This window comes from Sminthopsis crassicaudata, chromosome 1 (assembly GCF_048593235.1).
Source record: "Sminthopsis crassicaudata isolate SCR6 chromosome 1, ASM4859323v1, whole genome shotgun sequence".
Taxonomy (NCBI): Eukaryota; Metazoa; Chordata; class Mammalia; order Dasyuromorphia; family Dasyuridae; genus Sminthopsis; species Sminthopsis crassicaudata.
In genome coordinates, this window is record NC_133617.1 from 491,912,852 (window position 1) to 491,984,940 (window position 72,089).

At 34.6% G+C, this 72,089-nt stretch overlaps 1 protein-coding gene across 2 annotated transcripts; it reads left to right on the plus strand.

Annotated features, from left to right (window-relative positions):
- The first annotated feature begins 16,845 nt into the window (after positions 1-16,845).
- On the plus strand, positions 16,846-52,912 carry CARNMT1 (carnosine N-methyltransferase 1). Of its 2 annotated transcripts, none has more exons than XM_074281414.1 (8): positions 16,846-17,377; positions 24,317-24,512; positions 25,388-25,551; positions 36,532-36,672; positions 38,373-38,551; positions 47,000-47,113; positions 49,442-49,545; positions 50,299-52,912. In XM_074281414.1, the coding sequence occupies exons 1-8, from the start codon at positions 17,055-17,057 to the stop codon at positions 50,398-50,400; spliced, it is 1,323 nt and encodes a 440-aa protein (XP_074137515.1). In that variant the 5' UTR covers positions 16,846-17,054; the 3' UTR covers positions 50,401-52,912. The 2 variants fall into 2 exon arrangements, with proteins under 2 accessions (XP_074137515.1, XP_074137516.1); XM_074281415.1 differs by lacking the exon at positions 16,846-17,377 and adding an exon at positions 17,545-17,642.
- Positions 52,913-72,089: the final 19,177 nt, after the last annotated feature.

Genomic DNA, 72,089 nt, shown 5'->3' on the forward strand with positions numbered 1-72,089 from the left:
ATAAGTGTACCTGATCTAAAGCTATATTATATAGCAGCAGTCACCAAAACCATTTGGTATTGGCTAAGAAATAGACCAGTTGATTAGTGGAACAGATTAGGTACAAAGGACAAAAAAGGGTACATCTATAGGAATCTAGTGTTTGGCAAACCCAAAGATACCAACATTTGGGATAAAAATTCATTACTTGAAAAAAACTGTTGGGAAAACTGGAAATTAGTATGCAGAAACTAGGCATGGATCCACACTTAACACCATATACCAAGATAAGATCAAAATGGGTCCATGATTTAGGCATAAAGAATGAGATCATAAATAGATTAGAGGAACAGAGAATAGTCTACCTTTCAGACCTGTGGAGGAGGAAAGAATTTATGACCAGAGGAGAACTAGAGATCATTATTGATCACAAAATAGAAGATTTTGATTACATCAAACTAAAAAGTTTTTGTACAAACAATACTAATGCAAACAAGATTAGAAGGGAAGTAACAAATTGGGAAAATATTATTACAGTTAAAGGTTCTGATAAAGGTCTCATTTCCAAAATATATAGAGAACTGACCCTAATTTATAAGAAATCAAACCATTCTCCAATTGATAAATGGTCAAAGGATATGAACAGACAATTCTCAGATGATGAAATTGAAATTATATCCACTCATATGAAAGAGAGTTCCAAATCACTAATCAGAGAAATGCAAATTAAGACAACTCTGAATTACCACTACACACCTGTCAGATTGGCTAAGATGACAGGAACAAATAATGATGAATGTTGGAGGGGATGTGGGAAAACTGGGACACGAATACATTGTTGGTGGAGTTGCAAAAGAATCCAGCCATTCTGGAGAGCAATTTGGAACTATGCCCAAAAAGTTATCAAACTGTGCATACCCTTTGATCCAGCAGTGCTGCTATTGGGCTTATATCCCAAAGAAATACTAAAGAGGGAAAAAGGACCTGTATGTGACAAAATGTTTGTGACAGCCCTTTTCGTAGTGGCTACAAACTGGAAGATGAATGGATGTCCATCAATTGGAAAATGGTTGGGTAAATTATGGTATATGAAGGTTATGGAATATTATTGCTCTGTAAGAAATGACCAGCAGGAGGAATACAGAGAGGTTTGGAGAGACTTATATCAACTGATGCTGAGTGAAGTGAACAGAAGCAGAAGATCACTGTACACTTCAACAACAATGCTGTATGAAGATGTATTCTGATGGAAGTGGATATCTTCAACATAAAGAAGATCCAACTCACTTCCAGTTGATCAATGATGGACAGAAACAACTACACCCAGAGAAGGAACACTGGGAAGTGAATGTAAATTGTTAGCACTACTGTCTATCTACCCAGGTTACTTATACTTTCGGAATCTAATACTTAACGTGCAACAAGAAAATTGGATTTACACACATATATTGTATCTAGGTTATACTGTAACACATGTAAAATGTATGGGATTGCCTGTCATCTAGGGGAGGGAATAGAGGGAGGGGAAAATTTGGAAAAATGAATACAAGGGATAATGTTATAAAAAAAATTACTCATGCATATATACTGTCAAAAAAATTTATAATTATAAAATTTAAAAAATAAAAAATAAATAAAAAATAAACCTACTGAAGAATTCAGAAAAAAAAAAATCCAACCATACATAGCTATCTTGGGAATAGAGGAGATCTAAATTTGAATTCAGAGGAAGGTAGTAAAGATATGAAAGCCATTTCTTTTTTAGTGAGAAATGTCAAATTGTTACAAACCTCAAAAGAGATTTAGGAAGAACTTTAAAAATCAAATAAGAGGGTCCCACATGTGCAAAAATGTTTGTGGAAGCCCTTTTTGTAATGGCAAGAAACTGGAAATTGAATGGATGCCCATCAGTTGAAGAATGACTGAATAAATTGTGATATATGAATATTACAGAATATTATTGTTCTGTAAGAAATGACCAGCAGCATGAATACAGAGAGGCCTGGAGAGACTTACATGAATTGATGCTAAGTGAAATGAGCAGAATCTGGAGATCATTATATACGGCAACAAAAAGATTATACAATGATCAACTCTGATGGATGTGGCTCTTTTCAACAGAGGTGAGTCAAATCAATTCCAATTGTTCAGTAAAGAAGAGAATCAACTGTAGCAAGAGAGAAAGAACTATGGGAAATGAGTGTGGACCACAACAGAGCATTTCCACTCTTTCTGTTGTTTGCTTGCATTTTTGTTTTCCTTCTCAGGTTTTTTTTTTCTTTCTAGATCTGATTTTCCTTATGCTGCAAGATAACTATCAATATGTATACATATATTGTATTTAGCATATACTTTAACATATTTAACATGTTTTGGACTACCTGCCATCTAGGGAAGGGGTGGGAGGAAGAAAGGGAAAAGTTGGAGCAGAAGGTTTTATAAGCATCAGTGTTGAAAAATTACCCATGCATATGTTTTGTAAATAAAAAGCTATAATAATACAAAAAATAAAATAAAAGAGATCAAGGGAAAATTGATGGGGAGGAGAATAAGAGCATTCCAAAATAATCAAGAAAATTATAAAAATAAAGGAAACCAATTGGAAATAGATAATCAAAAACTTAAAGAAGAAAATAATTACTTTTTCTTCTTTTTTTAAATAATAGCCTTTTATTTTCAAAACATATACAAAAATAGTTTTCAACATTCATACTTGTAAAACCTTGCATTCCAAATTTTTCTCCCTCCATTCCCCCATCCCCTCCCCTAGAGAGGAAGTAATCCAATATATGTTAAATTCAATTTAAGAAATTGAATTTGTTAATTCAAGAATATTGTTACTTGAAAACTAGAATTGGGCAAGGAAAAGATAATAACTTTCTATGACACTAAGAAATAACAAGAATGATATTAATAAGAATATAGAAGAGAATGTGAAACATCTCATCAGAAAAACAACTCTCCTAAAGAACAGATGAAGGAGAAACAATAAAAGAATTGTAGGACTATCTGAAAGGTATGATTAAAAAAAAAAGAATTTTGCTACAATATTACAAGAAATTATTGAGAAAAATGGCTCTGAAGTTGTTGAACAAGATAAAGTAGAAATAGAAAAAGTAAACTGATAACCACCTGAAAGAGATCCCAAGAGGAAAATTCATAGGAATATCATAGTCAAGTTTCAAAGCTCCCAAGTTAAATTACACAGAAAATATTGCAAGTTACAAGAAAAAAATTTAATATCTCAAAGACACAATCAGGTTTACACAAAACCTAACAGTTTCTACATGGAAGAACTACAAGTCTTGAAATACTATACTTCATGGAACAAAAGAGCTAGGGTCATGACCAAGCTAGGATTATAAGCAAAGTTAAGTATAACCTCAAAATGGGGGGGAGGGAAGGATATTTAAAAAATGGAAAGACTTTTGGAAATTTGCGACAAAAAGAACAGAACTAAATGAAAAAATTGACATATAAGATCCAAAAGAAATACAGGGTAAAGATCAAAGATCAATTATAGGGGACTCAATAAAGTCAAACTGTTTACTTCTCATCTATAAACATGTTATCACTATTCTCATGACTGTGATCGTTGTTCAAATGGTTTGAAAGAAAAACTTGGGTTGAGCTGTGTATGATTCCAGGAAAATAAAAATGTGGAAAAGAAGATTTTTAAAAAGGAGTAATTATCTTATACAAATGAGACATAAAAGAAGAATTGATACAAAAGGAGGAAGGGGAAGGGTTGTTAGTGCTGGAACCTTACTCTTATCAGAAATGGGTTAGAGGGAATAGCATATACATATAAAAGGGTATAGAAGTCTTCTAAATTTAGAAAGAAGAGGTATAAGAGATTGGACAAGGGAGGGATTTTTAGAAAGGAATATAGATTACGAATTTGAAGTAGAATAAGGAAGAAACTCTTAGAAATTTAGCTAGATAAAAGTAGAGACTGAGGGGAAGAGGATAAGGGAGGGATCCTTAAAGGATTAGGTAGATTGAGGAAGAGTAGGACAAGATAATGAGTAAAAATAAATTAGAAGAGTGAAGAAGTGTATTATTTAACAATTTGCCTATTTAACAATAGGGCAAGAAAGGATATTGAGAGAAAATAGAAGAGGAAAAATATACAACAAGTAATTATAGCTTAGAATGTGAATTAAGATGAATTGACCCATAAAATGGACACAGATAGCAGAATGGATTAAAAACATAAATTCAACAATATGTCGCTTTCAGGAAACACAATAAAAATAAGAGATACACACAGAGATAAAATAAAGGACTAGAGTAGAATATCTTATCTTAAAAAAGCAGAAATATCATGATCTCAAACAAAATTAAAGCTAAAGCAGATTTATTTAAGGAGAAAATAATAAAATTATACTATGTGTCACCAATATTATTCAATATTCTTTAAAACCATTTAAAATAGCCAGACAGTATAATCTGAGAATATACCTGCCAAAACAGACACAGAAACTACTTGAGCACAATTATAAAACACTTTTTTTATATAAATAAAGTCAGATTTAAGTAACTGGAATACTATTTATTTCTCATGGATAGATAAATGTCAATAGAATAAAATATATATATATATATATATATATATATATATATATATATATATATATATATATATTTTACTAATCTATTAATTCAATGCCATCCCAATGAAATTACTTTTTAAAACATTTTACTGAGTTAGAAAAAAAATAATAACAAAATTCATTTGGAAGCACAAGAGGTCAAGAATTTCAAAGAAACTAAGTGCGAAAAAGTGTAAAGGAAGGAGATTCAGCAATATCAGACCTTAAACTTTATTATAAGGCAAAAACACTGATAAAGTGAAAATAGATAATTTCAATTATTTCAAATTTAAAATTTCTTGTACAAACAAAAGCAATGTAGTCAAGAATAGAAGGAAAGCAGAAAAGTAGGGAAAGACTTTCACAGACAATCTCTGAGATAGGATTTGATTGTGCTGTGATATAAGAAATGATGAGTTGGTTAATTTGGAAAAACGTGGAAAGACTTGGATCTATGAAGGAAGATACTGTCTACCTCCAGAGAAATGTATATACATATATACATAGTACAGTGTTACATGTATGTGTGTTTATAAATATGTGTGCATGTGTGTGTATGTCTTAATTTATTTGAAACTTTATTATGTATTATGTGGGGTTTTATTATTATATCTTTTTATTTACAAGGTGTATATATAGATAATTTTCCACCATTGACAATTGCAAAATCTTTTCTTCCAACTTTTCCCCTCCTTCCCTCCACCCCTTCCCCAGATGGCAGGCTGACCAATACATGTTAAATATGTTAAGTATGAGTTAAATACAATATATGTATGCATGTCCAGACAGTTATTTTGCTGTACAAAAAGAACTGACTTTGAAATAGTGTACAATTATCCTGTGAAGGAAATCAAAAATGTAGGCAGACAAAAATAGAGGGATTGGGAATTCTATGTAGTGATTCATAGTCATCTCCCAGAATTCTTTTGCTGGGTGTAGCTGGTTCAATTCATCACTGCTCTATCGGAGCTGATTGTGGAAGAGGGCCACAACCATCAGAATTGATCATCATATAGTATTGTTGTGTATAGTATTGAAGTGTACAATGATCTCCTGGTCTTGCTCATTTCACTCAGCATTAGTTCATGTAAGTCTCTCCAGGCCTTTCTGAAATCATCTTGTTGGTTATTTCTTACAGAACAATAATATTCCATAATATTCATATATCACAATTCATTCAGCCATTCTCCAATTGATGAGCATCCACTCAGTTTCCAGTTTCTGGCCATTACAAAGAGGGCCTCCACAAACATTCTTGCACATACAGGTCCCTTTCCCTTCTTTAAAATTTCTTTGGATCAAGCCAATCTCCAATTAATAAATGGTCAAAGGATATGAACAGACAATTCTCAGATGAAGAAATTGAAACTATTACTAGTCATATGAAAAAATGCTCCAAGTCATTATTAATCAGAGAAATGCAAATTAAGACAACTCTGAGATACCACTACACACCTGTCAGATTGGCTAGAATGACAGGGAAAGATAATGCAGAATGTTGGAGGGGATGTGGGAAAACACTGGTACGTCGTTGGTGGAATTGTGAATACATCCAGCTATTCTGGAGAGCAATTTAAAACTATGCTCAAAAAATTATCAAACTGTGCATACCCTTTGACCCAGCAGTGTTACTATTGGGCTTATATCCCAAAGAGATTTTTAAAGAAGGGAAAGGGACCTGTATGTGCAAGAATGTTTGTGATAGCCCTCTTTGTGATGGCCAGAAACTGGAAACTATGTGGATGTCCATCAAGGAGATTAGCTGAATAAATCGTGGTATATGAATATTATGGAATATTATTGTTCTGTAAGAAATGACCAACAGGATGATTTCAGAAAGGCCTGGAGAGACTTACTTACATGAACTGATACTGAGTGAAATGAGTAGGACCAGGAGATCATTGTATATTTCAACAACAATACTATATGATGATCAATTCTGATGGATGTGGCCATTTTCAACAATGAGATGAACCAAATCAGTTCCAATGGAGCAGTAATGTACTGAACCAGCTATACCCAGCAAAAGAACTCTGGGAGATGACTATGAACCACAACATAGAATTCCCAATCCCTCTAATTTTGTCCGTCTGCATTTTGGATTTCCTTCACAGGCAAATTGTACACTATGTTAAAGTCCGATTCTTTTTGTACAGCAAAACAACTGTTGGGACATATATATATAAATATATATATATATATTTTTAAATTTAATTTATACTTTAACATATTTAACATTTATTGGTCAACCTGCCATCTGGGGGGGGAGGAGGGGAAAAATTAGAACAAAAGGTTTGCCAATTGTCAATGTTGTAAAATTACCCATGCATATATCTGGTAAATAAAAAATATTAAAATTAAAATATATTTTTAAAAATAAAGTAAAATCTCTTTGGCATATAAGCCCAGTAGTAACACCGCTGGATCAAAGGGTATGCACAGTTTGATAACTTTTTGAGCATAATTCCAAATCATTCTCCAGAATGGCTGGATGTATTCACAATTCCACCAACAATGTATCAGTGTCCCTGTTTTCCCACAATCCCTCCAACATTCTGCATTATCTTTCCCTGTCATTCTAGCCAATCTGATAGGTGTGTAGTAGTATCTCAGAGTTGTCTTAATTTGCATTTCTCTGATTAATAATGCCTTGAAGCATCTTTTCATATGGCTAGAAAAAGTTTCAATTTCTTCATCTGAGAATTGTCTGTTCATATCCTTTGACCATTTATCAATTGGAGAATGGCTTAATTTCTTATAAATTAGAGTTAATTCTCTATGTATTTTGGAAATGAGGACTTTATCAGAACCTTTGACTGTAGAAATGTTTTCCCAGTTTATTGCTTCCCTTCTAATCTTGTCTGCATTAGTTTTGTTTTTACAAAAACTTTTCAATTTGATATAATCATAATTTTCCATTTTGTGATCAATAATGATCTCTAGTTTCTCTTTGGTCATAAATTCCTTCCTTTTCCACAGGTCTGAGCAGTAAACTATCCTATGTTCTTCTAATTTATTTATAATCTCGTTCTTTATGCCTAAAATGAACCTATTTTGATTTTTTCTTGGTGTATGGTGTTAAGTGTGGATCCATGCCTAGTTTCTGCCATACTAATTTTCAGTTTTCCCAGCAGTTTTTGTGAAATAGCAAATTCTTATCCCAAAAGTTGGGATCTTTGGGTTTGTCAAACACTAGATTGCTATAGTTATTGACTATTTTGTCCTGTGAACCTAACCTATTGCACTGATCAACTAATCTATTTCTTAGCCAATACCAAATGGTTTTGGTGACCACTGCTTTGTAATATAGTTTTAGATCAGATACAGCTAGGCTGCCTTCATTTGTTTTTGTTTTTGTTTTTTTTTTTCATTAATTCTCTTGAAATTCTTGACCTTTTGTTCTTCCATATGAATTTTGTTGAAATTTTTCTAGGCCATTAAAATAGTTTTTTGGCAATCTGATTGGTATAGCACTAAATAAATAGATTAGTTTAGATAGTATTGTCAGCTTTATTATATTCACTCAACCTATCCAAGAGCTCTTGATATTTTTCCAATTATTTAGATCTGACTCTGTGTAGAAAGTGTTTTGTAGTTTTGCTCATATAGTTCCTGACTTTCCTTTGGCAGGTAGATTCCCAAGTATTTTATAATATTGACAGTCATTTTAAATGCAATTTCTCTTTGTATCTCTTGCTCTTGGATTTTGATGATGATGTATAAAAATGCTGAGAATTTATGTGGATTTATTTTGTATCCTGCAATTTTGCTAAAGTTGTGGATTATTTCTAACAACTTTTTAGTAGAATCTCTGGGGTTCTCTAAGAATACCATCATATCATCTGCAAAGAGTGATAATTTGGTTTCCTCATTACCTACTCTAATTCCTTTAATCTCTTTCTCAACTCTTACTGCTGAAGTCAGAATTTCTAATATAATATTGAATAGTAATGGTGAGAGTGGGCAACCTTGTTTCACTCCTGATCTTATTGGGAATGGTTCCAGTTTATCCCCATTACATATGATGCTTACTAATGGTTTTAAATTGATGCTTCTGACTATTTTAAGGAAAAGTCTATTTATTCTTATACTCTCAAGTGTTTTTACTAGGAATGGATGTTGGATTTTATCAAATGCTTTTTCTGCATCTATTGAGATGATCATATGGTTTTTGTTAATTTGGTTATTGATATAGTCAATTATGCTAATAGTTTTCCTAATATTGAACCAGCCCTGCATTCCTGGTATAAAGCCTACTTGGTCATGGTGTATTATCCTGCAGATGGTTTTCTGAAGTCTTTTTGCTAATATTTTATTTAAGATTTTTGCATTAGTATTTATTAGGGAGATTGGTCTATAGTTTTCTTTCTCTGTTTTCAACCTACTTGGTTTAGGTATCAGTAGCATGTCTGTGTCATAAAAGGAATTTGGTAGGACTCTTTCAATCCCTATTTTTTCCAATAGTTTATATAACATTGGAGTTAATTGTTCTTTAAATGTTTAGTAGAATTCACATGTAAATCCATCTGGTCCTGGGGTTTTTTCTTAGGGAGTTGATTAATAGCTTGTTCTATTTTTTCTAAAGTGGGACTGTTCAAAGGTTCTGATAAAGGCCTCATTTCCAAAATATATAGAGAATCGACTCTAATTTGTAAGAAATTAAGCCATTCTCCAATTGATAAATGGTCAAAGGATATGAACAGACAATTCTCAGATGAAGAAATTGAAACTACTGAATATTATGGAATATTATTGTTCGGTAAGAAATGACCAACAGGATGATTTCAGAAAGGCCTGGAGAAACTTTGATGCCAAGTGAAATGAGCAGAACTAGGAGATCATTGTACACCTCAACAACAATACTATGTGAGGATCAATTCTGATGGAAGTGAATATCTTCAACAATAAGAAGATCCAGTTCAGTTCCAATTAATCAGTGATGAACAGAACCAGCTACATCCAGTGAAAGAGCACTGGGAAATGAGTGTGGACCACAACAAAGCATTTGCATTCTTTCTGTTGTTGTTTGCTTGCATTTTTGTTTTTCTTCCCAGGTTATTTTTATCTTCTTTCTAAATCCATTTTTTTTGTACAACAAGATAACTGTATAAATACATATACATATATTGTATTTAACATATACTTTAACATGTTTAACATGTTTGGGATTGCCTGCCATCTAGGGGAGGGGGTGGAGGGGCAAAGTTGAAACAGAAGTTTTTGCAAGGGTCAATGTTGAAAAAGTACCCATGCATATGTTTTATCAATAAAAAGCTATAATAATAAAAAAAAATCCTTCCTTCTCCACAGATCTGAGAGGTAAACTATCCTATATAATTCTAATTTGCTTATAATATTACTCTTTATGCCTAAACCATGAACCCATTTCAATCTTTTCTTGGTAAGGTCTTAGGTGTAGGTCAATGCCTAGTTTCTGCCATACTAGTTCCCAATTTTCCCAGCAGTTTTTTTTTTCAAATGATATTGGAATTTATCAAGAGATGACATGGTCAGATGTGTGTTAAGAACATCATTTTGATATTTGTATTGAGATGAAGGATTAACTAAAAAGGGAAAACTTGGGTCAAGGGAATCAATTAAGAGCCTATGGCAAAAGTGAAGATAGAAGTCATAACATAGTAATTTTTCTAGGAAAGAGGTGAATAAGGATGGTTGGGATATGAAGGAGAAAAAGAGATGAATGCTAAAGGTAGTGATAAAGGTAGACTCAGCAGAACATGGCAATGGTATGGATATAAGGAATTATCTGAGATAATTCCAACACTGAAAAACTCGATTACTAGAAGAATAGTGGTACCATCAATAGAAATAAGGAAGTTATGAAGAAGGGAGGATTTGGGAGAAAGATAGTGAGTTCTGTTTTAATTATGTCTGGTTAAAGATATGGATGTGATCTCCATTGGTAAATAGCTAATAAAGAGTAATTCAGGATTTTGATCAGCATGTGTTTTGCTAATTTATAACTTTCTTGGTAATTATAACCAATGTTATCTCGTTTTTCCTTTTTTTAAGGAATATTGTGTAGGATGCTGTATTCTCTAAACCTTTCAGGACAGGAGTTATAGAAACTGTATTTCACACTATTGTCAAGCGTCAGTAGTGAGTGGTTAATCTTTTTATTCTTCAAGTGACAGCTGAAAATTCTGCACGTCCTCTCCCCATCAGTGGTTGCACTTAGCTCAGTCCCCATTCTCAAGGTAATGGAACTTTTCCCTTCTATTGGCTCTTGTTCTTCTCTTAAACTTTACCCTTCCTATTTCCCTATTGGATAAGAAAGATTTCTATATCCAAATGAACATAAGCTTATTACTGATGAAACTAAGGTTCAAGTATTGTCCCCAATATTCCCTTTGACTCCATAAGCTCTTTTGAATCCCTTTTATGAAAGAATATTTATTCCCTTCTACCTTTCCCTTCTCTCATTCTCACTTTTTAATTTTATTTTCTTATATATCATCTCATTATAGTCAAATAACACCTACCTGTAGCTTCTATCTATGTATACTTCTTCTAATAACTCTAATAATGATAAAATTTATGGTAACTGCAAATTCTCATTTTCCCGTGTAGGAAGATAAACAATTTGGCCTTATTGAAACCCATATGATTTCTCTTTCCTATTTACTTTTTTATGCTTCTCTTGAGTCTTGTATTTGAAAGTCAGATTTTCTATTTAACTCTGGTCTTTTCATAATCCTTAAAAGTCTGCTATTTAATTTTTCCTCTAGAAGGATTTTACACAGTTTTGCTGGGTAAGTTATTCTTGAGTGTTATTCTAACTTTTTCCCTAATCAATTCTCTTCTGGGCCACCTGTAATCAATCTTCCATTGGTTGCTCATTTAATAGACCTATAAAGGGTCTGAATAGTGGCAAGAAGCATTATTTTTCCAGGGACTTTGTATATATAAAAATGTCTTGAGTGAAAAAGGTCATGAATGGAAAAAGTTTAATAAACCCTGATGAGAGAGTTTAACTGACCCAGCATGACTAGATAAATGTTCACATGATAAATTTAGAACTTTTAGTGGATTACAAGCTCAATATTAAACAACTGTAAAATAGGAACAATAATAACCAAAAAAGGTTATCATTCTATTGAGTTGAATTATGAGATAACATACTTTAAAAATGAAATGTTTATTGTTCAATTTAGCTATACAGTGTCTCAGATCTCCTTATTCCTTACTTGATAATAACAGATATAATTTAAAATGTTTTTAGAAGTCCTCTTTTTGAATACCAATGAATCAACAAGCATTTGTGCCTATTATGTACCAGGTACTGTGCTAACCCTTGTGCATATAAATACAAAGAAATAACACAATTCCAATTCTCAAAGAGTTTACATTGTAATGCGGAAGACAATAAGAATATATTAGGCATGATAGAAAAAATAGGGAGTAAATTCAAGTAAATAGAAAATAGTTAACTATACTGAAATTTGGGAGAGTGGACACTAGGAATTGAAAAGATTAATAAAGTTTTCATCTAGAAGGTCAGGCTTGAGCCAAATCTTAAAGGGAGAGGATTTTATAAAGCAGTGCAAAGATATACTGGAATGGTGTGTAAAGAACACAGAGAGAAGGATGGTTTAGTTGTATGGAAGTGTGCAGAATGATAAGTTGTGGGTAGGTTGTGAAGAGTTTATAAACTAAATAAATATTAAAAATGGACTTAGAGAAGTGATAAGAATCTTCTAGAGTTGATTTTTGAGGGAGAATGACATGTTCAAATCTGTGCTTAAGAAAACATTTTTTGGCAGCAGATTGGAAAGTGGACTGAGGCAGGGTGACCAATTAAAAGACTGTTGCAATCTAGCCAGAAAATGATCAGGGTCTGAACTAAGTAATAGTTGTGTGTTGAGCTCTTTCAGACTTAGGAGCCACATAAGAAAATTAGTTTCATATTATATATTTATCTTCTCTCCCACCTCTTAGCACTACTCAACTTTAGTAATCTTCTTCATTTACTAGACTTAGTTATACACAACTTTTAGATGTTTCCAGAAAATCAAATTATACACTTGAAAATTAAATTTTAGTTTAGTTGTTAAAAATCACTTACTTTCTATTTACAATCTAGGCAGTATATCCTATTCCTGGTAGATAGCTGAAATTGGGAACATTTAAAAGTGTTTTGCATCAAGCAATTAAGAGCTTCTGATGGAACAAAATGTATATTCTGGGAAGTATAGCTATATATTTAAATTTTACATAATTACTAGATACAAAATGAAAAAAAATAAGTTAGTAGATGCCAAGAGTCTATGGGACTGGTTGTTGCTTGGAAGATCCACGGCAAAGGATACCAATGTTAAAATGAAACAATTCTTGCTCTCAAGGAACTTATAATGTAATGGGAAAGACAAATAGTCATGTAAATATATATACAACTATAAAAAGAATAGATCTATGGCAGATGCCCATAACCTTACTATCTCACTCACTCAACCTCTCTACCCTTTTTTAAAAATTTGTAAAAGGGGAATTACCTCATAGAAATGTATGTATAAGTGTGTTATTTTGGTATGTTATTATTTTTGGTTTGCATTAGTTTTAGGCAAAATCCCTAGAAGGGTATTCAGTGCTTAGGAAGGCAAGTAAATAAGGCTTAAGGTAATTAGGGTAAAAAAAAGTAATCAACTAACTTTTTAGATCTAGACTCAAGAAGGGAAAAAAAAGAAAGTTTATAAAAATAATTTATATTTCTATATGGCTTTAAGTTTTTCTCACAGCAGTTCTGAGTAAGATAGTATAAGTACTCACTCATTTAATAGATGACACAAACTCTAAAAGCTAGTTAGGGTGAGAGCTGGCAGGGATTCCTAGAACTCTACTGACATGGATCTTTTCACTATTATTCCACTGTGAGAGGTGAAAATGTCAGGAGTTCCATAGAGATTCAGTAGAATATATAATCTCTTATCCTGTCAATACACAAGCTATAAACTAGAAGGAGCCTTAGAAATCATCCTTTCTTCTTTTACAAATGAGTAAACTGAGGGCAGTGACTTGTCCAAGGCCACATGTCTATTAAAAGATTGATATAAAATGTGAACTAGATCTTCTGCATGTAAATCTAGGGATCTTTTTTTTAAATTTAATTTTTATTTTATTTTATAATTATAACTTTTTTTTTGACAGTACATCTGCATGGGTAATTTTTTACAACATTATCCCTTGCACTTCTATTCAGATTTTTTCCCTTCCTCCCCCAACCCCCTCCCCCAGATGGCAGGCAGTCTTATACATGTTAAATATATTACAGTATATTCTAGATACAATATATGTGTGTAGAACCGAATTTTTTTGTTGCACAGGAAGATTTGGATTCAGAAGGTAAAAATAACAGTTCTATAATAATATAAGTGTTCTGGATGTAGCTGATTCTGTCCATCATTAATCAATTGGAATTGGATTAGCTCTTCTCTATGTTGAAGATATCCACTTCCATCAGCATACATCCTCATACAGTATCATTGTTGAAGTGTATAATGATCTTCTGGTTCTGCTTGTTTCACTTAGCATCAGTTGATGTAAGTCTCTCCAAGCCTCTCTGTATTTCTCCTGTTGGTCATTTCTTATAGAACAATAATATTCCATAACATTCATATACCATAATTTACCCAACCATTCTCCAATTGATGGACATCCATTCATCTTCCAGCTTCTAGCCACTATGAAAAGGGCTGCCACAAACATTTTGGCACATACAGGTCCCTTTCCCTTCTTTAGTATTTCCTTGGGATATAAGCCCAGTAGCAGTATGGCTGGGTCAAAGGGTATGCACATTTTGATAACTTTTTGGGCATAATTCCAGATTACTCTCCAGAATGGTTGGATTCTTTCACAACTCCACCAACAATGCATCAGTGTCCCAGTTTTCCCACAGCCCCTCCAACATTCATCGTTATTTGTTCCTGTCATCTTAGCCAATCTGACAGGTGTGTAGTGGTATCTCAGAGTTGTCTTAATTTGCATTTCTCTGATCAATAGTGATTTGGAACACTCTTTCATATGAGTGGAAATAGTTTTAATTTCATCATCTGAAAATTGTCTGTTCATATCCTTTGATCTAGGGATCTTTCTATGACAGCAAATTATATGCTAGGGTGCTTGGTGATTGTTTCCATGGGAAATAGGCACTGTAAATAATTTGGCCTTGATCAAACAGGAGACAGAAAACCTAGGCCCTAGTTCCTGGGTTGGAAATCTTGGCTAGATAAATGGGCCTTGTGTGGTTTAAATTTTGAGGGTTTTTTTCAATTCCAAGATCCTGTGAAATAAAATTTTAAAATAAGCCCTCCAGTAAATCTTATTGTGGAATGTGAAGTTAATTAAAAAAAAAAAAAAAAACCTGCCAATTTGATTGTTTTAAAATCTTAGTTTAAGCTTTAGGTTTCCTGGGGATCTTTCCATGATAGCACCTTATGTTCCAAAGTGTTTGGTGTTTGTTCCTGAGAGACATATTTACTTTGTCCTCACTGAAGCATCAACTATATCTGAGTTTCTTTTAAGTTATGTGTATGTGTATGTGAAAAAATAAACAAACATATGGTATTTAGGTAGCACTTTGAGGTTTATAAGGTGTTTTACATGCATTATTTCATTTGATGCTCATAAAATCCCTGTGAAATAAGCACTATTATCCCTGTTTTACAGTCGAGGAAACTAAGTCTAAGGCAATTTCTTATGAGCTGTGTGATATAAAGAAAAAAAATTAATTGAAAATTTGCAAAATGTTTTATATGCATTATCTCTTTTGAATCTCATTAGATCCCTGTGAACTATTATCCTTATTTCACAGACAAGGAAACTCAGGGCTACAATGGTGTCAACTGGATCAGCACTGGCCTCTAACCTGTGGGTGGCTGAAGTACAGAGTAGGCTGGAGACAAGAGAGTCTAGACTCAAACAGAAGTTTAATTTTAGAGTAAAGAAAATGACATTTGCAAACCTGAAGCCCCTTCTCCTACGAAGGAAGGTTTAACATGCTGGACCAAAGATTAAGTGTTATAAACCACAAATAATATAATCATTTTTAGGTCTTGTCACTGTTCCCACAAGCCCTGTGAGAACAGTATTGTCGCATTTCTTTGGGGGTCATAGTTAACTATAGTTCTGTGACTGTCAGTGACAAGGAACAGGGATTGTGCATATGTGATGGATTGCTTTGGAAAATAGGAGCTAATCCCTCCTTATACTGGGTGCCAAGTATATCCTAAGCAATAGGCTACCAAGGGATGTGAAATCTTCACATAACTTGTTTGCTAAACTTTGGTTCAGGGAAATTGGGTTTCTCCAGAATATTTTGCTAGTGATTAACTGACTAGTCCAGGGTCACCTAGCCAGTAAGTGCCTGAGGCAAGATTTGAATTTAGATCTTAACTCCAAATCTAGCTCTCCAGGGCGCTCCCTCTTACCTCGAGATCAATTTTTTTTTTTTTTAAGTCCTGTTTACCATTTAAAGCCCTTCACAAGCTGGAGTCCCCTCCTACATTTCCAGTCTTCTTACACTTTATTCCCTCTCCCCTCCTCTTATCCTTGGATCCAAAGGCACTAGTTTCCTAGCTTAGGCTCTGCAATGGCCATGGCCCAAGTCTGGAATTCTCTCCCTCTTTCTCCACCTCCTGGCCTCTCTCAAGTCTTAGTTATAAAGAAGTCTCCATCTTCTCCAGGAAGCCTTTCCCAATTCCCGGCAATCTTCGTGCCTTCCTCTCCAGATCATCTATCATTTATCCCGCATATAACTAGTTGGCAGATAGCTGTATGCACTACGTTCCCTTGGAGCTCCTTGAGAACTATCTTGCCTTCTTTGCTTCTGTCTCTCTCTCATTTCTTTCCTTTGCATCCCCATGTATACAGCAAGTGCTTAATGGACGCTTGAGAACTCGAGGGTTTCCTCTCTGGCAAGCGCCTTCACTGAGTGACCTTGGTAATGTCATCTTTCCTGCGCCCTTCCTCCGGGCCCCCCTCGTATCCTCAGTCAGGAGGGGTTGGGCTAGCTAATGGATCCCAGAAACCTCTGCAGTTTTACCGCCCGCACCCCCCTCTAACACGCAACCAGTAAGGGATACGTACTTTCCCAGGCCCCAAGTCTCCCCCAGGAGTCCGCTACTCATCCCCATCAGGCCCCTCCCACCGCACGATCCTCCCTCCTCCCTCCTGCCTCCGGTCCCTCCCAGCCCGCGTGCAGCTGTCGCCGTGACGTCGGCGCGGCGTTGCGGACGCCGAGTTCCATAGAAGGGGAAGGGGGTGGGGGTGGGGGCGGGGGACGGGCACTGGGGCACTTAAGAAACGGGCCGCTCGCGGGTCGAGCTCGAGCCTGACTGCCGGTCCCACCGTCCCACGCGCGCCTCCGCGACGGCCTGAGGGAATCGCCTCTGGCTGGAGGGCCGGAGCGGGGGAGAGCCAGAGGACGAGGGAGGAGCGAGGGGAGGGGGCGGGAGCAGGGAGGGGATGTCAGCCGCGTGCGCCGTCTCGCAGAAAGCTCGGCAGCCGCCGCCTCCTCCTCAGTCTCCGCGAGAGGAGCGGGCCAGGTCGGCTATGCACCGTCGGCGCCGCCCTCCGCCTCCCGCCACTCAGCCGCCCGAAGGCGGAGGCGACGGCGGCAGCGGCGTAGGAGGAAGAGGGGAGAGTGAGGATGTGGAGGTGCTGTTCTCGGCGGGGCGCCGGGGGCCGGCTGCCGGGGCAGCGGCGGTGGCGCACAGTGCCGAAGAGGAGGAGGAGAGGCTGGAGCGGGAGCACTTCTGGAAGATCATCAACGCCTTCCGCTACTACGGGTAAAGGGCTCGTCCTCCCCACTCCCCCCCACCCACCCTCCTCGGGTCCCCATCGCTCCCTCGGGCCGGAGGGCCTCATCCGGGCACGCAACAATGCCCACCTCTGTGTGCCCTCCCGCAGGTACCCGCTTCATTTGTTCATCCCCTCCGCTCGCAGGCATCTCCCCCTCCCGACCCACGGGGACGGCCCCGCTGAAGTTGTCCTCAAACTTCCCGGGTGCTGTCCCAGCCCTCGTGCAGCTCCGAGCGCGCTGTCCCTTCGCTGGTAGGATGCTTGATTAATGTTTGCTGAATTGCATTGCACTCCCCTCCGACGTAACCTAGCGCTCTAAGAATGGTCTTGTCTAGACCCAAGCTTTTATTCTGAGCCCTGTAATGCCTCTGGAAGTGGGACGGTCGCTGAGGATACCTAGGAAAGCCCACACTCCCCTCTCCCCCCAAACAAAACATTCCCCGCCGGCGGGGAACTCTCCGTCTGTGGGGGAGGACTAATGCAAACAACTTTTTACCACAGATTTGTACTAAGTACTCTGGAAAGGAGTTGTTACCTCCCCCCACCACCCAAAGAAATCCGCCTCCTCAGATTTTCTCTTAATACTTTGAATCGAGCTTTAAAACTGATCTATCATTTGGTCAGTCAGCTGGCATTTATTAAGTCATTATCATGTGCAGGCAATGAGCTACTTTTGATATCTAAAGAATGGCGGTCTTCTCATTCTGCTTTGCATGACAATTATAAGTGTACACACCTAGGGCAAAGACTTTTTAAACTCTATCCCCGGCACCGTATCTTGTCTTTATTAATTCACATTAAATATTTTTAAAAGCTTGATTTAGAGATTTTTTTCAGTTTTCTTATAGGGATAAAGACAACACATCTGATAGGGACTTGCTCTCTTAGCAAAAACATTTGTATGTTTTAAGCTAGGTTGTTCATACACAGTTTTTTGTTTTGTTTTGTTATTGTTTAATATAGAAACAAGTTTTCTTACCTTTGGAATCAAGTTTCAAGTATTATTTTTGTATCTTTTTCAACTTGTGCATAACAACATTAGCCTTTACAAACTGATGCTGATGGAATTTTGAAATTTGCATCCTTTATGAATGCAGACTGGTGAGTCTTGTGAGTGATGCTATCTTTGTTGGGCTGCAGAAGATGGATGGGGGATAATCAGGTCAGTTTTAGGTTTTCATTGTTGGTAGAAATTGACAAAAGCCTAGGCCTTTAAAAATCTGCTACTGTTACTAAGTAGGGAAAACTGAAACCAAATTAAATAAAATGTGATCTTCAATTTTTTGACATCAGTACTTCTATTCTGCCTTCACCACTTGAGATTGATTTATAATGAGTAACAATTTTAAAATGAGCGTCTGCATATTGTTAATATGCCTCTATATGCACAAATGAATGAATTGGATTAGAGTGTAGGAAAAGATTACTTGGATAGAAAAGTAAGTGGCTTCTTCAGCAAAAGAAAGATTCTCTAAATCTCAAACATAGGTTCATAGGAATGTAGATTTAAAACTGGAAGGGAACTAACAACTCCTTTTTAAAATACAGACCTGCTTAGGTTTAAAGGTGTTGAAAGGAATGGAGTTCTGGGATTGCTTGGAGTCAGGAAGATTCACCTTCCTGAGTTCAAATGTGACCTCTGACCCTGGGCAAGCTATTTAACAGTTTGCCTCAGTTTCCCCATCTGTAAAAATGAGCTAAAGAAGGAAATGGCAAACCACTTTAGTGTCTTTGCCAAGAAAATCCCAAATGGGGTCACATAAAAGTTGAATTTAACTGAATGGCCAAAAAAAGACAAATGATATAACAAGTGTTTGAGCTTTCCATGCTACAATGAAATACATTGTTACTACCATAGAGGCATGATTTGATTCGCATTATAAAAAAAGCTCTAGTAGTGTTTTGTTTTGTTTTTCATCTTAAAATGATCTACTTTTTAAACTTGGGATCAACCCCCTTTCAAATTATAAGACTGACATTTACATGACTTTATAAATCTAGATACTACAGATATTATTAGCCTCTCTTTACAAATTAAGGAAAGAAATTTTACAAATTAAAGAAAAATTAAGGAAAAGATTAGATGATTTCTCCTTGAAAAACACCTAATAAGTGTCTGTCAGGATTTTAACCCAAATCTATCACTCTCTACTTATGTGGTGCTGCATCTGAAAATAAAGCATTTCTTTTGCAGAATACCAAGTCAGATACTGTTTTTGGAACTGAAAAATATGTTTAGTTATCATGAATGTCAACAACCAAATGAAGCCTAGATATCAGTAGAATAATGTGTATGACATTATTCAGAAAGAATAAATGCATTGGGGCAATAAATGTGCCTCAGCTTCCCCCCACAGAACAACTCTTGCTTTTTTAAGGGAATTTATTTAACTTACCTTAATCAGAAATGTTAGATGTTATTTAGTGCAGCCTTGCCATTGACTTAATTAGGTAAGTCACCTCTCTTATCCTCCTTTCCATAGATGAGCTGGTGGCGAAAATTGTAGCAGCTTCTTAGAAATGGCTCACATACAGTACCTAGCACATGGTATACACTTACTAAGCATTTAAATTTAAGATTGTTGGGGACACTCTCTTATCTATTTTGCTTTCTTTCTCCTCAGGGCTGAATACATTATAGCCTTTGGAAAATTTTGTTGAATTTTAAATGTTGAGTTTAATACTCATTGGATGAGTTATTGAGTTGATAAAGTAAGTTAGTTTGTTATTATGTTGTGATTTTTAGGGATTTTCTATAAAAAGTCGAAAGTGTTCTGTATTCAAAAAAAATTGGAAACTCCTGTGTTCCTACCACCTGTGCAATGAATGCCTTGGCATGATAGTTATTGATTTAATTAGGAAGCTATTTTGATATTTGCTCCTTTCCTCTGCCAAAACCAAAAAAGAGTTTGTATGGAGCTTCATTTTCTCCAGGTTTTATAACTCGTCATAGATATCCTTCTATGTCTCTTCTGACCTGTTGTGCAAATGAAAATGGCAGAAAATTGAACTAGATGGAAGAATTAAAGTAAAAGTAGCAAATACATGGAAAGGGAATGGGGATTGGAAAGAGGCACCTGGGCATAAAATAGGCAAGAATATTTGCTCCTAGTTTATTTGTAGCAGGGGATGGGGAAGAATGATAGGATCAAGGACAAAAAAGAAAGAAAGAAAACTACCTGATAGATTTTCTTTTAAAAAATGTGGAAAGGATGTTTCAAAATTTCTTAGAAGAGCCATGGACTTGCATTAGTTTAGAATAGATAGTTTATTTCAGTGATTTGAGACATTCTTACAGTCAGTGTTTGTAATGAATTACAGTAAATCTAACAGCTCTGTGACTTGGAGATAAAGTGTTGCTTTTTCCTTCAGTGCAGTCCTCTAACAATTTCTATGCTATATAAATTGCTCTGTGTGCCTATTGAAAACTTTTCTATCCTTCCTCTCTTCTCATCATGGAAGTTCAAGGATAGGAGGGGAGAAATTTCATTTAATTTTTGTTAAGGTTTCATTTGCATTTATTACCATTTTCACACTTAACTAACCTAGAAAAGAAACATCACCCTATTCTTGAAGACAAAGTAGCAAATACATCTCCCTTCCCCAGGTTTCTTTCTTTCTTTGTTTTTTTTCCTCTTCATTCTCTATATGTCTTTACAAGTATAGCACTTTTTCTTGGTTTTCTTACTATGTGTGGTTGTTTTAGATTTTAATTTCCTAAATTAGGAGCAGCTAGGATGATGCAGTAGATAGAGCATTGACCCTGGAGTCAAGGGGACCTGAGTTCAAAGCAGGTACTTAGGCACTTAACACTTACTAGCTGTGGGGTCCCACATTTTCCCTACTTGGAAAAGTAACTTAACCCCATTTGCCTCATAATTTTTTTACCCCTAGGACAAGAAATGTACTTGATTATCTTTTTTCTTTTCCCCAAATACTGAAATTATTATACGTTCTGCAAACAGATCATGCTAAATACATATTTTGTTTATTGAAGTTGAAAAGTTTGAGTATAGCTATAAAGTTGTTTTTAAAATAATATACTAACATTTATTAAATATTGAAAGTGTCACCTTTTTTTAAAAAAGTTTTTTTTCCTGTCAAGCAATATCACATAATCTTAGAGCTGAAAAGGAATCTCAACAGTCAAGTCTAGTCCATATCTGAATAATCATGCTTTCCTCTCCCTAGTAATTTTCCAAGACACTTGGGTAGTAGTAACTGCTTCACCAGGAACCCAACTGGCCCAGTTGGGCAATGGAGCTCCTTCCTTCCTTTTTCCCTTTTTTCTCTCCTTTCTGACTTTTCTTCCTTTCTCCTTCCTTCCTCCTTCCCTCCTCTCCCCTCCTCCTCTCCCTGTGTCCAAATAGTGGGTGCTTTGCCCAAAGGAATATAAATTTTAATTGCTGAAATATTGCAAGATATCTTGGGGGTTTGTGGGCTAAGTTTTCTTTTTTTTTTTTAAGGACCATGCCTTAAACCTAAATCACTCTGGCTCCCATTGATTGGCCAGCAGTAGGCCATCTTCCAAGCCTCACTTGGTCATTGTTTGGGCTCTGCTGGCCCAGAGTGAGTGTAAATAGCAATTCTTTCTGCTTTGACCAGACATTTTGAAGGTATTTTTCCTTTTTCTTTTCTTCTTTTCTTTCCTTTCCTTTCCTTTTTCCTTTCTTTTCTTTTCCTTTCATTTTTTTTGGGGGGGGGGATTAAGTGAGGCTATTCTGTGCCTCATTTCTTATCTAGCCTTAATCACTGAATAGGTATTTTGTTTTTGTTTTTGTTTCCTAGACAAACTGTGACCTGGGGAAGACTTGGGCTTAAAAAGGCCTAGGTCTTCCACTTGTATTAGGGACCCTCTCCAGTCATCTTGATCTGTATATTGCTACTGGACTTAGATGGCTTTGGAGAGAGAATGAGGCTGGTGATTTAGCACAGCCCTCTCACTCAAATCCACTTCTCTTGCAAGTCATTACAGCACCTTCATGGTCCTTTTCAAGTACAAAGGATAGACAACAGTTATTCACATATCATTTATCACACAATCCATTCAATGGATTCTTACATACCTATGGTGACAGGAAAATCACTTTAAATAATATTGTCTAAATAGGCAGAATTCTGTGTCTTAACAGTCCTTAAAGAAAATGGCCTGCAGCTGGTTATCTTGATAGGATTTGAAAACTACATACAGAATTGGAGATTCCCTGGATTGCCATTTTATATATGAGGAAACTCAGGCCCAAAGAAACTGACTTTTCTAAGATCACTGGTAAAAGACCCAGGAATATTGAACCCAAGTGTCCTGGTTCCCAAGTCTCTCTGGCATTCAAAATTTTCTATTCTGTAATTGTAAGCCTGTCAACAGAACCACTAATTATAGGATTCTGTGATTCAGAGCTAGAAGAGACCTCAGAGATCATCTGATTCTAAACCTTACAAATTCCTTACAATAAGGAAATTAATCCTTAAAAAGTTGTAACTTCAAACCAAGTAGAAAGCACAAGTAGTAAGGTGCAGGGTGAGGATTCAAATCCTTATCCTCTGATTTTAAATCATACCACTTCATTGTTAAATAATGGGAAGAAAAGAACTCTCTCAGTCCTTGTTAATAAAGATTGTGCATCATTAACATTTTTCCTTGGTAAATTTTCTAATTGTCTAAAACTCTTAGTTATAGGTTATTAATCATAGAAAAGTACATCCTGGAATCAATATAAATGATTAAAAACATTGCTTCTATATGTAGAAAAGCTTGTTCTTGCTAGAGTAATTGGAGGAGTGGAGGAATTAAAATAAAAGGTTTGACAGAATAGGGAGGGAATTCTTTGTAATTGCCTGAACTCCACATAGTTTTTAACATTCTAAGATTTTGGCAAAAGCTTTAGCTAAAGTTCTTTATAACTGAAGTAGTAAAAAGAGCTCATTTGGAATCAGAAGACCTATGGGTTCCAACTATCACTTATTCAGCTATGTGACCTTAGGTTAATCACGTAGCTTCTGTTAGCCTAATTTGATTCATATATTGAATGACAATTTCTGCCCAACCTTAATTTTTATTTTTTTTTTTTCTGGTTTTATGAGTTGATTATAAAAGTCAGTTATAGGAAATAGATATCAGAAGCTTGTTCAATCAAAGTAACAAAGGCATCTTTCATAAGACTTAAGTTCAATTGCTAGGGCATTTGCAAGGAAGTATTTCATATGAATAAAAATTGTACCTAATACAAAATATCTTGGTATGGTGTAGAAAGACGTTTCGATTTGGGGATCTAGGGGCTTGAGGTACAAATTTATGTGGCCTTGTGGAATTGGACAAGAAAAGTATAATAATTTTCTTATTAACAACATGTGGATTAATAATCCTTGTACTATTTAACTCAAAAACTTTGAGCAAGTGAGGTAATGAATATGACTATTTTGTAAATTATGAACATAAATTATGAAAACACAAATATAAGAGATTATCATTTATGAAAGTTTGGGGAGGGTAGCCTTCTAAATGGTAGAAAGTTTAAAACTTTTAACTTCTTTGGTTAAATATTATAGTAAGAGTCAAATAATTACATATTTCATCTGTAACATTTCAATTCTCCATGGTTTTTGCTTTTGAGTCCTTATTTTTAAAATGGTTAGTTTTCGAAAAGACTCCAAGACTACTTATTGTTTAACTTCTGTGAATCTGTGAACAGAAATATTCAAAATGTTTAATGAACTAAAAGTTACAAATGAAAGTAGTCATCTATAACGTGGTCTTTAAAACATTTAAAAATTGAAATAGCTTCAATTGAAAAGTATTGTGGCATGTCTAATAGTATTTAAGAACACAATTGAACAGCTATATAAAAGAATATGAGATTACCCTTTGGTGTGAATCCTTCTACCACTAACTTTTTTTTTTTTTTTTTTTTTTTTTTTGTACTTTTTAGAACAAGCATGCATGAACGAGTGAATCGAACAGAAAGGCAATTCAGATCACTTCCAGCTAACCAACAGAGCCTGCTTCCTCAATTTCTTCTTCACTTGGACAAGATTCGGAAATGCATTGATCATAATCAAGATATACTACAAACCATTGTGAATGACTGCATACATATGTTTGAAAATAAAGAGTATGGAGAAGATGTATGTAAAATCAGATTATATTATTTTAAATGCAAAGTCCCTTCACTTCTTAAATTCTGAGTATTTGATGACCTATGTATGTTTTCCCCTCTCTCTCTTGGTTTCATACTAATCTTACATCTTACTGTGCTAATTGATAACATAAAGTTACCTTCAGATCATGAAATCAGAGTTAGTAATGCATGTTAATCATTTCCCTGAAAAAGCAACAATATTAACACTAATTGTAATAGAAGGGAAGTAGCTTTAAACTCTGATTTTTATTACTAATTTAATCATTCACATTTTATGTGACCTCTTCACTTGATTGCAGTTACCTTGCCATAATAGTGTTAGTTATTCCCACTTTAGTCAGTATAATTATTTTGTTACTAACACCATAAAACTAATATTTAAAATCTCCATTTGTAATTGTCTATAAAATATCCCTTGACAAACTATCCTTTTAAAAAATAGTTACTCTTATGACAGTGTTGGAAACTGAAGTCCTCATTTGTATTCATCATAGTGGGTACAGGTGGGCCACACTAATGTGAGTTTCTCCATCAAATAACTACTATCACTTGGAACATCTTTCTTCTTGTTAGGTCACTATGGTAGCTCAGGTTTGATCCTCTACTGAGTAAAGATGACTGCAAAATTCTATGGTAATTTTTAAATAAAAGACTTACTCTGATGAAATCTGAATTGAGATACCAAATTCATTTCACTTAGCACCTCAAGCTGCACTTAAAAGTGGTCATAGACATGAGAGGCAAGAGCCTTATCCACTAAAGCACCGGTACTAGCTCTCCCATTTGTTTTTAGCATGTCTGATGAAGCAAGATTGTTTTTCTTAAACTGTGTTTACTCACTGGTGTTTGTATTTTAAACAGGGGACAGGGAAGATTATGCCAGCATCCACATTTGACATGGATAAGTTAAAATCTACATTGAAACAATTTGTAAGAGATTGGAGTGAAACTGGGAAAGCTGAAAGAGATGCCTGCTACCAGCCAATCATTAAAGAAATTGTAAAAAATTTTCCAAAGGAGAGATGGTAAATAATGCTTTTGTTCTCAACCAATTTTGTTGAAATTAATATTTGTCAGTAATACATAAGCAACTAAGAGGCACATTTTGAATACCTTTACCAAAAATTATGCTGCTTTATCTTGAAATGAATTAATTGGACTTACACTGTGAAGGTGATGATTTTTTCAAAACAGTCTGCTCTATTGTAGAAAATTTTAATGAAATTTTTTTTTAATGTTTGAAATAAGCAAGTGAAGAGAAAGGGCGATTTTTTTTTAAACTATATTGCTGTTTGTTTTGAATTTATATTGGAATGATAATTGTTAATATAATATTGACCTAAGATTGCTATTTAGTGAATAGTATTTTGAATGACCTTTCAAGTTGTAGAATTTAATATTTTTAGTTGTGAATTTGCTTTCAGAAATTTGGAATATTTAAATTCAAGATAGAATGGGAGTCTCTCCAAACTTAATGAAAATAAAATTTGTGTTATACACAGTTGGTAGCCATTTCACTGATGGCTTCTATTTCTAAAATGTTTAAGTTGGCTATTTAGGATCCCAAATGCATTTTCTCATTCTAGCAATGTAATAGAAATAGTGTGACCTAGTGGATAATAAGACAGCCTTGAAAGGAGGAGGAATCTCTTCCTTAGACATGAAGTTTCAGAGAGTGCTACAGTGGAGGAAACGCTTTTGCCAGGAGTATACCAATCTTAGGTCTGAATAGAAATTATATGTTATAAGTAAATGATAGATTCTTATATCAGTCAATGGAAGCTTATTTAGGAGTAGAAGGTATTATTATAGGATCCTTTCCAATACATTAATTTCTTGCTACCTACTACTTGTGAACTTCAGCAAATCATTTGTGCTTTGTTTTCCTAATGTCTTAAATGAATGGGTTGGATTATCTGACCTTCAGGTCAGTTAAATCTTATGAGCAAGGAATGGGAATGGTCTCTTTTTGATCTATATCTGGTTCATAAGAAGAATGGGAACATGGTAGATTGAACGGCACAGCTCCCTTTGAGAAACCACAGTTGCATGGGCCATTAGTTTCTATAGATGGCATATTCCTAACAAATTCATCTGAGTAGAATTTAATTTTATAGTTACTTTTATTCTGTGTATTGAAGTATATTTCACTAGATTTTCCAACCAAAGAAATAAGATCTGGAGATGTATAGAGAAGTCCAAGATAAAGAAATTCCCTCTATCAATGATGATTAGCACCTTTTTTTGAAGCACTAAGGGATTAAGTGACTTGTCCAGGAACTAGACTACCCAAATATCTAGAAGGCAGGTCTTAAATACTAATTCTTGGGATGGGGTGGGGGGGTGGAGCCAAGATGGAGGAGAAGATGCACACTTCTTTTTGAGCTCCCCTACTACCCTTAAACTATTTACAAAATTCAGCTTCTGAATTAGTGCTGGACTGTCCAGAACCCATGAATATTGAGAGTACAACATATTACCAAGAGAAGATAATCTCTATGATTTCTAGAAAAGGTCTGTTTTGATCAGGCATGGGTGGAGACCAGGTCAGGCGCAGAAACAGGCAGCCAGATTGGGAGAGCATGGAGGAGGGCACATGCTGAGCAGACCAGGGTTGGGATGTGGTCTCTGCTGAAGGAAAATCTGTGGGGGGACCCTACCACAGTGTTGGCTACTCTGCTCTGGTTACAAGCCAATAGATCAGCAGAGAAATTACAAAACTTCCAACATAAACATAGAGGATAAAGAGTGTACCCCAAAGCACTGGAGACTCATGGAACCTGGCCACACCCACCCAGCATCGGAGTGACTCAGCACCATCCAAGTGCAGCCCCTGATCCCAGCACAGCCTTTGCTGATCCACTGCCTCTTCCTTGCCACTTCCTGTTGCAGAATTTGGAAAGCCCTCAAGGCCCCAAAAGCAGATCCCAACTTTTTTTCCCCCCCTTTTAAAATGAGTAAAAAGGCAAAGCAAGCTCTAATATAGATAGCCTCTATCATGAAAGAGAGCAGATTTCAAACCCTGAGGAGACTAAAAGCAGATTGTCTCCAAATGAAGCCCCAAAGGGGGATATGACCTGGTCCCTACCACACAAGAAGAAATTTTAAAAGATCTTAAAAGAGAACTAGAAGAAAAATGGGGAAAGGAAAGGAAAACCTTGCAAGAGGGTCTGGATAAGGCATATAACTCATTAAAAGATAGAGTGGAAAAAGAAAGCTCCCTGAAAAACAAAATTTGTGACTTGGGAAAGGTAAATAACTCCCAGGAAAACAGAATGTGTGAATTGAAAAAAGAAAATAATTCCTTTAAAAAAATTGATGAAATGGAAAAAAATTCCATAGAACAAAACAACTCATTTAAAAACTCAATTGGACAAATACAAAAAGAAAGAAATACTAATTCTCAGACTTTTGTGACTTTGATGTCCTTCTCTGACTGATTTGGATTAGAATAAAATAATTCTAGCTTGCACTTTTTAAGAGATATCAAGAAAAACCTGGCTTGACAGTAGACATGTTATGCATGTAGGATTTCTTTTGGGAGTGCTTCATTTCCCTGTATTTTTGAGATGTAACTACTGAGCTTCTATCATGTTTGGGCGAGGACCAGTTTTTGGGAACCTACATCTCTGGGTTAAAATGCTCACCACTGGCTTAAAATCAATAACTACTCCTTCCACTTCTACCCCATTTTTAAAGCACACAAGCAAACAAATAAAAATTACTTGATCTTGGTATTCCTGAAGGCTATAGTATTGTATTTTGTTGCTAAAATCCTAGAAAGAGTATGTATTCTTTTTCTCAGTTTCTTGCAGTCTTACTTCTGAACCAACTACTTGAACTATATTGTTCTCTTTAAAGGTTGCCAGCAGGTTCCTAACTGCTTAGTCTTTTAGGCATCACATTCAGTACGTTCAAAGCTGAATTCATTCATTTCTTCCCCAAACCCTCCTCTCTTCCCAACTTCCAAAAAAAATTACTATCAAGGAGGGCATTACCATGCTTCCAGTTACCCAGATTCTCAACCTCATTATTATCCTCTACTACTTTCTCTCATTTACTCCCTATTTCCAATTAGTTGCCCAGATCTTTTCATTTCTGCTTCCACAGCATTTTCCCATAGTCTATCCCTCTTTATTCACACAAGCATCACACTAGTTCAGTGTCTTGGTTCCTCTTACCTAGACTATTACAGTAGCTTCTTCCCTGCCATAAGTATATATGTACACTCCAATCCATCCACAAAACAGCAGCCAGTGATTTTCCTAAAGTACAGATTTGAGCAGCTCATTCATCCTCCCTCCTCAACAAATTCCTGGGACACTTCCTCTTACCTTTAGAATCAAATATAAACTGCTTTGTTTGTTTAAAGCTCTTCTCAACCTGGCCAATTCCTGCCTTTTTAGTCTTCTTAGACATTTCCATACAGGCCTGCTTGCTGTTCTTCACACACAATGCTCAATTTCTTGTTTCTATGCCTTTACACACTTGCCAAAAGCATCATTTTATGCAGAACACACACACACACAGAGCAGATGCTTATGTAGTGGCAATGATACAAAGGTACTCTCAAGGTCTCTCTAAAGAACTTTACAATTGATGGCATGGGAGATCCTGTTAAAGGCCTGTCCAGCATGGCATGTCCTCATCAGAGAAGGTCCTTTGCGCTATCAAGCAAAGCAGAGTTGATATAGCTCAGAAGAAATAAGAGATGCACAAAGTAAGAGAATCTATCCCAAATGTTCATATGGACTAAGTGTGCCCGACTTCTGGAAGAGCATCTGACCTTATATTGATCTGATCAACTAGTTACACACACTGTAATCTAACTGTAATGTAGTGATGTCATTTTAGCTGTCTTTGAGATTGAAGATAAAACCAACCAATCCTGTCTTCATACCTTTACATAGTATTCCATTCCTATAATGTCTCTCCCTTCTCATCTTGATCTCATAGAACTTTTGGCTTACTTTAAGACTTTTCAAATATCATTTAATTCAGGAAATTTTTTCTAGCCTGTGCCTTTTGCTGATGATGTTTTCTTTACCAAGATTATCTTCCATCTACCCTTAATGTATCTTTGATGAATTGATTTCTATACAAACCGTTAACAGTAGAATTGTAAACTTCTTGAGGGCAAGGATTATATTTACTTTTTCTTTATAGCCCTAGTGCTTAGTACAGGCCTGGCACATAGGAACCATTTAAGAAAGTTTGTTGATTGATTTTTGATGATTTGATGAAAGAGAGATTACTGATAACTAGGAAAAAGCCTCTTTATAGGAGATGCTTAAGTTGAAGCCTAAGAGGGAGAGGGAGTGGATTTATGGTAGAGGTACGTTCTATGCAGCTTACACATTTAGAGAATTACCTAGAGCACTCTGGGATTGACAGTGATATCAAACTCTTATAGAAACTGAAACCACTAAGTTCCATATAAGGATCCCTGAAGACTATATGTTAACATTATCTGTGTTCTCTTGCTTTTTTGTTAAATATTTCGCCAAACCAGATTGAATGACTTAGTGCTTAACGACAAAGAGTAGAAGGGAATGTATTCCAGGATGAGAGAAGAGGGGCAGCTAGAAACCACTTTTGTAAAGGCACAAAGTGGAAAGATGGAATGACAAATTCAGGAATTGGAAATCTAGAAACAGTTGAGCTAATGTAACAACATTAGAGCAGTAGTGGCCCTTAGATACTACCTAATCCAATAGTGTCAAACCCAAGTAGAACTGGATTTTAGTGGGTCATACATTGATTTAGAAAACCACAGATTAACATTATGTTCTGTTACATTTTTATATATTTTACTAGATAATTCCCAGTTACACATTATAATCTAGTTCAAGCCATATTAAGTTTAGAAGGTGGTGAATTTGATACCTCTGATCTTCCCCAAACTCTTAATTTTACAGATGAGGAAATTGAAGGTTAGTTTGATGAGTTGCTTCAAGCTATATCACTAATAAGTGGTTGAAGCAGAATTCAAATCAGTTTTCTAAGTCTAAGATTATTCTTTTCACTATGCCTCATTTCCTTGAAAGAAAGTCAACCAACTAAATAGTAGCAACTATTAACCTGACCAACAGCAAGGAAGCCATTTAGAAGGATACAACAAAGATATAAATCCTACCATAAGTAAACAAATTAGATCTATACAAAGTTCATTTATCTGTCGTAAAGTTATCAGATTTAAGTAACATCTATAACTGAATGCTTCCTATTTTTAGTGCTTTGTGATAGGTGCTATGGATTATCTTAAGATTGGCCATAGGCTAATCTTTACTTTCTTGGGCTCATATGCTTAAATTAAGTAAATTGATGGGATTGGATCAGATAAACAACACCTACTTGAAAGAAGTTTACATTTCATGGGGGGAGGGGTGAGATATCAGTTAAATATGTAGGCAAATAAAAAATAATTTGGAAATCACTCAGGCCCTTTCTAGATATTTAATATCGAATATACTAAGAGATATTTTAGAATTATAATAAAATAGGTAGAATATTTTTTGATATGAGAAATGGTGTTGTAGGGGACAGAGAGCAATCTTGGAGTCAGAAAGATTTGGGTTCTAGTCCTACCTGCTAGTTTTCTGACTAGATCCAAGTCACTTATCCTTTATCCTCTAGCCAAGTCTATAATAATAATAATGATTGGGGGCAGCTAGGTGGCGCAGTGGATAGAGGACCAGCTTTGAATTCAGGAGGACCCGAGTTCAAATCTGGTCTCAGACACTTAACACTTCCTAGCTGTGTGACTCTAGGCAAGTCACTTAACCCCAGCCTCAGGAGAAAAAAAAAAAAAAAAAGATAATGAACTATAATAATAATGATGATGATGATGATAGCCAGTATTTAAATACTACTTTGAGGTTTGTAAATTATATACATATATAAGTCAATAGCAAGGGTTCTTACTCTGGGATTCTTCGATCCCCAAAAAGGTTTGTGAATAGATTTCAGGGGCTCCATAAATTTGGTTTTTAAAAATATTTTTATAAGTGTATATGTAATGTGTTTCCTTTGTAAGCCCATATATTTTATATCACACACCTAAAATACTAGTTTGGGTATTTTTAAAGTATGATAAAATTTAGCACAGTGGCAAAATTGCTGTCTTTGTATCCCCTTCTGAGTTTCTTGTTTTCAATTGTATATTATTTTCCTTGCTATTTTCTATTATTTAAGAAATCGAAATAAAAAAAAATTTCTTTTTATTATGAGCACAACTCTGGTCAACAATGTTTCTGTATACAAAAGAGATTTTTAACTTAACTTCTGTTGCACAATTTAGGTTTTATGATTCATTGATGATCTTTTCTTTGTTTTTTTTGTTTGTTCTTTTTTTCAATTCTGTTTTTACTGAGAAAGCTAGATGGCAAAGTAAGTAGAGTGCCAGGCCTGGAGTCAGAAAGACTCATCTTCAGCATCAGACATTTACTAGCTGTGTGATGCTTGGGGCAAGGCACTTAGTCCTGTTTGTTTTGGTTTCCTCATCTATAAAACGAGCTGGAGAAGGAAGTGGCAAACCATTCCAGCGTTAGCCAAGAAAACAACAAGTGAGGTCATGAAGAGTCAGACACAACTAATTGACTAAACAGTAATTCTTATAAGAAGATGATAAGCTTAGCAAGGACTTTGTCAATATAATTGTGTATGTACTCTTATTCAGATAATACTCATTTTGTCTGAAAGGATAGTGATGTTTCTTTCATAATTGGGCCAGTAGAACAGATCATTTTTTTTTTTTTGTAGGATATGTGTATACTCACCATAAGGAAACAAATTTACAACATTCCAAAATAGTACAGTATATTCTGTTATCTCCCTTTTCATCTGAAGACCTTTGGGGTCTACTGCATTAAAGGCAAATGGTTTATTTCAGTTTTGTTTTTTAAAGAAGATCCAAATATAATCTGAGTGTTTCCCCCAAGAGAACCATAGAATTCTTAGAACAGTTGCCCTGTTTCCTTCAAGTTCTGATCTTTTCAGTTTTTAGTTCTGATCTCTTTACTGTCCTTATTTTATAATTGTTTCTCTCCAGATCTGTTCAATGCTACATTATCATTATTAATATAAATGTATTTACCAGTAAGGTTAGGAAATAGAGGAATAATTGCTTGACTTCAGGGTAGAAATAATGGGGCTAAGGAAGTGTACTACTGATAAGTTTGTTAGAAGTATAAATTACAGTATCAGATATATTGCATACAAATCAAAACATTTTTAATTTCGAAGGGCATTCTCTTATTTAAAGTATCCTTGCAAAATTTTTTGTTATATAACTAATCACCTCATTTTAATATCTTGAAAGTCTTTTTTAAAAATCAGACATTTTCAGTTACTTTTTAAAATAGTTGACATTTATTCCATAGTTAGAAACCTGCATTTGAACAAAATTTTTTTCTACAATATCCCCATTAAATGATTATATGGTTCTCTATGTAAAGAACTCTACTAACAGGAAACCCCATAGCATTCTGAAGCAATCCTTATACCTTATATAGAATTAACTAATCACCTATTCTCCTCTACACCCCACCTCTCTCTTCTCATTGCCAAAGCAAGAAGAATGGGATTTTCTTTCTCTTTCTTTCACATTTCCTTATGTCCTTTCAAATTGTCCTTTTCTGACATCTTTTGATTTTTTGGATTACTTGTGGTCACTGTTGATTAAGCCTGTGTGTGTGTGTGCGCGCGCGCGTGCGCATTACCCTAAAAATTAATACCTATGATAAATTTAGGAAATCCAGGTTTAAATGAGTATTGGAAGAAAGATATGGAGTGGTAATTGCATGTTTCATATGACACTAATTCATTTTTTCCCCTTGGTGTCAAAAAACAGTCATACATTTTAAAGTTGATAATTAGCTGAATATTCAGTACATACCAAATTGTAAACACTTTGGAATTTGTAGATTCCAAACATTTTGGAAATACAGGCAAAAAATTTTGCATCCAGAAAGAAAGAACAAGGAAAATTAGGGTATCATGGACTGTTCAAAAGAGAAAAAAAAATTTTTTCAAATAACATTAAATTGTTAAAATAAATTTGACATAAAATGATCTGTACCTCTTCCTCAAACAGGAATTTCTTCCAACTTATATTCCAAAACTGACTTTGACAACTTCCTACTGATTTCATTCTGAAAAAAAGAATCTAGGTAACAAATTATGGCCTTTTCCACTTTTTTTGCTCAGCATTTGGCACAAGGTCAGAGCACATGCTAGGGATTTGATAAATGCCTATTGACTATTTCTATTTAGTGCTTTTCTCTTTTTGTATTGTAGCATTGGCTGAAGAAATTGGAACTATTTAGCTTAAGAAAGAAAAGACTGGGGATGGAAGGCAAGATGTTTATGCTAATTTGTCTTCAAAGTTATCATGTGAAAGAAGGATGAAAGTTTTCAAGGGAAGGTCTTATGAACTGAAATCCACCTTTTTATAACTTAGGCTCATTTGGTCCTCATTCTGACATTTGGATACATTAGTAGAATTTTAGTCCATTTTATGTATGACATATTTGAATATTTGAAGACAGCCATTTTTGTGTCTTCAGACTAATTATTATGCAGTTTGTGGCACAATTTCAAGTCTTAGAAATGTTTTAAGTTAATGCTGGAAAGGATAGGACCTCAGTGTTATTCGTCTAGACCAACCTCCACATTTTATAAATGAAGTATACAGATAAAATAACTTGTCCATGTTTATGCAAAATTAATGGCAGAACTAGAATGAAATCTACATTTCCTTGATTTTTCACAAAGTTCAAAATGTCTAACTTTCTTGACCATAAAATCTGTATTTAGTTTATATAGAATAAAGTCTGGGTCTCTTTTTCACATGAACTGCTATTAAAATAAGTCAGTCTATCCCATTTATAATTTAATGATCAAGAAATTCATTCCCACAGGTGATTTTGAAGTCCTTCTACTTTGGGCTTCCTAACCACACCAGCAGAGCTGGATATCAATAGTCCAGAGTGAGGTGACCTGCTGAGATTAGGGGGGAATTGAAGGAGTCTAACCTTTCCATTTGCTATAACCTATTACCCTAGTTTTAGGAAAAGGGTCCAGTGAAACTAGCAACTGGGCCAGAATGGGAAATTAATGCCTTAGGACTCTTCTGTTAAATGGTAAATAGTAAGTTAGGATGCCTGCTTCTGTATCCCATCCCTTAAAGAAAAAACACCTACCATATAGAATAATGATCCCCTTTCTTCTATTTTGAGATTGTCACATTCCTCTGATTCTCTTATCTTACCATCATATTTTGCTTTGATTTGGGACATAATTCAGTAGCTTCTCTCTGGTTTTATCCATTTAAAAGATTTCTTCTTGAGTCTTCTCCCTCAGCCCTCTATCCCATTTTCTTGTTTGGGGTGGGGGATAGGGAGGGGGGGAAAGTTATGTAGAAGTTCTTTGAAGAGCCTAGAATTCACAATACACAAAAGTAACATTCATTTCATATTTTAGAAGAAATATGGATCCTCCCTATGCAGTGGGAAAAGTGTAGATCAAATCAACGGACTTGGATTTGGGTTTGAATTCTGGGCCTAGTACCTGTATCTTTTGACCCTCAGTTACAAAAAATAGGCTTTTAAGTTTTCTTCCATGTCTGTCTTTCATCTTTATAGTCTCCTGGACATTTCATCTCTGTTAGGAATCTAAAAAGGACAAAGAGATGGGAAGGAGTGGGAAATGTAAGGGAAGGCAAATTAAAGGGTTTTTTTCTTCTCACTTTCTCTTTCTCTCTTTTCTGTGACTGGCCTTCAGTGGGAGAAGTAAGAACAGAGTGCTAAGAGAAGGGAAATTCTATGACTTCTTCAAATGTAATCCTTAACTTGCCTAGCCTGGGGTTTCTAATTTGTAAAATTTGAATGTGTTAAGCTGAATTATTTCTAAGACTTTTTACAGCATCAAGATGCTGTACTATTCATATAGATGGTGGATAAAACCCTATTTTAATATACTTTTAAAAAAAACCTTGTTCAATAATGTGGTATAATTAGGCTTTAACATTAAAAACTTAAAGTAATAATTAAAAATGACAGGTTGGTGAGAAAGTGTGTAAGCTTTGTTCAGATTCATTTGTCTCTTGAAAAAACTGATATTCCCCCCCCTTCAAAAAAAAATTCCTAGGATGGAAGAGAAACCTAAATTTTACTTAACTATTATTTTAGCAAAAATTTATTAAAACTCACAATGTTTGCTAATGATTCTGTTATTTTAAAAATTTTAATTTATAAAACATTAAGGTAGTTTTTATTTTTATGTGTGGTATAAATTTTTACTTGTTATGACTAAAATAAATGATGTTATTTAACTTAAATGATTTATTATATTGACTATTAAACTCTTCTGTCTAGTAAAAGCTTAGAAATTGTAAACCAGTATTCTAATGCCTCTTGAGATATTGGTGGGAATAGGAAGAACTTGAATCATATATGCAATGGCTTGGGGGAACTACTATTGTTTAAACATTTATATCATCTTTGCCATTAGTGCTGTAGTTTATCTGCTGTTTTATAGTAGCAATCTTATTTGTTCCTTTTTCTTTTTTTTAAATGTTGTTTCTTGGAAAAATCTTCCATTAAACCCCAGGTGCAGTTATGGAGATTACCCTGGGTTCTTGAAGTTGATGACAATTAAGTTCTGACAGGTCCCTACCAAAGTAGGAAAAACTTTGAATATATAGCTAATGATGGACTGCATGCCTGATCGAGAGGCTAAGTCAGCTAAGTTTAGAAAAGATTATCACCAGGTTGACCAAATATTAAATTTTTAACCATGTCCACCCTCGAATGTAGATCATCTAGTAATTTATATAGTTCAACTTCTTAAAGCATTTTACAGAAATCACTTTCTTAGGGGAGGACAATTTTAAACAGGTCTTTTCATTTAATTAACAGTTTGTAATGGAAATGTTTTTATTTTTGCCTCTTGTTTTACAACATTAAGGACTTAGACATGATTGCCATATTTTTATTTATTTTCAGGGATCCTTCTAAAGTAAATATTCTGGTACCTGGTGCTGGCCTAGGAAGATTGGCCTGGGAAATAGCTATGCTAGGTTATGCTTGCCAAGGAAATGAATGGAGTTTTTTTATGCTCTTTTCTTCCAATTTTGTACTCAACAGGTATTTACATTTACTTTCTATTTGAGATGTAAAATTCCCAGAGAAAAATTACATTTTGCTTGCTTCTATGAATTTCATATTTTGTATTTTAGGTATTCCTTATATTAAAATCACTTTGCATATAAAAATAACTTTTATCGACACACTTAAGTACTTGAATGTTAGGGTAGGATACATAACTGTAAAGAAATAGTAGGCTCATAGATCAGTGTCTCACATCACTTATTTTGCAATTGAGGAAATCTGAAATTTGGAGACTTTAAATGACTTGCCCATGTTCACATGGTAGTAACTTAGCAGAGTTGGCTCAAACCATAGTCCTCTGACTTCGTCTTATAAGCAGTCTTTATTCAGAGTAATTAAGACTACCTCTTTTTTTGCTTCAGAAATTAGCATGTTCTCATTGCTTCTGTGACATTCCACCGGTCCTTGATTGTTTCTTTGAGCAATGAAAAGCACATGAGAAAAAGTCAAGAACATTAGAGTGATTCTTCAGACAGAATTTCAGATTAAGAAGGTACCTTGGAAACCATCTAGTCCAGGCAATACCTTTACAACATACTTCATCAGTGGTCATCATTTAGCCATTGCAGAAAGACCTTATGTGAGGAAGAATGCAGTCTATCTCCTGTAGGTGACTAGATTCATGTCATCAATATCACTCTTCATTGAGCAAACTTGCCAGCCAAGAGAAGCATTAAAAATGCCACTTTCTCTTCTGGAACACTAATAAGTATTAAACTATTTCCTTCAAGACTTGGTTTAGGAGGATATTAACCAAGAATCTCTAGTTCTAAAGACAGTGGACAGTTTTATCATTTCATCCTAGAAATTTATCTTATTATGGATCATTGCTACCTTTTAAAGGAACAAGCTACGCTACTTCAGTTTAAGGGACAAACTATTAAGGTTGGAAAACAAAAGATATACTATAATCTTGAGATATGTAATTATAGTAATTATATAGATGGACTTGGATTCAGGAAGACCTCAGATATTCGCACTGTGACTATGGACAAGTCACTTAATGTCTTTGGGTCTTAGATCCATATTTTAAAATGAGAAGATTGGGCTTGATGGCCTTTGCACCTTTTAATATATAATCCTATTCTTTCTATTTTCTTGAGTGGTCATATTTCCAAATTTGTATATATATTAGGTAATATAGTTTTCAGTGGATTTTTTTTCTGTTTTATTTTGTATTACATTTTAGAATAAGTAACAGTGTAGTAGACAGAGCACTGGATTTGGAGTCAAATTATTTGAACTTAAATCTTAGTGCTGCTTATTTGCCACCTTCTTCCTTGGGCAATTTAGTTAAGCAACATTTGCTTCATTTATTAAATAAGAGGGTATGAATTAAATGAAAGCCAGTTAGGTGGCCCATAGGTAGAGCCCTGGGGCTAAAGTCAGAAAGACCTGAGTTCAGCTATGTCTTCAAATGTTTACTAGCTTGTGATCTTGGGCAAGTCAAGTGTTTGTTTTAATTCACTAGAAAAGAAATTGGCAAACTTATTGAAGTATCTTTGCTAGGAAAACCCCAACCTGAGATCTAAAGAATCAAACAACTTAAATTCTTAAGTTCTAATTTGTTATAATTAAAATATATCTAATCAAATGCAGTATTTTAGCATTAAAAAAATAATTCCTTGAGTAAAATAATTAGTTAAAACTCAATTTGATTTTTATGTTTTTTGCAGATGCTCTGAAATTAACACACACAAACTTTATCCTTGGATTCATCAGTTTAGCAATAACAGAAGATCGGCTGATCAGATTCGGCCAGTCTATTTTCCTGATGTTGATCCCCACAGTCTTCCTCCTGGTTCTAACTTTTCTATGACAGCAGGAGATTTTCAGGAGATATATTCAGAATGCAGTAAGTTCAAATAAAATAATTATAATAAATTATTTCCCTACTATAAGATGAATCAGTATAAAGTTTAGAGAATTTCATTTGCTGTTTAAAAAGTACTATTTATAAGCAATTTTGCTAGATATTGTTGGATATTAAAAAATAAAATAAAAAACATTCTCTACTTTCTAGGAGGCCTATATCCAAAGTGTGGCGGCAAGAATGAACAAGGCATTTGAGGAATCATAGACCAGATTGTCTAGTGGAATTGTTTTGTAGTACAGGGTTAAATTTGGGGAAAAGGTATTGTTAGTGTCATATTGTGAGGCACCTTAATTTTCCTGCTACAGGAATTTTTTTATACTGTTTATAGTAAGGAAGGATTAATAGTTTTGGGATAGGGATTCAATTTAATTGAAGAAATATTTATGGAAACCATCCATATATTGGCAATGTACTAGACACTGGATAGACCAAGACAAAAATGAACAATTTCTGTCCTCATGAAGCTTACATTCTCCTGAGAGATATACACAGATAAATAATACAAAGTAATTTCTGGAGAGAGGAAGAACTTTAACAACTAGTTTTGGAAAATAGGAATAGCCTTGTATAGAAAGTGGCCAAATGATCTGAGCCTTAAAAGAAACTAGAGATTCCATATTCACATAGGAGAGCATTCTGGGAAAGGAAGCAAAGTTGAAGCAAGAGGGAATATCATGTGAAGGAAAACAACAAATAGGCCAGTTTGCTTAGAATATATAGTGCATCAGGAGAGGAATATGGAATTAGGAGAAAGAAGTACATTTTGCAGGGCTTGAAATGCCATATAAAGGGGTTTATATTATACTTTAGAACAATAGGAAGCCAGCATAACTTTTTAAATAGTCAAGTAGCTTGTTGTTTAATTATGTGAAAAATGGATTGGAGGCAGGAAGACCAGTTAGGAAGATGAAATAGTCCAGACAAAAGGTAATAAGTTCCTGAACTAAGTAGTGGCCTTGCCAATAGTGAAAGGGTAAGAGGAATAGGTGGGAAAGATATTGTGATAGTAGAATCAATAAGACTTGGCTACTGATTAGATACAGAGGGTTAGAGAGAAAAAAATATATATATCTCCCACTTATATACAGAGGGTTTTCCAGTCTCTCTACTTTTTGGTACCTTCTACTGTTGATTATTTTCTGTTTTATCTTGTGTATAGGTTGCTTATACATAGGTCTTTGCTTGTCTCCCCTTTAGATTGTGGACTTTTTGAGAACACAGATTGACACATAGTAGGTTCTTAATATGTTTGTTGACAGACTGACTGATTTGAAATTCACAAACTTTGGAGATTGGAGGTATGGTAGTATCCTCAACAAATATCAGAGTTAGGAAAGAAAATTGGGTTTGAAGTAGAGGTAGAAAGGGATAATTAATTCTGTGGTAGACTTTCTGAGTTTGAGGTACTTGTGGCAAATTCAGGTAGAAAGTCTATCAAATAGTTGGTAACATAGGACAAGTGAGAATTAGGTATGTAGATTTGGGAGTCATCTGCATAAAGATAATGGACTCCATAATAGCTAATGAAATCACCAAAGAAGAATCAAGCTCTGATGTGTATGCATGCCTAGAGAATGGAACATAAATATTGCTGCAAAGCACTTTAAATAAAGGAGTGTCCAGACAAGAAGAGAACCGAAAGAAAGTTATGTCTTGAAGGAAATTATTTCAGTAGTGTGAAAGCACTGGAATGCAGATTTCAAGGAGTTGAGACTTAATTAGAAGCTAAAGTGGGAGCAGTGATTGCAAAGAGCTTTTTCTAGGAGTTTGGCTATAAAAGGTGGGACCATGACAGAGAAAAGAAAAGTCTAGTCAGTAAGCACTTATACTGACTACTGTTTGCCTGGTCTATACTAAGCTCCAGAGATACAAAGGAAAGCAAAAGACAGTACCAGCTCTCCAGGAGCTCATAATGAGGAAGACTAAATGCAAACAATTATACATAACCAAGGTAAATGCAGGATAGAATGGGGATAATCAACAAGGGGAAGAAACTAGCATTAAAGATGATTAGGAAAGACTTCTTGTAGAAAGTGGGATATTAGGTGGAACTTGAAGGAAGGTAGAAGGTAGAAATGAGAAGGGAGAGAGTTCTAGGCAAGGCAAAAAACCCGTGAAAATACTTGGTGATGGAATGCCTTTTGTGAAAAACATCAAAGATGGCAATGTCACTGGATCACAGGAGAGGTGAGTAAAGTATAAGAACACAGGAATAGTAGTAGGGGACTAGCTTATGAAGGGCTTTGACTAACAATTAGGGGGTATTTATATTTGATTTGGGAGATAAGCCATTGGGAAATCAAAGAGTATCATGATCAGCTTTAAGCTTGAACTGGGGAAAGACTTGCGCCCCTGAGATAACTTGTAAGGTACTTTCAGTAGTTGGAAGTGTGGGGTGATGAAGGCCTTTATGATGTAGTGGAAAGGTCAGAAAACAGAATGGGGCATGAAAGGGATGTTACAAAGGTAAAATTAATAGGACTTTACAACAAATTTTATATGAAGGCTGAGAATGAGAAGTCAAGTATGACACCGAGATTGAGTCTCAGTGATTGTTAATACTGTTTTGTGATGCCCTCAACAATAATAAGGAAGCTTGGCAGAGGAGAGATTGGAAGAGTGGAAAGTGATGAGTTCAGTTTTGGATATGGAGCTTAAGGTGCCTATGGGACATGTACTTAGAAATGTGAAACTGAAGCATAAGGATCAGCATGGAGATAATAATTGAATCTATGGAAGCCAGTGAGATCATTAAGGGAAATAGATTTTAAAAGGCCATAGGATAAAAATCCTTTTGAAGGATACTCATGTTAGGCAGATATGATGGGATTAATTGGGATTTGAAAACTCTGTCAGCATTATCTGTGTTCTATTATATTTGTATTTATTTAATTAAATGCTTACTAAATACATTTTAACCTGGGGGGGAGAGGAGAGATTGTTAGCATGTTTCATACCTCTGATATAGGAGATACAACTAAAGCTGTTGCCCACACAGAGTTTGGATAAATTCATAGAAGTAAAGAGTTGGAAAGGATATCAAAGGCCATCTAGTTCAATTTAATGAACACAGATTGATTAAGCACTTATTTATCTGGCAGGCATTGTACTTTACTGGATATTTTAGTTACAAACACAAGGAATAAAACAATCTCTATCATGCTGGAAAGCAACCGCTATAAAGATGTAACCTAGCTATTTCTTCAGGAGGTTCTATTATAGTCATATCTGTTGAAGACCCAGAAAATCATTTTGTCATAACTACAGCCCTTGACACTATATCAGACCTTCAGAATCAGAAATTGTTGTGATTTTATTAGTGAAATGACATTTAAGAAGTATTTCTGTTTTGTTGCTATAATCTAATGAAGATAAGACCTTTCCATCTAATTTGCAACTGAAAGTTTCAATCTATTGCCCCCATTAGAATGTAAATTCCTTAAGAGCCTGGGGACAGTCTTACTTTTTTTTTATTTACATACTTTCATCATAGCACTTAATGCTTCTTTCATTTAGTAATAGGAAATTTACTATTCCTTGAAGTTTATTCTGTTTTTCAAAAGTACCTTTTTTATGCCTCAGTTTCTAATTAACTGAACCACCATCCCATCACTACTATCATTGCACCTGTCCTTGTAAAAATGAAAAATAAAAGAACAATAAGCAAAACCAATTGACAAAACTATTATGTATAAATTTAGTTTCTCCTATCTTTCTACTGATAGAAGGAAAAGGTGTTATGTGAGTTCTTTCTTCTCAGAGACGAGGATTAGACATTGCAATTTCTGAGATCAGCTACTTTAAGCATAGTTTTTGTTTTCAGTATTGTAGTTGTATATATTGCTCTATATACTTCTGCTTTGTTTGATGTTAGTTTATACATGCTTCATTGTATTCCTCATTCATCATTTCTTATGGCAGAATAGTAGTATATTCACATACCTCAATTTATTCAGCCTTTACTCAATTAATGCTTTTCACTTTGTTTCCAATTTTTGTTGTCACTACCACTACAGGTATTTTGGTGGGTATTAGGTCTATACAACTTTGACTTTGGGTTCTGTGCCTTGCAGTTGAATTCCCAGGGTGTGAACAGTTTAGTGACTTCTTGGCTTAATTCTTTTTTGTTTTCCAGATGAGTTATACGGATTCACAGCTCCACCAACAGTAAATTAGTGTGCCAATTTTCTCACAGCCCACTCCTGCATTTAATTCCTGTCTTTTAGTATCTTTTCCAATTTGAATTTTTGCATAATTTACTTATAGTCTGTTTTTACTATGATTTCTAGGGGGGAGAGAGAGAGGAAAGGCAGCAAGCAGAACAACTTTATCCCCCTTCCATGGGATAGCATTTCAGATATTTGAAAAACATCTCTCCTGGATCTCTTTGCTTTCTCTTCTCCCAAGTAAAGCATTCCTAGTTCCTAATTAGTCATCATCAGTATAAGATCTTCCCATCTTCATTATTGCCTAAAATTGCTCCAGCTTGTCTCCCTGTGTCTTCTAAAATGTGATGCCCTAAACTCAACATAATGTAAGGCTTCAAAGGTGGGTAAGGTTGGAGATTGAATTCTTGAAGATGTTACTGTATGTCAGGAAAACTATAAACATAAGTACAAAATAAGGCATAATATAAAAGTATAATAAGAAATGAACTAATTATGCAATGGGAATTCAATAAAGAATAAATTACTTCCAACTAGGAGGAAGAGGAAATGTTTCATAGAAGATGTAACATTTGAACTATACAGTAAAGGCTGGGTAGGAAATTTGGCATGTGTAGAAGCCATTGAAAATTTAACAGATTCAAATTTCTTTTCCTGGTATTCACAGTTTGCATTACCTATCTGTTTTTTTCATTACCTTACTTTTACATTGTTCCCTTTGAAATACTTTGTACATTTAGACTAAACTATGTTCTGTCCCCTAAACATGCCCAGATCTAACCTTTATGCCCACTTTAATACCATCTCTTCTATGAGGCCATCCTTGATTTCTTTGATCAATAAAACTTTTTCCCTGATACTTTCCTATTGCAACTTTTTTTGCATTTATTGTGAATTTTGTATAATATAATTCTGTTTCTTATTTTAGTCTATAAGCTCTGTGTAGGTAGAGACTATGTCTTAATTAAGCTTTGTACTTTACCTGATTCTTCCACATATATGGTATAAACATTTACATGACAAAAAACAATATTACTTTTTGAATTACTCTTTATTTTTCTTTTTAATAGTTTTTATTTTTCAAAATATATGCAAAGATAGTTTTCAGCATTCACATTTGCAAACTTTATATTCCAAAATATTTTCCCCTTCTTCTTCTTTTTTTTTTTTTTTTTTTTTTTTTTTTTGAGGCTGGGGTTAAGTGACTTGCCCAGGGTCACACAGCTAGGAAATGTTAAGTGTCTGAGACCAGATTTGAACTCCAGTCCTCTTGAATTCAAGGCTGGTGCTCCATCCACTGCGCCACCTAGCTGCCCCATGTGCATTTCTTCTAAACATAATTTTGTATTTGTCTTGCTGCCCAAGAAAAATCAAATCAAAAGAGGGGGAAAAAAGCATGAGAAGGGAGAAAAAATAAGCAAACAACAAAAAGGTGAAAATCCTATGCTTTGATCTACAGTCAGATGGGTCTTTCCATTACAAGTCTGTTGAAATTGCCTTTAATCACCTCATTTTTACAAAGAGCCAAGTTCATCACAGTTGATCATCAGCAACACATCTTGTTGCTAAGTACAATTTTCTCTTCGTTTTACTCACTTCACTTAGCATCAGTTCATGTAAGTCTTTCCAGACTTTTTTGAAATCAGCCTGCTCATCATTTCTTATAGAATATTCCATTATATTGATCTACTATGATTTATTCAACCATTTTTCAACTGATGAGTATTCACTCAATTTCCAGTTTCTTGCCACTACAAAAAGGGCTTCTACAAACATTTTTGTACATGTGGGTTCTTTTCCCTTTTTTTTATGATCTCCTTGGGATACAAACTTAGTTGAGACACCGCTGGGCAAAGAGTATTTGTGCTTTGTTTTTCAAAGCAGTTTTCATATTTATTAGTTGATTTTTATAACAGTCCTACAAAGTAGATAGAACAGGGTAGAACCTTATCACTTTTATAAATCAGTAAATTGAGACTCAATTTAAACAAAGTGTTTAAAATGATATGTGAGCCCAGCATCACATAACTAGTAAGGGATATAGCCAGGGCTAGAATCTAGGCTTTCTGATTCCTACTTCAATGTTAATTAGATTATACCCAGTACTTGAATTAACATTTAAGACAATCCAAATAAAAATATAGCATGCTATTAGTTGTGGGATTTTTCAGGAAGAAACATTTTTCATCCAACTAGCCCTACCTAAAGTGGTAGTTTTTGCACACTTTCACTCCTAATTATCAGAAGCAAAGGTGCATAAGGATATTTTAAAATTTATTTCTGTTAACATGTAATAACTGCATTATCACTTTGCATTCTCTCTGAAATCTTCTCTGAATTATTAATCTTAGTATGAATCAAAATTTTTAATGTAAAATGTTACTTTTTCATCTTAATTGATTTTAAATAAGAGGGGAAAATGAATGGATATAATGTCTTTCACATATGTCCCCTTCTTTCCTGTCAAAATGCCACCATTGGGTTAGACCTTCATCACTTCATGCATGCATGGACATTGCCATAGCCTTCTGATTGGTCTCCCTGACTCAACTCTTCCTACTCCAGTACATTTTTTATTTTTCTGTCAAACTGATATTCCTAAAATTCTGGTGTGACCATCCCACTCACATGCCCGCCGCCCCCTATCCCCATTCAGTAAATTTCTATGACTCCTATTATCTCCAAAATCAAATATAAAATCCTTCAACTTTAAAAGCCCTTTTTATAACTTGGCCCCTCTCTTCCCAGTCTTACACTTTCTTATCTGTATACGCTGTTCCAGTAGCACTGGCTTCTTTGCTGTTCTTCAGACAAGACTCTCTTATCTCCTTACTCCAATGTTAATGCTGGCTGTTCTTGCTGGAATTCTCTCCCTCTTGAGCTCTGCCTTCTGACTTCTCAGGTTTCTTTCAGGTTTCAGCTAAAGTTTCACTTTCCACAAGTATCCTTTTTTGATTCCCCTTAATGCTAGTTCCTACCACCTTTTGATTATCTCCAATTTGTCTTTTTTTGTACATAGTTCTTCACTATAGTTGTCTTCCCTCTAAGACTTTGAGCTTCTTAAGAATAGGGATGTTCTGGTTTATTTTTCTTTGTATTTTGCCTTCTTAGCACAATGCTTTGTCTGTAGAAAATATATTGATTTTTTAAAATCTTGAATTTCATAGAAATGAGGCGAATCCTGTAACTCAGTGTAGTCAGTATAGATTTTGAAAATACAAATTCAGACTGCCTTCTTTCAAAAGAGGAAATACTTAGGTTTTTGTATACTACAGGGTCAGACCTTTTGGTAAATCATACCCTTAATGGTTCTTTTTTTTTTCTTCTCCTTCCAATGGAAGGAAATTCCCATTGGGACCCCATGTTGACTGTGTGTTCTCAAAAGTTACTATCAATGTTGGTAAACTGTGGTCTGGGTGTTAATGATTTTGACCTTCTCTAAATGAATTTAAAAATTGAGGAACACAGAGGGCATGCCAAATGCTTTGGTACATACTTATAGACCTGCCTCCAGTTGTTATTCTTATTCTTCTGTGGCTAATTAAAACGTTGCTTCCTTGCTAGAGTAACTTAATACTGCTAGAGCAGAAAGATTTCTGTAGTACACAGTATGCAGATAAGATAACTTTATAGTGCTGTCCCTTATATAGCCTTTCACAGAGCAAGAATGAGTCTCAGATATAATTGATAATCCCTTCTTAAATCCCAAAAACCATAATGTTAGCATGTGTATGTGTGTGTATGAGAGAGAAATGACTTGTAATTAATAAAATAAATGGCAGTTGTATTAATCTGATTAGATAAAGCTTACAAATAATTTGATAAAGGGGCAGCTAGGTAGCGCAGTGGATAGAGCACCAGCCCTGAATTCAAGAGGACCCAAGTTCAAATCTAGTCTCAGACACTTAACACTTCCTAGCTGTGTGACCCTGGGCAAGTCACTTAACCCCAGCCTCAGAAAAAGAAGGAAAAAAATAATAATAATTGATAAGGATAGATTCTTATCCTTGGATATCAGTATCAGTAGGTCATTTCACTGTTTTTTGTGGATATTATATTTGTCTGGCGTTTATCCCCAGTTACCTATTCTTTCACTTCCAAGCTCATCAATTTGTGAAACTTTCCATTTTCATATAATAATGTACTTCAAGCTGATTATATTGCCTCTTATTGATAGATTTTTAGGCATGACCCTTTTTTCTCTTGCCAGACCACAGCATACCTCAAGAGTCTTGATTTTTCTTTTTTTGTTTTGAAATAGATACCTGGGATTGTATTGCTACTTGTTTCTTCATAGACACAGCCCATAATGTCATTGATTACATTGATACAATATGGAAAATACTGAAACCAGGAGGAATTTGGATAAACCTAGGTAAGTTATAACAATATCCATAGCCATAGCCTTTTATGAATTGTTGCAAATCATGTTATTTTGGATAAAATGGTATTTTTGTGTTAGGTTTGAGTTCTTTCTGCTACTTAACTAGTTGTACAATTGGAACAAATGTTATTTAAATCCTCTAAGTTTTTTTCATCTTTAATATGAGAATAATAATCCTTATATAGTACTACCTACCTTATGGAGTTGTTTTAGGGGAACACCTTGTAAGCCATAAAGTAATGTATTTGAGCTGCTGTGAATCTCCTCTTAAACTTTTTTCCTAATTTTTAAAATGAAATTTAATATTTAAACTTTGTGTCTTATTTTATTAGTATATTTTTCCTCCCTTTTAGATGGTCAGCATCTTGAGGACAGAAACTATCTTTTTGTTTTTCTTTGTACCCTCAGCACAGTGTCTGGCTCATGTTATAAACTTAATGGAGAACCATCTCCAGTCTTCTTAATCTATATCTTGCCATTGGACCCAGATGACTCTGGAGGGGAAAATGAAGCAGATGACCTAACACAGTCCTCTCTTCCTTAAATCCACTTCAGTTGCATGTCATGACATCACCTCACTGATGTCATGGTCCTCTTCAGGAACAAAAGACAAACAAGATTGTAATAATTTTGCTTATCCAAAAAACTTCCAGTTTTTGCTAGACTTCTCTAAGAACATATCTACAAAACTGTTTTAAAAAACATTAGTATCCTGAAAATGGTCTAGTAATACTAATTCATACCCAAGATACTCACTTACTAAGCTGTCTTTTTGCATGATTTGAAATCATCTTAACTTTTTAAAATTATATGTGCCTTCTCTTTTTTTCCATGACTAGTCAGGCATCTTAAAAAAACAAATGAAAAAGAATGATTGGGAATGAAGGTGTGAGGGTCTATATTACAATTTCTACTTTTTAAGAAAAGTAGAATAATAAGTTATCAACTGTTTCCTGGTCTGTGGGAAGGGATTTTCTGGACCTCTAATATTCTTGATTTAGTTAAGTAGTATTATGATAACTATTGGAATTAATACTGCAGCCACTTTCCTATTTTTGTGCCTTCCCTCAATTTTTTTCTCTTTGCCTGAAATCCTCTTTTTCATCTGTTGAATTCTTACCCATCCCTTAAGGACCAGTTCTTGGACATATTTTCTCTTTTCCCAAGCATTCCCTCATCTTCTCTCCTCACATTTTTAGCACTTTGCTTTGTAAATTGCATATTCATTTAATAATGTGCATTATAGTTAGCCATATTGGTATCTTATCCCTCTGCTGAACTATAAATTTTTGGAAATTTGGGACCAAATACTATCCAAACTTTGTGTTTCCTCTAAAACCTAGTGTTATGCTCTGTTTGAAGCAGATGATTTGTATTATATACTTAATAATTGCTTGTTGAATGAATGAATACTGCATATTACTGAATCTAAGGGTAAAAGTTCTGTGCTAATCATGTAATTAGTATTTCACATATATTTGTCTCTAATTTTTTAAAGAATCCACCAAAAGGCCCATTTGGTTTGATAAAAAAACTAGAAAGTTCCCAACAGTTAGAACTGACTCAAGTAATCATTATCCTGGTTAGGACTGAGAGATCCTATCTTCCTCTAGAAGTATCCATGAAAGTAAGAGTGTAGAAATCATAATGAAAGTTTGAGAAATGACACTAAGAAGGTGAAGGGCCTTCAAATATTCTGGTAATATTGATGAGAACAACCTTGAAGGTAGTCAGTTGTTAAATCTATTGTAGTCAGAGAGGAAAAATGGGTGAGATGATGCAAAATCAAGTAAGATCACATTTTGTTTAAAGTAGTTTATTAAGTTTAACTAGGAAAATAACTAAACTACATGCATAATGACTTTCAGTAGAATAAAAAACCTCCAAAATTTTTAGTACAGCAGGAAGGAGAGAATGAGAGGGATAGTTTGAGAACATGGTTTACAGAATTAGAGATATTTTACAATTATGTAGACCTAATATTCAAAACAGTGTACTTTAAAGTTTTTATGAATCAACTAAATACTTAATGCTATTTTTTCCAGTTCTTTTTGTTTTCAACTAATTTCACTTCTATGTCCAAAAAAGTAGAAAGTACATTCTATTCTTAGTGTGCCTTACCATGAAGCTATTTATTTTTTTTAGTCTTTATTCATCTTCAGATTTTTAATCTAATAAAACATTTAACTTGTTCTCATTAGCTAAATTATTATAAACCTATATGAGGTGCTGTTTCCATTTCTACTTTTATGTGCTGGTATTGTGCAATATTTTTACTAATTAGCTAGCTAACTGATTCATTTTATTTTAAAAACATAGGTCCTTTACTATATCACTTTGAAAATTTGGCAAATGAACTTTCCATTGAATTGAGCTATGAGGATATAAAAAATGTTGTTCTCCAGTATGGGTTCCATATAGAGGTAAGTGTGGAATGTAGATTAAGATTTGTCAGTACTTAAAATTTTGTAAAATTATGAAAGGCAAATATCATGAGTTAGGGAGTAGTCACAGGAAATTTTTTTAAATTTGATTTAATTTTTAAAAAACAATTATTTTTTCCCATTATATGTAGAAACAATTTTTAACATTATTTTTTTGTGGGAGAAGAAGGGAGTTCCAAATTCTATCCCTTCCATATCTCCTCCCTGAAATGGTAAGTAACCTGATATAGATTTATATATGTGCAATTATATAAAATGTATTTTCATGTTAGTCATTTTGTAGAAGAAAACTCAACCAGTCCCTCCTCTTCTCCCCTCCCCCAAAAAAGAAAATAAAAGATAGTAACTTCAATCTCTAGTCAGATTCCATCAGTTCTTCTCTAGAAGCAGATGACATTAAGTGGAAATGCAGGGCATTTATTTTTCAAGGATGTTAACAAATTATGTTGATAAATACAAATAGATATTGCCTTTTTGTTAAAAGCAAGACTTTTCTGCTTTGAATTTGAGTGAGTGCTAATTTTGTTTATTATTTTTTGAATTTGAAACTGATTTTTTTCCTTTCTTTTTACAAAATTATAGCTGTTTAATTTAAATTTGTATTTTCTCCAGCTAGCATTAATTTGTAAGGCTTTAAAATTTCTGTTAAATGTGGTGCCCTGCAACACCTGTGAAATATAAATACATTATTTAACATCAAAAACTTTATAATTGTGTTATTTTCTACTGCAGGTAGAACAAGAATCTGTATTGTCCACATACACTGTGAATGATCTCTCTATGATGAAATACTACTATGAATGTGTGCTGTTTGTGGTTCGTAAACCACAGTAATTGTCTCCTGTGAATTCTTCAGGAAAAAAAAATTGATTAATGGAGCAAATGTTGAAACAAACAACACAAAATCAACTATTGGTGGTGACAGGACACAACCTCAAATCAGTGGTGCCTTCTTTATTCCTAACAGGATTTAGATATAGTGTCTATTTTCTTAATATATGTCTGTTGCTATCCAGACATGTACTATGCCATGCATATTTGTACTATATGAATGGGTGGAAGTGAAGGGAAGATCTTCAGATGTACTTTTTCCTTGAAGTACAGAATCGTTTGTCTCAATAGAAAAACTATCCTTCTGTGTCTTTATGAGGCTGCCCTATTGTAAGGCTGCTGCACTGATAACTCAGTCGTATTGAAATCCTAATACACTCTTGGCCTTGTGATAAACATGTATACATTCAGCTCAAGAAAATGTCTAAACCATTTTCATTTCAAAATGAAAATTTTCTCAAATGTGAGGCAGAATATCTAATGACTTTTTTATCATTAAAATTAGTTGAGCTTTTCAGTTCTATAGTTCAATTTGATTTAGAGTGGTATTTTTTAAAAAACTGTTTTCGTGAAATATCAGATTGGGTCATCAACAGATAATGAATGCATTTAAGTGATCCGTGAATTTTTTTGAATCTTTTGGTCATACTAAACAGATTTTTTAAAAATACTAGTCATTGGATTGTTTTTGAAACATTTGGTAAGACCTCAAAGACCGAAGTGAAGCATAAAGCCCTGAATTAAAAGTGTAATAAATATGAAAAATGGGATTGAGACTTTGCCCACTTATTAAGACTTCAAGTGATAGTGACATATGGTATTCATCAGTGTAAATGTTTACGTAATGCTTTTTCCTTTAGCTAGGTTATCTGAGTTATTAATAACCAGGCACTCTGTTTAGAATAACTACATACTAAAATAAAAATAATTACATGGTAAAAGCTGTACCATGGTAACATAGGTGTGGTGTGATGTGGGAAAATTGTGAATGTGAAAATCAGGGTTATATTTCTGCCTATAGTATACACCTTAAATATTGTTAGCAACAGCTACTAATGTAATTTTGGATTAAGCAGGTCAGTTGTAATGATTGTTGGCGGCTTTAAATTTCTACCTCTAGTAGTTCCTTTTTTGGAAGACATTTGCTTTGTGGAAATTGTAATTTGCAGGACTATCTCTTCCACACTTTAAAATTTATAGAGGGGAGGAATTGCTCTTGTTGAAGAATTTCACAGATTACAATGTATTGTATCAAAAAACTTGTGGTGAAATGTATTAGATAAACCTCTTAATTATAATAATGTGCTGATAAAATGACACTTTTATTGGTAAGAAAAGTTCTGGGAAATCTTTAGTTAGATATTTTTTTTCAATGAAGTTAGGAAGTCATAACTCCATTAAGGTGTCTTATGACCCCATTCACTACTTTTCTCTACTTGCATATTTTTAACATGGCTTCTGTGACCTTGACTACAATGGAAGTAAGAAAAATCCCTTGAATTGCCTTATTCATTGAAATATGAGACTTGTAAGGACTTTACCTTATTGAATCATTTTTTCTCTTTTTGATCCCTGAGTATTTGCAATATTGATTCAGAACACCATAAATCATTATCCCCACAAACTAATTTGAACTTACTTTCAAGAAACAAAAAAAGCATACCTTCTTTTAAGAAAAGAAAAAGGAAGTGTAAAAGGAATTTTATGTAATGATAAAACCCCTTAAAAAGTTGGAGCATGCCAAATGGGGATAAAAATACTTCACTCTAAGCAATTTACTGGTACATACTCCATTTTCATACACTTGGGTCAAAATAGTTGATTATCTTTTGACATTGAATTAAAGCAAGAGTGTATCAGCATGTATGAGTCAACTTTATTACTGAACTACACTTTTTTCCCAAATTATATGTTTTAATTGATTAAATTTGGAACCAATTATTTAATTTTATTTTTCCTTTTCCCTTCACAGTCTCTTTTTTTTTTTCTCTTCTCATTCTACAATGCACATTTTCATTTGTCTTTTAATTATTTTCAAACAAAATATTCTAAACTTGAAGAGGTGGCTTAGATCAATAAAAGGCTCCAATGGAAGTTATGATTTAGTATTTCTTATATTTAATTACCCCTTTTCACTAAATTGCATGTTCTTCATTGTTACTTTCTGAAGTGTTCTATATGCACAAGCATTTTCATTCATGTTTTAATAAAAGAGAAATAGGCATGTAATGTTGCTTAATTTTTCTTGCCATAATCTAAAACAACATAGGTTGATCAAGTGTGCAAGATGGAAAGTGTAAAATACAAAGAAAAGATGTATAAATCACAGTATAAAACTTCAAATGAAGTTGTTTGGCAACTATAAAATGTACTGTATTGATATGTAATATTCATTCTAAAGCAGCTAAAATTGCTGAATTGAAAGCTTCATGTCTGCATGAACTTTCCTATATTTTTAATTCTGTATGATGGACTTAATTTTTCTTGAACATTAAAATCTGCAATTGCTATGAAATTGTGAGAGTTTGATCATTTGCTTTTAGGCAGTGGGGTTGGTATAAAGAATATGGGGTTTGGAATCTGAAGACCTGGGTTCAAATCCTATCTATGCTGCCTATATGTGTGACTTTGGGCAAGTTATTTCCCCTTTCTGGGCCTCGGTTCCCTCAAATAAAATGAAGGATATTGAATTAAATACTTCTACAGTTTTTTATGCTCAAGTTATTTGGACCATTAAAATTCACAATCACCATATAACTGATGATTTCAATGCAGACACTAGAGGCAGCATGGTAAATCGGAAAGTGAATTGTAGAGAGACTTGGATTCTGGTTTTCTTAAAAACTTCATGTGTAACCTTGGTAAATCATCCCATCTTTCTGGACCTCAATTCTTTCATATGAAGAAATGAGACCAAATGATTCAAATTCCCATTTTTAGCTCCAAAATTTTGTGATTCTTTGATATATATTTATTTAATGTTTCTTTAAGAGAGCCTCTAAGATTCTATTTTGGTTTTTATCATAGTCTTCCAGAACCTTGAAACTGTGGTGAAATTTAACAAAAGGGTAAACTGAGGCCATTCTCTGAGCAAGATAATTTTTTTTTTTGCAAAACATTTCCATAAAAGTCATGTTGTAAAAGAAAACAGACCCTCCTCCCAAAAAAACCTCAAAGAAAAGAAAATAAAATTTTTTTTAAAATTAGTATGCTTCAATCTGGTATTCAGACACAATTAGTTCTTTCCCTGTGTGTGGAGAGCATTTTTCATCATAAGTCCATCAGAGCAGTTGTGGATCATTGTATTGCTGAGAGTAACAATCATTCAAAGTTGATCATCCCATAACTTTGCTATTACTTTATACGCAGTGCATTTCACTTTGCTTGAGTTCATGGAGGACTTTCCAGGTTTTTCTGAAAGTATCCTGCTCATCATTTCCCATAGAACAATAATATTCCATGATAATTACATACCACAATTGATTCAGCTATCCTCAATTTGCAATTCTTTGCCCTGAGAAGAGCTGCTATAAATATTGTTGTACATATAGGTTCTTTTCCTTTAAAAAAAAAAAAAAAAATCTCTTGGGATTCATCCTGGTTGTGGTATTGTTTGCTTAAAAAGTATGCATGATTTTTATAGCCCTCTGGGCATATTTCGTATTTTCATTTGGAGAATGGCTTTTTTAAATAAATATATAAATTTGACACAGTTCCTTATACATTTGATAAATGAGGCCTTCATCAGAGAAACTTAATTCAAAATTCTTTTCCCAATTACCATTGCTAACTCTCCCTTGTTTGTGCTATTTCCTTTCATCCTGACCCTTCTCAAAAGTGTTTTGATACTAGCCACCCCATCTCCCAATATGCCCTCTCTTCTCTCATCTTCATCTCTTCCTGTAGACCCTTTTCCTCTGCAAGGTAAGATAGATTTCTACACCCACATTAAGTGTGTATATTGTTTGTTCTTTGAGCTATTTCTGATAAGTAAAGTTCACTCACTTTCCCCTTTCTTCCCCTCCATTGTAAGCTTTTTCTTTCCTCTTACAGCAGATTTATATGCCATTCCATTTTTCCCCTTACCATTTTCCCAATACATTCTTCACCCCTTAAATTATTTTTTACAGATATTTATTCTGTTCCTTTCATCATGAAAATCCTCTTGAAAATCCTCTATTTCATTGAATATCCACTTTTTCCCCTGAAGGATTAAACTCGGTTTTGCTGGGTAGGTGATTCTTGGTTGTAAACTTAACTTCATTGCTCTCTGGAATATCATTCCAAACTCTTCATTCATTTATTGAAGAATCTGCTAAATCTTGTGTTATCCTGACCATGGCTCCATGAATTGTTTTGTTTTGGGTTTTTTCCCCCTGGATGCTTGCAATATTTTCTCTTTGACCTGAGAGTTCTGGAGTTTAGCCATAATATTCCTGAGAGTTTTCATTTTGGGATCTCTTTCAGGAAATGATCAATGAATTCTTCCAATTTCTATTTTACTCTCTGGTTCTAAAGTATCAGGACAGTTTTCCTGGATAATTTCTTGAAAGATGATGTCTAGGATCTTTTTTTTTTTTTTTTTTTTTTTTTGATCCTGCCTTTCAAGTAGACAAGTACTTTTAAAATTATCTCTCCTGACTTACATCAACTGTTGCTGAGTGAAATGAGCAGAACCAGAAGATCACAGTACACTTCAACAACAATGCTGTATGAGGATGTATTCTGATGGAAGGGGAAATCTTCAACATAAAGAAGAGCCAACTCACTTCCATTTGATCAATGATGGACAGAGGTAGCTACACCCAGAGAAGAAACACTGGGAAATGAATGTAAATTGTTAGCACTACTGTCTATCTACCCAGGTTACATGTACCTTCGGAATCTAATGCTTATTGTACAACAAGAAAATGGTATTTACACACATGTATTGTATCTAGGTTATATTGTAACACAAGTAAAATGTATGGGATAGCCTGTCATCGGGGGGAAGGAGTAGAGGGAGGGGAGGGATAATTTGGAAAAAGGAATATAAGGGATAATATTATAAAAAAATAAATAATAAAAATAAAATAAAATAAAATTATCTCTCCTGAATCTATTTTCCAGGTCAATTGTTTTTCTAATAAGATATTTCCATTTTTTTTAAACCCTATTTTTTTCATTCTTTTGGTTTTGTTTTATTGTTTCTTGATTTCTCATAAAGTCACTAGCTTCCATTTGCTCAATTCTAATTTTTAAGGAATCATTTTCCTCAATGACTTTTTGTGCTTTCCCATTTGAGTAATTTTTCTTTTTAAGGGGAAACAGAACCAAAATGGTGAAGAGTAGACACATCTTTATCTCTTTTTAGTGTCCCTCAGACACCAGATCAATCCTCTGGACTGGTTTTGGAGTGACAGAATCTACAAATATTTGGAGTGTTACAAATTTCCAGCAGAAGATACTTTGGAAGAACTTCAGAAAAGGTCTGTTTCAATCAGGTGGGGGGAGAGGAGAGGAGGTGGCTGAGCCCAGATGCAGCATAGGGAGCCAGGGCCATGTGGCATCCCAAACTGGAGAATCTACTGGGAAACTCTTAGGCTACTCTGTCCTGATTACAAGCCAGTGAATCAGCATATTGGCTGTGAGACATCCAAAGCAAATACAAAAGGTGAATAGTGAGCCTCTGAACTCCAGAAAATGCATGACCTGGCCATGCCTACCTCGCACTGGAAGTTAGCAGCCCAGGCCCAATGGCAACCTAAGGCTGCTGTCACTTCTTTGACATGAGCAGATCTCATTTTTTTTTTTTAAATGAGCAAAAAAAAGCAAAAAAGAACTCTGACTATAGAAAATTTTTATGGACAAAGAGAAGACATCTCAGACCCTGAGGATCTTAAAGGCTTCATCTCCAGATGAAGCCCCAAAGAGTGATATGAATTGGTCCCCATTTCATAAGGCTTTTTTGGAAGAATTCAAAAAGGATCTTAAAAGAGATTTAGAAGAAAAATGAGGAAAGGAAATGAGAACATTGCAAAAAGGTTTGGGAAACAAATTATCTGAGGAAAACTCCTTAAAAATAGATTTGATGAAATGGAAAAAGTATATAACTCCTTACAAAATAGATATGAAAAAGAAACCAATTTGTTGAAGAATAGCATTTGTAAAATGGAAAAAAATATGCAATGAACAAAACACCTTATTTAAAAGTTCAATTGGCCAAATGCAAAAAGAGATAGAAAAACTATCTGAAGAAAATAATTCCCTAAAAATTGAAATTGAATAAATGGAAGTGAATGACTCAATCAGACTTCAATCAAACAAAACCCCCAAAATGAAAAAATTAGAAGAAAATATCTCACTGAAAAACAATTGACCTGAAAATTGAAAGATAATCTAAGAATTATTGGACTTCCTGAAAACCATGATGAAAAAAAGAGCGTAGACATAATTTTTCAGGAAATGATCAAGGAAAACTGCCCTGATGTCCTAGAATCAGAGAGTTAAATAGCCATTGAAAGAATTCACCAATCACCACCTGAAAAAGACCCCAAAATGAAAACTCCAAGGACCATCATAGCTAGATTCCAGAATTATCAAATCAAGGAGAAAAAGTTGCAAACAGTCAGAAGGAAGCAATTCAAATATCAAGAAGCCACAATCAGGATTACCCAGCACTTAGGAGCTTCCACTTTAAAGGATTGAAGAACATGGAATCTGAAATTCCAAAAGACAATGAAACTTGGATTGCAATCAAGAATCAACTATCCAGCAAAATTGATCATTATTTTTTTCAGGGGAAAAGATGGATATTCAGTGAAACAGGTGAATTTCATATATTTTTGATGAAAAAACTTTGTTTTAAAAGTTAAAAAGCTTATATCCCTATATGGAAAGATGATATGTTTAAGTCTTGTGATCTGTATCTCTTCTATACTTAGAAGGTGCAGATATAATTTAATTTTTTTGTGATATATAAAAAAAACCCTAGAGGATAGATGATTCTATTGGAAGAAGAGGAAAATGGAACTTAAATGGGATAAATTACATCTCATGAAGGGGCAAAAAAATACCTATTACAATTGAGGGAAAGAAGGAATCTTATTCTTATCAGATTTGGCTCAAAGAGAGAAAATATCAGACACATTTAGCTTCCCAGAGAAGCTTGTCTCACCTTATAGGAAAATAGAAGGGGAAAAGGAAAAAGCTAATATAAGGGAGAACAGAAGTAGAAGGGGAAAGGTTTAAAGAAGGGAAAGGAGCTATAAAAAGGGAGAGCTATTTGAGGGAGGGGTTAGAAGCAAAATACTGGGGAGGAGGGAAAGGTTAAGAGAAAAGTATAACAGGGAAAACAAGATGGCAGGAAATAAAGAGTTAGTAATTTTAACTGTGAATGTGAATGGGATGAACTCTCCCATAAAACGGAAGCAGATAGGATTAAAGGCCAGACTCTACAATTTGTTGTTTACAACACATTTAAAGCTGAGTTAAAGGCTAAAGCAGAATCTTTTATGCTTCACCTGAAGTTTAAAAAAAAAAAAAAAAGAGGTAGTGATCCTGATCTCAGATCAAGCAAAAGCAAAAATAGATCCAATTAAGAGATAAGGAAGTATACATATTTATATAATTATCATGTTGCACAAGAAAAATAAGATCAAAAAAGGAAAAAATATGAGAAAAACATGTGGGCAAACATCAACAAAAAGAATGAAGAAAAATCACTATGTATAATTTTTACACACACAGGTCCCTTTCCCTTCTTTAAGATCTCTTTGGGATATAAGCCTAGTAGTAGTACTGCTGGATCAAAGGGTATGCACAGTTTGATAACTTTTTGGGCAGAATTCCAGATTGCCCTCCAGAATGGTTGGATTCGTTCACAACTCCATCAACAATATGCATATGTTTTGAAAACAAAAAGCTTTAATAAAAAAAGAAAGTAATAACAAAAATTTTTTTTAATTAAATTGCTTTTTAAGGCATTCTTATTAGCTCTTTGAGTTTCCTTTTTTACCACTCTCAATTATCTTTCCATTTTTCCTCCATCACTCTTACTTGATTTTCAAAAATCATTTTGAGCTTTCCATGGCCCAAGACCAATTCTTGTTTTACTTGAAGCCTTTGGATATAAAAGTTTTAACTTTGTTACTTTCTGAGTGTGTGTTTTGATCTTCCTTGTTACCACAGTAGTTTTCTATGGTCAGAATCTTTTTCTGTTATCTGTTCATTTTCCAGCCCATTATTCAGCTTTTAACTCTTTGTTAAAATAGGGCTGTGTTTCCAGGGTGGAGGATGCATTATCCCAAGCTTCAGTAGTTTTGTGCAGCTATTTTCAGAGATCCTCCCAGGGACCTGACAAGCACTCTTTTCTGCCCTGGAACTGTTAGGAGTGTCCCTGCCCCATTGTAGCTATAAATTCTAGTGGGCTAAAGCAACAGAGTTCTTCCTCAGAACTAGTAAAGAGACTTCCTGTGAGCTTAAGCTTCTGAAAACTGCCCATACCCACTCATCCTACTGGCAAATCTTTCCTGCTGACCTTCCAAATTGTCTTTGGTATCTCTGGGCTGAGACAGAAATTGTCAGTCTTTACTGCCACTGATTCAAAAGCCTCGAGGCTCGTTACTGCTTTGCTAGTACCCAGGCCAGGGCCATGGTAGGAGTATATGCTCAACTCCCACACTGATACCACTGTTCTCTCCCACTGACCTTAGTTGTCTTTGGGTTAAAAAAATTTCCCACTCTGTCTTTTTGTGAGTTTTGCTGTCCTAAAATTTGATTAGAGCCATTATTTAAAGGAGTTTGAAGGGATCCGAGGGAGAGTTTGGTGAGTCCCCTCTATTTTGCTATTCTGGCTCCACCTGATCCATGCATTTTTAACAGCATCTTAATGTCAAGTAGTAAAATACTGATTTATCATAAACATCTTATTAGGAGAAATGTATTTCATTTAAAATAAAAAAGATGATAGAATAAATTCAATTGTACCTGGAACTATTTCTTAAATAGTATCATGCAAGATCTCAAATCATAATTAAAAATTTTTTACTATTACATTTTTCACAAGGGCCATTTATCCCAAGCAGTTCACATTTTGATACCTATATCAAGCATTTCACATTTTGATGCCCACTATTTTCAGCCCAAATACTTGCCAAAGATTTAAAAAGTAGCAGTCTGATATTAATTTCTAATGTATTTCAATTATCCCAATGGGGAAGCACACTTAATAATACATTCTGTTAGTCCAAATCTGGTTCTACAATTACTAATGGCAATAGCCAAAGTCTCAGAAATAACCCATTCCTTATAAATGTACTCCTAGCTCTACAATTTTCCTCTATTTACTTTCAAACTAAGTTGTAACTGTTATTACTGCAATTTCCATAAAACAAATACATAAAGTTTCTCACATGTTTCTTATTGTAACAAAGCAAAAATTTCCCTCAAACCTTGTTTTATATTTCTCTCCTGAGGTATGAAAACCCATACCTTTCTTCACATTCTTCCCTTAAACTTTATTTTGTTTACTTCCTAAATTTTCCTTATTTCAATACTATTTCAGACTGTTATTCTCTGGTCTTCATTTAATTTCTTCTCTAAAATTTTAGTATTTCATTGTTGGTGGAGTTGTGAAATAATCCAGCCATTCTGGAGAGCAATTTGGAAGTATGCCCAAAAAGTTATCAAACTGTGCATACCCTTTGATCCAGCAGTGGTGCTATTGGGCTTATATCCCAAAGAAATACTGAGGAGGGGAAAGGGACCTGTATGTGCTAAAATGTGGCAGTCTCTTTTTGTTGTAGCTAGAAGCTGGAAAATGAATGGATGTCCATCAATTGGAGAATGGTTGGGTAAATTATGGTATATGAAGGTTATGGAATATTATGCTCTGTAAGAAATGACCAGCAGGAGGAATACAGAGAGGCTTGGAGAGACTTACATCAACTGATGCTGAGTGAAATGAATAGAACCAGAAGATTGCTGTACACTTCAATGTTGTATGAAGATGTATTCTGATGGAAGTGGATATCTTCAACATAAAGAAGATCCAACTCACTTCCAGTTGATCAATGATGGACAGAAACAACTACACCCAGGAAAGAACACTGGGAAGTGAATGTAAATTGTTAGCACTACTGTCTATCTACCCAGGTTACTTATACTTTCGGAATCTAATACTTAACGTGCAACAAGAAAATTGGATTTACACACATATATTGTATCTAGGTTATATTGTAACACATGTAAAATGTATGGGATTGCCTGTCATCAAGGGGAAGGAGTAGAGGGAAGGAGGGGATAATTTGGAAAAATGAATACAAGGGATAATGTTATAAAAATATATATATACTCATGCATATATACTATCAAAAAAAATTTATAAATAAAATTTAAAAAATAAATAAAATTTTAGTATTTGTTAGGTTCTTATTAGGTGCTAAGTCGGTACTTAACAATTCTCTAGTTCAGGGTTCACACTTTTAGTTCACACCTTTAAAAAAAAGTTCTGAAAAGGAGTTTACACACCTTTAAAAAGGAGCAAGTTCATTGGTCAGTAAGGAGTTCCCACAAGCCCCTGGGAGTACCCATAAGCCCATTCTCTGGGAGGATAAAAAGAGGAACATTGAGTCTGATGAGTCAGTTTTGGATTGGGTCCCATGGATTTGCAAGTCCAGCAATCCTACACTTTTGGAGGTGAAGAAGAGGATTCAAGATTCTACCTTCACTCTGGCTGGAGGCTCCAGAAGCCTCCCAAGAAACCTGCTCACAGAGGAAAAGATTATACAGAAAAGAAACCTCCTCGCAGAGAAGGATTATAATTGAGAGACGACAGAACTTTACAAGTATTGTTAAACAAAGCCAATGATAAAAACTTTCACTGTAGTTATAATTTTGTCAGTACTTAAAAAAAAAAAAAAACTTGAATCATTGCTAATTTTATTATTTCTTTTAAAAATGTAAGCACAGGGGCAGCTAGGTAATGCATTGGATAGAGTACCAACCCTAAAGTCAGGAGGACCTGAGTTCAAATCTGGTCTCAGACACTTAACCCTTTCTAGCTGTGTGACCCTGGGCAAGTCACTTAATCCCAATTGCCTCATCAGTTAGAATTCTTACAAGGTGTTAAGTCAATGGAATTGATAGAGACAATGGTTGTTTAGCACGGGTGTTTAACAGTTCTCTAGATGTACTTAGTACTTATTAGAGTTCCACAAGATTCATACCTTTAAGAGAGAATATATAAGGAGGAGCCCACTAAAAGACAAGCCCATTCTCGGAGGAGGAGACAGATTCATTCCAACTTCCACCTTTGTGCTGGCTGGAGTCATAAAGGCTGAAGCTGGCAGAAGCAAAGGACTAGAAGCAAGAGCTCTCGGAACCAAGGAGAGAGATAGGCTTCTAAGAAAGCTAACTGGGTCCAAGCAAGGAGACAATACTTGGAAAGAGAAAATAAAGGATTTGGACTTTAACTCCTGGTTGCATTTGAAGTGATTATTGAACTAAACTGAAAAGAGGGCTGCCTCCAGAAGCCCCCCAAGAAACCTGCTCCTAGAGAACATTATAATTTAGAGATGAATATTACATTTTGGTGCCCAAACATAGGACAGACACAATCCTGATAATCCTGATGTCATTGGAAAATCTTCCAATCCTGATTTCAGTGGAAAAGTCTCTGTGACCCAGAAATTAGGGTGAGTACAAAAATAAACAAGGAAACTTTGTTAAAGGGCTAAAATAGTATTTCACCTAAAATGGGACAGATGTTTAAAAAACAGCCTATTTTTCCTCTTCAAGGAAAATGTGTAGAGAGCATGGCCACACTTATAAAAAAATCAAGGCCTAATTATAATTTGGGAGCAGATCAATGATCTTTTAAAAACTGTACAGTACACATCTCTTTGGTTCTCTAAGGAAAAAGAATTGAATCCAGACGAGTGGAAATTAGTAGGAGAGCAACTAGGTGAATACTACAATTCCAATCCAAACTCAATTTCCAAAAATACACTTTATACATACAATTTAATACAACTGGCTTTAAGAATATAAGTACTAGAATAAGGAAAAAAGAAAGAGCAGGAGGGGGGAGGAGCCAAATAAACTAGGTGAAAAGGAGGAAGAATCAGATAATAATGGAGTTAAGTACAATTCTGAGTGTGGCACTTCACAGCAGGAGCATTCCCCATCCTCTGACCTACCTCCCTCAATTAACCCTTCCTGGGTAGAGGGAGAAGGAGGAGGGGGAAGAGCAATAACACATTCAAGACCTCCTATGAAGCCTATGACAAGATAACAAAAAAGCATTGGTTAAAGCAAAAAATGGACAGGATATATCTGATTTAAAAATAAATGCATACCCTGTGATTGAAGAGCTTGACCTTTCAAGTAAACAAAGGACACTTCATTTGGAAAAAAAATTAAGGATTTGTAAAAAGGTTAACTCTTTATGGGGCTACATCATCTTATGTTAAGATGTTACTAGATAATTTGGCTTATGGAATCTTAACCCTGAGTGATTGGAAATCCATAACTAGGACATATTTAGAACCTGGACCAAAACTTGTTGTGGCTTTTGGAGTATCATGAATTATGTAGGATTCAAGCCAGACGTAATAGGCAAACAGGAGTTAATGTACAAATCACTTTTGACCAACTAGCTGGTGAAGGTCAGTATGGAAAGAATTCAGCACAGATTAATTACCCCACAATAGCTTATGAACAGATTGCTACTGATGCTATAAAAGCTTGGGTTCCCTCCCAGAGAAAGATGGAGGTAAAGCCTTCACAAAAATAGAGCAAGGTCCTAATGAACCCTTTGCAGATTTTGTGGTACATTTGCAAACAGCTGTCACAAGAACCATTGGAGAAAATGTAGCTACAGAAATAATGACCAGATGTCTATCTGGCTAAGGGAAATACTAATCAGGTTTGCAGAAGAATCGCATGGGGATTACACAAAGATGCCTCTTTAGAGGAGATCATAAGATGCTGTGCCACAGTGGGCACAAGTGCTTATTATGCCCAGACTATGATGAACATGGGAAGACAGGGTCCCTCTTGGCAAGGGACTTCTAGAGAAAATTGTCGATGTTTTCAGTTTGGAAAAATAGGACATCTGAGAGCCCAGTGTAGATATAGAGATAGAGTGAGAGGACAGGTGAGAGAATAAAATCCAAAACCCTATGTCCAAAATGCCACAAGGGCTTCACTGGGCCTCAGAATGTAGATTGACCCAGGGCAACGAGAGGCAGAGCCCAGCTCCAAGATATCATAGAAAAGACAGGTGGGGCATGATGGTAGCTGAGCTTACACCCAGAGACTCTTAAGAAGGTCAGGACTCTGATGTGATCTATCAGCCAATAAGCAATCACATGGCAGAAAGGGATTACAATTGGGATAAATACAGGCTTTTTTTAAACCAACATGGCAGTGTCCAGTGCAAACAGCTCCAATGTAATTATCAGATGATGAGAGATTTAGAAAGTGGTAAATAGAAGGGACTAGATAGGTTAACTGCCTGGGAAAGAGGGTTTGCTTGTATTCCTACAGATGGAGAAAGAAACAGATGGGTGGCAACAAGCACCTGGAGAGAGACAGAAAAGGAGAAGATCTAAGAAACATCTGACACTGAAAGAGCATGGCTGATAATGAGACTGTTGCAGGACTTGAAAACCAGCAGGAATCATTGGATTCCCTAACACAAGATGAGACTATTGCAGGACTTCAAAGCTTGCAGGAATTATTGGATTCCTGGCATATGAAGTAATGGACAATGGATTCTTTTTGGACTATTTCTAGGACTTATGCACATGTATAATTCCTCATGTTGGTTCATGTTATTTGTCACATCACTACTAGCCTGTGTTATGTTACTATGTTATGTAATTTATGTAATTATGTGTAAGAGAGGGCTTTTATTTTTTTTTCAGGGGTTTTAATGTTCTCTAAATTATAATGTTCTCTGTGAGCAGATTTCTTGGGGGGGGCTTTTGGAGGCAGCCTTCCTTTCAGTTCAGTTCAATAATCACCTCAAATGAAGCCAGGAGTTAAAGTCCAGATCTTTTATTTTCTCTTTCTAAGTATTGTCTCCTTCCTGGGACCCCATTAGCTTTCTTAGAGGCTTATCTCTCTTCTTGAGCTCTTGCTTTTAGTCCTTTGCCTCTGCTCAGCCAGCACAAAGGTGGAAGTTGGAATGAATCTGTCCCCTCTGAAAGTGGGCTTGTGCTTTTGTAGGCTTGTCCTTTAGTGGGCTCTTCCTTATATATGCTCTCTTAAAGGTGTGAATGTTGTGGTACTCTAATAAGTACTAAGTACTTCTAGAGAACTGTTAAGCACCCTGCTAAACAACCATTGTCTCTATCAATTCTACTGACTTAGCACCTTGTAAGAATTCTAACACTCAGCAAATTAAAAAAAAAAAAATGTAAGCACCAAAAATCCTATAAGATGCTTTGGCAATTAAAAAAACCTTGAACAGCTTGCAAAAACGTGGTCTGTTCAAATAACAGTTTTGTTATATTGTCCACAAAAGTAACACTAAGCATTTATCCAAATAAGTCTCAATTATTTTTCAAGTTGCTTTCTAAAATAAGCTCTTTTTCTGGGAAAGAAGCAAAATAGTTCTCAAAAATTCAAATACACAATCTATTATAAAAATGAGTGGGAATCTTATATCTACAGTAAATTTTTCTAAGTTCAAAACATATTCAGAAGTTCCTTTTAAATTTTTCCTACTTGCTTTTAATTTGTGAAATTTTAAATATATAAGATTTTCTAATAAATCTTGTTTACTTAATTAATACAAACACTTATCTCTTTTCCATGAACCATAAAACAGTTAATATTTAAAATATGAGCTGCAGTCTGGATTTTTTTTTTTAATTTGGAAACTTAATTGTTATTCCTTACAATCTTCTCTCTAATCAGAAAAACTACCTTCTTTGTCCATAAAACAATAAATTATTTTACTGAGGGATGGGGATGCTTTTATTTCTCTTAAAATAAGTTCTAAAGAATATGAACCCCAAAACTCAATAGAATATTTAAGCATTTATAAAAGACCTTTACTACCATAATTCAGAGAGTCACATAGAGAACTTAGATTTTAGTTACTAATTCAATTTCTAATTAATTTAGTCTGCCAGAAATTTTCATGATTTGAGGGAAAAGATTCCCTTTAATACTTCTTAATTGTCTTTCCCCTTGCACTCCTGTAACTTAACTAGATCTTAGGAATATAAAGAAAAGAAAAAATTTGTTCTAAATGTTTAAAAGAGACTATCAAAAAGACACACAGAGGTTTTTATTTTTCTTCTAAGTTTCATATGTACAATATTCTAAAAGCAGTGGTAGTGGATGAAAAGGAAAAAGGTTAGACAGAAATTTACATAATTTGTTGCATATTTGAGAGGAATAGCAAGTAATGCATAGTAGAGTTTCAGTTTCATGTGCAATCGGCTTTATTATTTTTTTTACTTTACTATGTTATATAAAGGCTTATTTTATTCCATAAATTAAATATATATATATATATATATATATCTTTACTGATGAGACTAGTTACCAGCTTTCTGAATATTTACTTCTTGATAATTTATCTCTGTTCTCAAATCATCTACTGGTTCAAATTAACTAAATGACATTGACAGTTTATTCACTTTGGCCATTAGAGACTGTGTTATATCAAACATAAAAATTTGGAATCAATTTGGTTTTTTGTGGTTTCTTTTGTGGTTCTCTGACTCATAAATAAAACCTTTTTTTTCTTTTTTTTTTTCCCTAAAGAAATAGACTTGTTCTCCACTAGGAATTTTAATTTCTCAATCCTGGAATGTAGAGGGCCACAGATAGTGGGGGAACTCTGAGTGAGGTGTAAGACCCTTCAGCCAGAGGAAACCTGCTAAAAATTATCTAGTTTGGCTCCTCATTTTCCCTATGGAATTTCTCATCTCCTTCCTTGAGAAGTCAGTCCTACTTGAAGCAAGGATACTTACAGCAGGGTGCTTACTCAGTGTGATTGATGAGATAATGGTTCTCTAGTTCACCCTAGTTGGCATATACTTAGTGTGACGTAATGATGTAATAAGGTATTTAAGGACTGAGAGGACTGGAGAGGAAGGATACTGCTTGGAATTCAATGTCTACCTTTTTGAGGTTGTAAACAGGTAATTTTCAATATCTAAAGGCCAGAAAATAGTTGTAGTCTGGTGCGTGCTCAGCTCATAACCTCTCACCTCTCTAGCCTATATTAAAAGGTCTTCAATGGAGATAAATCTCTGTTAAGTCTACCTGTGAAGGACAGACCAGACTTTTATGCCTCCCTTTATACATAACCAATCTACTTCCAAATTCAAAATTACACCTATTAATACATTAATACAATACTCACCCTTTTCTCCTGGAGAAGATATGAAGCTTGTGAATAGGAAGAGAGCCAATCCACCACCACAAATTTCCCCAACAGAAAGTCCTTTCTCCCCTCTTTGTGGAAGTTTTTCCAACTCAGACCCAAAAGAAGGGGAGAGGAAGAATTCTGAGGAAGGTCAGTTGAATATTAAATTTAACAAAAGGGTAAACTGAGGCCATTTTCTGAGTAAAATAACAATTATTAAAAGGAACATGCTGCCTGCCAATAAATAGGACAATGACCTGCCTCCATTTATGCCAAAGACTCTAAGCAGCTTCTTTTTTATAGGTTTTGGGGAGTACAATTCAAAGAACAGAACAGAATAGGCAACATGGACAACATGATTGGTTACAAAGCTGAGGCACAAGGAACAAAACATTTGGAAATATGGTGATAGGAGGTGCTGAATTGCTGGATCAGATCAAAGGTTATCAAACAGTTTGATTGACTTTTGGTCAGTTCCAAATTGCTTTCTAAAATGACTGGATCAGTTTACAACTCCACCAATGCATTAGTGTCTCAATTTTCCCACATTTTCTTTTGCATTTCTCTAATCAATTGTGATTTAGAATATTTTTTCATGTAACTATGAAAAGCTTTATTGATCACATCAATTGGGGAATGACTTATACATTTAACTCAGTTTTCTATATATTTGAGAAGTGAGACCTTTATCAAAAGTACTTGCTATAAAAAATTATTTCCCAGCTTTCTGCTTTCTTTCTAATCTTGTTTGCATTTGGATTTGTTTGTGTACAATCTTTTTAATGTAATCAGAATTATCTATTTTACATTTCATAATGTTCTCTTATTTGATCATACATAAATCTTTCACTTCTTCATAGATTTGACAAACTATTCTTTAATTAATGCTATCACCTTTTATGTATAAACCATGTACCCATTTTGACCTTATCTTAGTATATGGTATGAAATATTGGTCTAGAAACCCCTAGTTTCTAGTTTCCCCAACAGTTTGTCAAATAGTGAATTTTTAATCCTAGAATCTGGAGTATCTGAGTTTATCAAACAGTATATGTTAATCATTCACTACTGTGTCTTCTGTCCCTATTTACTTCACTGATCCACCACTCTTCTTATCCTATAATAATTTTAATGATTTCTGCTATATTATAAATTTAGATCTTGTACAGCTACATCAACTTCTTTTGCATTTGTTTTTCATTAATTCTCTTGATATTCTTGATTGTTCTTCCAGATGAATTGTTATTTTTCTAGCTGTATAACAATTTTTGGGTAGTTTGGTATGGAATTGAACAAATAAATTCAGTTAGAATTATTTTTATTATATTAGCTTGGCATTTCCATGAATAATTGATATTTTCTCAATTGTTTGGATTTGACTTTATTTTTGTAGATACTTTGTGTAGACATAACATTTTAGGAAGAATATAGACAAGCTAGAGTATATCCAGAAGATAACCCAAATGAGAGAACTGGAGAAATGTCATACTATAATCACCTGAAATAATTGAGAGTGTTTATCCTGAAAGAAGACTTGGAAAGACAGGAGCTGTTTCCCAAGTATCTGAAGGTCTTGAATATAGATTTGTTCTACTTAACTTCAGGTGGCAGAACCAGGAGCAATAAATAAAAGTTATAGTCAGATTCAAATTTAACTTAAGAAAAAACTTTCTAACAATAGGGCAGTTCAAAAGTGGTTAGGCACCTTTATTAAGTAGCAGATTCTTGGTCAACAGAGGTCTTTAAGCAGAATCTAAATAATTACTTATTGGGGATACTGTAGAAGGAATTCTCATATGCCTCTGAGGTCACCTCCTAAATATAGAACCTTCTCTGAGAGATAACTGGTAATCTTTAAGAAAATAGCTTCAATTAAAGTGGGATAGAAACAAAATCACAAGAGATTATTAAGGGAATATAAGGACTACAGCTATAAACTGCAAATATCTAGCAATAAGAGAGAAATGGCGTCGTGAGTACAATTAAATAAAAGGGGTTTTTTGTTTGTTTTTTGACGATTAGAAGAGGGTTTTTAGGAAATGGTTTCATTCCATTAGAGTGTGAGCTCCTTGAAGGCAGGGAGCATTTTTGCCTTTCTTGTACTTGGCCCATACAGATGTTTGTTAACTTGTCTTCCATTCACAGCACTTAATTCCACTGATAGAATAATAGAAGTTCAACAGGGAAAAACCATAAAAGGAGGTAGCAATTATCTTGAAAACAAGTATCATATAATAAACCCAGTATATATGTGTGTGTGTGTGTGTGTGTGTGTGTGTGTAACCATCTATATATGATTTTGGAGAGTTGTTTTCACTAGCCATTAGATATAGTCAGATCCTGTAAACTTATTTTTATTTTAAGTTATAGCTTCTTATTTTCAAAATATATGCAGATAGTTTTCAAAATCTTGTGTTCCAATTTTTTTCTTCCTTCCTTCACCCACCCCTTCCCCTAGACAGCAAGTAATCAAATATAGGTTAAACAGAAACAAACATCATCCTTAGTTATATCTAGAGATCTTAGTGTTGTTATTCTAGTATTCTGTTTACTGCATGATAGAATAGTTCTTTAGATGATGACTGCTGCTTCTAGAGGTGAATTTTCATACCAGTTTCTTTGCAGTCTTCCAATACCTTTTATTTCTGTACCTGTTCCTATGTTTGGAGAAGTTAATTTTAGAGATATGCTGGAGTTAGCTTCAACTGACTTGAGTATTGTTAAATTTTCAGTGTGATATGCAAAAATGTTTGTGGCAGCCCTTTTTGTAGTGGCAAGAAACTGGAAACTGAGTGGATGCTCATCAGTTGATAATGGCTGAATAAGTTATGGTATATGAATGTTATGGAATTTTATTGTTCTATAAGAAACGATCAGCAGGATGGGATGATTTCAGAGAGGCCTGGAGAGACTGGAGAGACATGAACTGATGCTGAGTGAAATGAGCAGGACCAGATCTTTATCCATAGCAAAAACAAGATTATATGAAGATCAATTCTTATAGACATAGGTCTTTCAACAATGAGATGATTCAGGTCAGTCCCAATAGACCTATGATGGAGAGTGTCATCTTACCCACACAGAAGTGAGAACTGAGGGTGGATTACAACATAGTATTTTCATTCTTTTTTGCTGTTTGCTTGAATTGTATTTTTCTCTTTTTTTATTTTTACTTTTTGATCTGATTTTTTTTATGCAGATAATTGTATTAATATGTACGCCTATATTGGATTTCACATATATTTTTACTATGTTTAATATATATTAGATTGCATGCCATCTAGGGGTGAAGGAGAGAGGAAAGGGGGGGGGAATGGGAACACAAGGTTTTTCAAGAGTCATTGTTGAAAAATTATCCTAACATGTTTTGAAAATTAAAAGACCTTCAATAAAAAATGTAAAAAAGTTTTGTACTATTAATAAAAATAATTACAAACTTAAAAAATAAAGTTTAAGTGTAAGCATTTATACCTTAGAAATCAACAAATGCGGCAAATCAGGCCTTGATTTATTGTATTATTTAATGTCTAGACTTAAATGATGAAGAAAATGTTAATTATTCCAATTAAACTTTAAAGTGTTTTGTGAGTACATTTTTTTGGGGGAAGGAGAAATGTTAAACATTTATGTACACACCCCTGGTTATAATCTTTAAATATCAAGGATCCTTTTATTATTGATCTACATGTTTTTTTAATCAGTCTAATACAATAAACATTTATTAAATGATTACTGGGTATAACAATTTTAAAAAGAAAGACAGTCCCTGCCTTCAAAGAGTTTACAATCTAAAGGAGACAACACACATAAAGGACAAGAAAAGAGAAGGGCTATTATGGCCCAGAACTTGAAACAAGGTGCTAAGTCAGTGGAATTGAGACAATGGTTATTTAGCATGGTTCTTAACAGTTCTCTAGTTCAGTACATGTACTTAGTAGTACTTACTATAGTTCTACAAGATTCACACCTTTGATAAGAGACCATATAAGCTTGAACAAACCCAATCAGAATCAGAACTAGGGAGGCTGTCCTCCTTCACTTCACCAAAACCAAATCTCTTGAAGGCAGCCAGAAAAACTAGCTGAGCCCCAAGTGAAGGAAAAAAGACTTTGGAGACAATAAAGGCTTTGGACTTTAATCCCTGGCTACTCTTGTGGTGATTACTGAACTGAAAGGAAGGCTGCTCCAGAGAACCCTAAGGAAACCCAACAAGAGAATATTACATTTTAGAGAGAATATTACAAAGGATGTAATATTATTACCAAGTACACTATTCAATAGGTATGGAGATCATGGGCCAAAAAAATCAATTATTTTAATGAATATATAATCTCACAGATGCAGAAGCTTCCTATAAAAGAATTTTTAAAAATATCTTCTCATTCTATACAATTATGGAGAGATGAAGGTTCTGAACTGGTTCGGTTATCCTGTGATTGAATTTTTATCAGTGGTTGGATCAAGCCATATTTATTTAGAAATTCAAATTAATTCTACTTTATAACTGATTGTATATAGTGCTCATTGTAATTGATTCTTTATCTACTTAAGTCCCCTTTCAATGTCTTTTGGTTAAGTTCAGGAATTTAGCTTTGAACTGGTTTAAAAGCCAGCTTGACCATTAAGTCTCTATAATTAAAAAGGAAAAGATTGTTATCTTCTATACCATTAGCTCTAGGGTAATTATCAAGACCTCTAATATTATCTTTAAGTCCTGAAGCTAGCTCTAAGAGACCCTGAATTGTCCTTGCACCATTAAGGAAAGCGTAAGAATGATTTCGCTAAATCATTCTAAATGCCAGAGAGTCTGTTAATTCTGATCTACTATCAGAGATTATAGGATACAGATGGATCCCGTATATCAATTAGAATTCCTTAATAATTATTCCTTAGAAATAATAATTCCTAACTACAGAATGAAGTAGTCAGTTGCCCCATGTTGGTACTAGCTTGCATTCCTCAGGAAATCTAACCATAATGATTCTGCCCCAAGATGCTGTCAGCCTTATAACCATAGCATCTCCCTGCCTACCAAGTTCTGCTCTTTGTTTTGGACTTACAAAAATTAACTACTTCCCCCACTAGAAATCTCTGGCATTATTGAATTAGCCATCGACTACTTTATTGGTAGATTCTATTTCTAGTGATAAAATAATAATGCTCAAAACTTTTTGCCTCAGTTTTAAATCATGACTACTAAATTTGCTGATAACAAAAAGTTCTTAGGCTAAGGTACAAGAAAAATATAAGGAGTTTTTTAGCAGACTTCAATTTCAGTAAATCAACAATGTGATCTATTAGCCAAAAAAAAAAAAAATGT

Coding starts and splice junctions, on each gene's coding strand:
- CARNMT1 (XM_074281414.1), top strand. CDS start 17,055: ATGTCAGCCGCGTGCGCCGTCTCGCAGAAAGCTCGGCAGCCGCCGCCT. Junction 25,552..36,531: donor AATTTTCCAAAGGAGAGATG/GTAAATAATGCT, acceptor ATTTATTTTCAG/GGATCCTTCTAAAGTAAATA. Junction 36,673..38,372: donor TCCAATTTTGTACTCAACAG/GTATTTACATTT, acceptor TGTTTTTTGCAG/ATGCTCTGAAATTAACACAC.